General features: G+C 34.7%; 4 protein-coding genes and 1 long non-coding RNA gene across 6 annotated transcripts; 3 read left to right on the top strand and 2 right to left on the bottom strand.

Annotated features, from left to right (window-relative positions):
- Nucleotides 1–8,738: 8,738 nt before the first annotated feature.
- Nucleotides 8,739–10,960, top strand: LOC108465654 (uncharacterized). Its single transcript, XM_017766026.2, has 5 exons — nucleotides 8,739–9,270; nucleotides 9,359–9,462; nucleotides 9,549–9,720; nucleotides 9,806–9,928; nucleotides 9,998–10,960. Exons 1-5 carry the CDS (start codon nucleotides 9,085–9,087, stop codon nucleotides 10,805–10,807), a joined length of 1,395 nt encoding a protein of 464 aa, XP_017621515.1. The 5' UTR covers nucleotides 8,739–9,084; the 3' UTR covers nucleotides 10,808–10,960.
- A 529-nt stretch (nucleotides 10,961–11,489) lies between these two features.
- LOC108465656 (30S ribosomal protein 3-1, chloroplastic-like) lies at nucleotides 11,490–12,253 on the bottom strand. Its single transcript, XM_017766028.2, has one exon. The coding sequence runs from the start codon at nucleotides 12,238–12,240 to the stop codon at nucleotides 11,650–11,652; it is 591 nt and encodes a 196-aa protein (XP_017621517.1). The 5' UTR covers nucleotides 12,241–12,253; the 3' UTR covers nucleotides 11,490–11,649.
- Nucleotides 12,254–15,151: 2,898 nt separating this feature from the next.
- Nucleotides 15,152–15,807, top strand: LOC108465660 (uncharacterized). The gene is made up of 2 exons (XR_001868517.2): nucleotides 15,152–15,280; nucleotides 15,567–15,807. It is a non-coding gene; the product is annotated as an uncharacterized LOC108465660 (long non-coding RNA).
- Nucleotides 15,808–18,399: 2,592 nt separating this feature from the next.
- LOC108465663 (mediator of RNA polymerase II transcription subunit 25) lies at nucleotides 18,400–30,425 on the bottom strand. Of its 2 annotated transcripts, none has more exons than XM_017766036.2 (15): nucleotides 30,134–30,425; nucleotides 25,090–25,120; nucleotides 24,674–24,737; nucleotides 24,446–24,576; nucleotides 23,950–24,159; nucleotides 23,798–23,863; nucleotides 23,207–23,417; nucleotides 22,497–22,564; nucleotides 21,573–22,418; nucleotides 20,666–20,719; nucleotides 20,435–20,463; nucleotides 20,150–20,218; nucleotides 19,995–20,079; nucleotides 19,630–19,716; nucleotides 18,400–19,059 (listed from the first exon to the last, which is right to left on the bottom strand). In XM_017766036.2, exons 1-15 carry the CDS (start codon nucleotides 30,229–30,231, stop codon nucleotides 18,622–18,624), a joined length of 2,487 nt encoding a protein of 828 aa, XP_017621525.1. In that variant the 5' UTR covers nucleotides 30,232–30,425; the 3' UTR covers nucleotides 18,400–18,621. The 2 variants fall into 2 exon arrangements, with proteins under 2 accessions (XP_017621525.1, XP_017621524.1); XM_017766035.2 differs by having other exon boundaries at nucleotides 23,950–24,177.
- Nucleotides 30,426–39,125: 8,700 nt separating this feature from the next.
- On the top strand, nucleotides 39,126–39,919 carry LOC108465657 (uncharacterized). The gene is made up of 2 exons (XM_017766029.1): nucleotides 39,126–39,155; nucleotides 39,452–39,919. The coding sequence occupies exons 1-2, from the start codon at nucleotides 39,126–39,128 to the stop codon at nucleotides 39,917–39,919; spliced, it is 498 nt and encodes a 165-aa protein (XP_017621518.1).
- The last annotated feature ends 32,170 nt before the right edge of the window (nucleotides 39,920–72,089 follow it).

Consider the following 72,089-nt stretch of genomic DNA (forward strand, 5'->3'; position numbering starts at 1 on the left):
CATGACTCCTAATTATCTCTGGTTAATTTACAATGAATTTCCAAAGTCGGAACAGGGGATCCAGAAACCCTTCTGGTCCTGTTTCACGAGAACTTTAATATCTCTTAACATGTAACTCCTATGACCGTTTCGTTTCTTCCATATGAAAGTAGACTCATCAAGGTTCATTTACATAATTTATTCACTATTTAATACCATTCCTACTATTTTTAGTGATTTTTCACATCCACATCACTGCTGCAGTCAGCATCTGTCTTTAAGGAAGGCTTTACCTATTTCATGATTTCCATGATTCAATTGCCCCTTTTTGCATACATAGCACAAAGTGTGATCATGATTAACCATTCCAATGGCTAATCGTTTCAAAACAATTCCATACCTCATAATGATCGACATACAAACAATTATAGTACTATACAAAAAAAACGTATATAAGCCATTTTCGCATGGCTATCCAAGTTTACACAAAACCGAAAGGTACATGACCTTCAACAAAAGGGTAGTCCTATACATGCCATTTCAAAGTTCAACCAAAATTATACCAAAATGGAGGCTTTGATAGTGTGGATGACTTCGACTTCAATGATCCTGAATCCGATAGCTAACGAGCAAAATCTATAAAAGAGAAACAGAGAAAAGCGGAGTAAGCAATTTATGCTTAGTAAGTTTGAGCAAGAAATTCCAGCACAACAAAAGCATAGCATTCATAAAGCTAACGGATAGTTTCATATGCACAAATTCTCAATATCATACTCATTTCACATTCCAACCCCTATGTTCATACATAAGGGATCACCTTAGTCAAATACGAAAACTCATTACTCGATTGGCGAATATTATTCAAGGAATCAACTAATTCAAGCTCATATGAACATACCTCATTGCTGGAATTTTTCAAGCGTATTAACTGAAATTTTACAGCAAGATCGCTTATTCTCGAATCACGTACCTTCGGAATTTAACCGGATATAATGACTCGCTCAAATGCCTTCGGGACGAAGCCCGGTTATAGTGACTCGCACAATTGCCTTCGGGTCTTAACCCGGATTTAACAACTTGCACAAATGCCTTCGGGTCTTAGCCCGGATATAATTACTAGCACAATTGCCTTCGGGACTTAGCCCGGATATCATTCCAATGTTCATTTACACATATATCAATATTCACGACACATCCATAATTCATTTTCGTTACTAAGGCTCAAACACAAAAATATTTATCAAACCTTTACAATTTCGGCTCAATAGCCACACACACAAGGAGCATGATTTCAATATAATTCAAGTAGGGTCATTACTCGAAGACTTACCTAGGATGTCGTCGAACGATTTCAATGGCTATTCGACCACTTTTTCCTTCCCTTTGTCGGATCTAGTTCCCCTTTGCTCTTGAGCTTAATTTAACAAATAAATCGATTTAATCATTTGAGCATCGAAAGAGGAATTCAAGGTACTTAGTCAATATATATACTAATTAGGCATTAAAGTCGCATATGTACGAAATCATGAATCGAACTCAACACATTAGTTAATATTCCTTTTAGCCTAATTTTCTAAGCCAAGAATAGGCATCAATATGCTTGCCTCTAACCGAATGCATGCACACCAATTTCCCTTCATGTGGCCGAATATGCATGTCCATGTTGAGGCCAATTATACACTTAATACCACACAAAAACAGCATACATTTTACTAACTAACGCATTACATATCGTAGCTCAATACACATCTCTCATTTACTTCATAACCGAAACATCATCACAAGCAAATATACACTTGAAATAGTATATATGTCATACCAATACATCATGTGCAAACATATATTCATGTAGGTGCAAGGGCCGATTCTCAAGTGGCTTATATCCAAATATATACACATATCCAAAGCTTAAATCTTACTTACCATGCAACATGCATGAATCATACTTATGGATATACCATGGCCGTATACACCACAACACATACCGTTTCAATTTGGTCATGGTTAAACAAAGAACTTAGTATCTCATTCAAAGGTGCTAAAAGAAAATCTAAGAGTCCTCAACCCCCCCATCACATGTATCATTATCAAGCTTGATATTTAGCATGCAATGGCATTAACACCACATCCACCTTGGCCGAATGTCATTCCCATGACATAGCAAGGATTTGAACCATGGGCTAACAAGAACATCAAGCTAGCAACTAAAAACATGCATGAATCTCATGGCACAACCTCAAACATACCTTAATCTTGATGCAAGTATAGCCAAACCTCTTCCTAATCCTCTTCCAAACCAAACATGAAGCAAAATTCCTTCCTTCCTCTAGTATTTTCGGTCAAGAGAGAAAAATGGATGAGCAAAATTTTTTCTTTTCTTTTCTTCCATGCACGGCAATGGGGGTTCACTCACACACATTTTTTTTTCTTTCTTTATTACCCATACTTATTTGTTTATTGTTTCTCCCTAATGCACCAACAAAACATGTTTCATGACATGTTTAGCCCATACTCCTTGTCATGGCCGGCCATCACTTGTAAAAGAGGGGTATTTGACATGCAAGGCCATTGTTTTGCATGCATGCTTTAATTAGTCATCACACATTCCCCATCATACTTTCAAAGTTTTCTACTAGGTCCTTTCTAGTGAAATTCACATTTATAACTCTAAATTAAAGCATCAAAAATGTCACACATGAGTTAACACATATTATAGGCAATAAAATAAATATTAAATTATTTTTATGCCTCGGTTTTGTGGTCCCGAAACCACATTCCGACTAGGGTCGTTTTAAGGCTGTCACATCATATCAGTCACTCAACTTTTGCAAAGTGACAAAATAGTCACTAACGTTATAGAAAAGTCACAAAATAGTCATTGATTAACAGTTTTCGTTAGTGTGTTAATGAAACTGCTGATGTGGCAAGTTAACTTGCCACGTTGGTGAAGCAGTTGATGGGTCTTGGTTTGGGGCAGGTTTAGGGAAAAAAATTGAAGGATTATGTTGGTTTAGGATAAAAAATTAGAAACAAATTTTGATTAAGGGGATTTGGTGGAAAAAAAAAAAGAAAATCAATTTGGGAAAAAATTGATTGTGATTCGGGTTGGTTTGGGTTTGAAACTGATTCGGGAATCGATTAAGAAGGTTGGTTTAGGGTTCGAAATCAATTTAATAATTGATTAACAAGGTATAGGGTTAGAAAGCGATTGGTATTTTTCACTTGAGGAGAAAAGAAAACGAAAGCAGAAACCATTCAGTGTTTTTTATTCTCAGCAACAATGGTCAATAGAAGATAAGCTGCCAATGTTGTTACATCCACTTTAACGGGTGAGTTTCTGCGTTTAGTTTTTTATTTTTAGGTTTAGGGTTATTTCGATTTAGGGTTATTTTGGGTTATTTCAATTTCAATTTTCATTTTGATTCTAATTTTGATTTTGATTTCAATTTCAATTTTGATTTTGATTTTGATTTTGGTTTTATTTGTTATTAATGTGCATGACAGATTAGGGTTTGGTTATTAAAGTGAATGACATGTGTATGGTATGCCATGTACATGATGTTTATTGTTTGTATCTGCCATTGTATGAATGACATTATCAAACTGTTGTTTATTGTTTGTATCCTAGCTGCTATATTGTATGTGGCAATATCAAATTTGTTATTTACCTTCTATATTGTACTGGTTATTGTCTGTCATTGTCTAGGTGTAGGGTTAAAGTGTTTGGTTATTGTCTACCATGTGCATGACAGAAATGGTTGTGTTTGTATTAAATTATTTTTGTATTGGTTACCGTCTACCATGTGCATGACAGAAATGGTTATGTTTGTATTAAATTATTTTGTATTGGTTATTGTTTGACAAAAATGGTTAAAGTGTTTGCCTATGTTGTCTGCCTTTATTGATGAGTAATTTGTTTAGCAGGTTTAATTAATGACAATTTTAATGAGAATGAAGAAGAAATGTCTGGTAGTGATGAAGAAGAAATGTTTGATAGTGATGTGTCTGGTAGTGGTGCATCTAAAAATGTTGTGTTTAATAGGATAAGAGTTTATTTAGATGGTTTAAACATGGATAGTATAGAAGTAGGTGAACTGTGTGATAGTGATGATTATGAAAGGTTAGATAGTGCACATGAATCTGACATAGATGGCCAAGTTGACTTGAGTTCAACCTAGAGAATGACATGAGTAATCCTAGATTTAAAGTTAGAATGTTATTTAAGTCTAAAGATAGTCTAAAAGAAGCTACCAAGCAGTATGGTAAGTTGAATAGTTATTTTATTAAGTTTCGCAAAAATAATTTAAAAAGGTTAAAGGCAGTCTACAGTGAAAAATGTTCTTGGTTCATATGGGCCACTAGACTACCCTAATGACCCTACTGACCAGACTTGGCAAATTAGGAGTTCAAACCCTAACCATACTTATTCTAAAGTCTATAAAAATAAGAATGTAATCTGCTTATATAGGTGAACATTATAAATAAAAATTCATTGTTGATCCTGATTATTCTCTGAAATCATTATAACAAGATGTCAAAAGAGATTTATGTTGCATAGTCTCACTAATCAAATGTAGGAGGGCTAAACTTAGGGTATTGGAATTAATTGAAGCAGCTCATAAGGCTCAATATGAGAAGATTTATGAGTATTTGTTAGAGGTTAGGACCTAAAATAAGGGAACAACAACAATCTGTTATGTGGATAACAAGTTGTTTCAAAAGATGTATGTCTGTCTGCAGGAATGCAAAGATGGCTATAAGGCTGGTTGTAGGAGAATAGTAGCTTTAGATGGATGTTTCTTGACGGGCTACTATGGTGGCTACTTGCTTGCAACTGTTAGGATAGATGCAAATAATGGCATCTATCCTCTTGCATATGCTGCTGTCCAAAGTGAAAACTAAGCATCATGGCTTTGTTTCTTGGAGTTGCTCACAATAGACTTGGAAATTGTGAGCTCATACCAGTTATCTTTCATGTCTGACAAATAAAAGGGAAAACTCCATTTATTTATTTTTTTATGTTGTTTCTATTTAGGGTTTGAGGTTTGTCAATGAATTAAATTGTATTTGTTCCACTGCAGGGACTTTTAGAAGTAATATGTATGTTGTTTCCTAATGCAAAAACAAGACACTGTGTTACACGCCTACATGCCAATTTCAAGAAAGCTGGTTTTTGAACAAAGAAATTGAAAGATTTGCTTCGGAAAGCTGCCAGAGCAAGTACTACAAGGGATTTTGAGGATGCCATGGGTGAATTAAAGAAAACCAATCAGCATACTTGTGATTGGTTGAAGGAAAAGAACCCTACTCACTGGTCAGGGTCTCACTTCTCAATTAGGAGTCATTTTGACATGTTGGTGAATAATCTTTTTGAATCAAGGTAAACCCCAATGTTTTATGTTTCTTACTAATCATTAGCAATTCACTAATCATTTATGTTGTTTACTGGTAGATGATACTAGAAGCAAGAGGGAAACCTATTTTGACCATGATGGAAACAGTAAGGACCAAGATTATGTTGCTTATTGTTAAGAAAAAAGAATAAGCTAACAAATGGAAATGAATGTTGTGTCCAAAGATCAAGAAAAAGCTGGATGTAAATATCAAATATTCATTGAGGTAAAGTTACTCTTTTTAATCTTTCTAATGCCTTTATTCTGACTTTATGTTGCTGGTCACATGTTTTAGTGAGTGTTTTTTAATATGCATGCGTGACTTTTTTAGGTGTGTGTGTGTATGACTATTTTTTTAATATGCATGCAGTGATTGTTGGTGTGTATGACTATTTTTTTAACATACATGTTGTTGACTATTTCTTAATATGCATGCAGTGAGTATTTTTTAATAATATGCATACAGTGATTGTTGATTTATATGACTGTTTTTTTAATATACATGTTGTTGACTATCTTTTAATATGCATGTAATGAGTATTTTTTTAATAATATGCATGTAGTGTCTTTTTTTGGAGGGGTGTGTGTATGTGTATGATTGTTGGTGGGGCTGCTCACAATGTTGTTTTAGTGATTGTTTTTTAACCAAGCATGGTGACTGTTTTTTAGTTGTGTTCCATCACATGCTAGTGGGACAGGTATCTAGTTGAATGTGGTCTAGGCAACCAGCATGTGGTAGACCTAGTTGAGAATTCCTGCTCCTGTAGGAATTGAGATCTTACTAGCATCCCTTGCATGCATGCACTGGTTGTCATTCATCTAAAAGATGAGTTCACAAAGACCTATGTACAAACTTGGTACACCAAGCAAACCCAACTTCAAATTTACTCCAACTTTATAAGGCTGGTGAGGGGTCCTAAACAATAGGTCTTTTTGTCAAACATGCTGCCAATACTGCCTCCTATACTAAGAAGGCTACCTGGCAGACCTACTAAGGTGAGAAGAAAAGAACCTGATGAACCACAAACAACAGAAAGGTTAAGCAAGAGAAAGGTGGACATGAGGTGTAGTAAATGCAAAAAGAATAGGCCATAATAAAAGGAGATGCAAAGTGGAAGTTGGCCAAAACATTCTAGTAAGTCATTTGCCTTAAGTTAAATTATATTACTTCTGTTTATAAATTTTTTTGACAGATTTCACTTGTTCTTGTAGGTCAAAAGACTTAAAGTTTGTGTTCACAACCAAGTGGTTGCCCCAACTCAGCAACAGGCTACCCAAAATTAGCAAGAGAGTACCCCAACTCAATAGTCTACCCCAACTCAGTTACAAACTGCCCCAACTCATCAACAAGCTGCCCCAACTCACCAAAAAGCTGCTGCCCCAAGAGAAAAGCTCTCATTCAAGAGGAAACCAGCCATTGTTAGATGGATGCGTCCTACTCAAGAGTCATCTATGACAGACCAATGATGACTTTGTGAACAAACCTTATTTTATTAACTTTTTGAAATTGTATAAATTTACCTGCTACTGATGTATTAACTTAGGTAGATTAATTTTTGTAAATTTGCTTATGATTACTACTGTCGATAAACTTATGCATATAGCCACTGAATTTTTTTGTAAATTTGCCTACAATTCACATTTGTTCAATTGTGTTGAATTGTAGGAAAATTTGGCAATAATTTGCCCATCCTTCTTTTTGTAAACAGTTTGATGTTTTGGCCTTAACATATGAGCATTGATCTATGCAGTTTGTGTTATCTGTTCCAACATATAAGTATTGAGAAAACAAATGTGTGAGAATTGAGAAATACAAATGTTTTATTTTTCATATGTGTTATCTTTTTTGACATATGAGTATTGAGAAATACAAATGAAATGAAGATTAAACATTCTTTCAAGTCTGTAAACTTTGAAATGAAATCAAATATTACAAAATAACTTTCTAACTGCTGTAAGCAACAATAATATTACAAAACAATTTGTAAGCAACAACCACATATTATATTCCATTTCAAGTCTTTCAAGTTTGTAAGCAACAATATAAGCTGGTTAGCCATATATACCAACAGCCATGTATAACAATATAAACAACAATATACCAACAGCCATGTATAACAACGTAAACAACAATATACTAGCAACAATATTACATAAAATAAGCTAGTTTTCAGTGCTAACAATAACAACATAAGTTGATTTAGGGTTTAAAAAACAACAACACCGTTACAAATATAAGCACCAAAAACCATGTTTTTCTCTCCCTCCTCCTTACATCCTCCAATGTCCTCACTTTTTTCAAAAGACCCAACAACATTATTTGTGAATGGGACGTCAATGGAGGATCAAACCAAGTGAAAAACCAACATGGTTTTTGAAATCCACTGCCAAATTTCTTACACCCAAAAAACCTCCTACCTGGGTTGTCATTGGACCAAGATGTGTTTATTTTGGCTGGGTTTCCACAACAGCACACCGGAATCACTTTAGGCATCTCCATTTTTCCTCTTCTCATTTTTCTTCTTCTTCTTATCTAACCTTAAATTGGTGCTAGTAGTGTTGTTAAATTGAGAGTAACTAGCCAGCTGAAGGGTTTTTTGACACCAAGGATGTCGTCATCTGCCATGTCACTAGGCTATGATGTTTGTGATGGAAAACAGTAAAAATGTTTGTTTTGTCACTTTTCGAAAGTTGAGTGACTGAAATGAAACCTATGTGACTGTTTTGTCAACTACGCCAAAGTTGAGTGACTATTGGTGTAATTTACCATTTTTATAATTTTTATAAGCGAAAATATTTGGTACACTACCAATGAAGTTTTTAAAGTCCATAAGTAGGGTCAGGGGGTTGACAAATGTCCTACAAAGGTATTATAAAATATTACAAAGTAAATATTTTTTTAAAAAAAAGGACACCTGGCAATATTTTAAGATTGGTTATGAAATAAAAAAATACTGCTAATGTATTAAATACTAACTCCTTTTTTATATAATATTTTATAATTCTAGAACAAATAGATACCTAGATTCAAATAGAATTAAACAATCTTTTGTCCAAATTCATTACATACTTATTTTTAAAATATTTTTAAATTTTTTTTTTTTTTTTGATATAGCATTGCCAAATCACCCACTTATATGTCGAACCCCATCATCATTACCATTAAATACTAATGGTTAAAATCAGTAAAAATACATATTTAACCGGGGCATAGTTGAAATAGGTGAGTTATTTTAATTTATTGTTTATGAAGAGAAATTCATAACCACCAAACTCTACTTGAAAGAGCTGTATTAAAAAACTTTATATTACACTTCCACTTATCTTAATATAAAGCAATAAATTTTGCTCTTTGGCGATTATTTTTGAGGTGCATGAAAACGCGTCAGTTCTCTTATAACAAAATGTGGCTTTGCGTTCAGTCCTCTTCCTGGAAATTGTAGGCTGAAGTAACCGCGTTTAAAGTCTTCGCTTTTCTTGATTTGGTTTCCCTATTATTGATTATTAATAATTAGGAAATAAAATACAAAAGACTTAGGTATTAAGAAAGGAAATGGCAGGCCCAGCAAAGATGTAATCAATCATTCCCCACGCTGTACATCCCTCGTCACCACAGCACATAAAAGGCACAATCAAGCCAAGCCAAGCCTTGCCCTTTCCTCTTTTGTTTGTTATTGTTCATCTAAGTCCAAGGAGCGGTAGCTGCAAGGTTATGGGGAAGAAGCTAGACGCGTTGCTTGGAAGAGGGTTCAAGCCCTACAAGTTGAAATCACTTATTAGTGTTGCCCTTTCTCGTCTTTCCGTTTTCAAGAATCGGCGTCAGATTCGCAGCAACCAAGCTCGCTCTGATGTTGTGGAGCTCCTTCAGCTCGGCCACCATGATCGTGCTCTTCTAAGAGTAACTATGCTTTATTTATTTACTGTATCCTATATATTGTGTGAATATTTATTTATTTGGAGCTAAACTTTTGGTTTTGTTTGGATAGGCGGAGCAGGTGGTGAAGGAGCAAAACATGTTGGACGTGTTTGTTATCCTGGAAGGGTATTGTAATCTCCTCATTGAAAGACTCCATCTCATTGAGGAAGACAGGTTTGTAATTTCTTCCATCATTTCTTTTTCTTTTTCTTTTTCTTTTTCAGTTTTATTGATAACCCTGAGTTATATTTGATCTGCAGAGAATGCCCTGATGAGCTGAAGGAGGCAATATGTGGCTTGCTCTTTGCATCTTCAAGGTGTGGAGATTTTCCCGAGCTTCAAGAGATTCGTGCAATCTTCACGTCTCGCTATGGCAAAGAATTCGTTGCTCGTGCCATTGAGTTGCGCAACAATTGTGGAGTCAACACTAAGGTAATCTTGATTTCAAACTTGTCTACGTTAAATACATATAGGAATAGTAATGAATTTGCTATAAGGTTAATCTTCGGCTCCACAGATTATACAGAAACTCTCAACCAAACAACCAGACTTGCAGAGCAGATGGAATGTGCTCAATGAGATTGCTGCTGAGCATAGCATTGCCCTACAACTCCGTGAAACCTCTGTTTCCGCTACCCAGGTACGCAATTTATGACAGAAACATACAGAGAGATTAACTCATAAATTGCTAGTAATGTTATCAATGCAGGAAAATTTGGACGGAAGCAAGAATCATAGCCAGCCCAAGTTAGGCACAATAGGTAAGGCAAGTAACCATGCAGTCCTAGGAGATGACAACGAGTTCTCTGATTCAACAAAAGCAAGGAAAAAATATAATGATGTAGCTGATGCCGCTCAAGCAGCCTTTGAGTCTGCTGCAAATGCGGCCACAGCAGCAAGAGCAGCCGTGGAACTCTCTCGTTCTGATTTCCATGATCCTGATGATGATGATCATGATGATGATCAAAACAGTCCCAATAGTCAAAGAAAAAGAGTGCTTGAGAGAGAGGAACCAAATTCTGAAGATAAAGAAACTCAACAAGGCAATCAAGCAGAGGACTTGAAACAGACACCAGAAATCAAGATTTCGAGCCCTTCTTCAAGTAAAGATTCATCACAAGGAAACCTGGACATTAGGACAATGTCGTTGGATGAAGTGGACCCTATCAAGCTATTGGAAAAGGAAGTAGCCATTCATGAGAGCGACGATGAGAATTACGATTCCCATGATTCCAGTTTTCATATGAACACAAGCATGTTTAAAGTCAAGGTCCAAGATGAAGATGAGAATTACGAGTACACAGAGAAAACTGCACTGATGTTTCAGAACTCATCTGATAAGCAAATCCCCTCAAGCCTTCGTGCTGGCTTGAAGGTGGAGGCTGTACCCGAAAACCCCACAGAACATGTGGCTCAAAGTTCTGGGACGAAAGGTAAACGACCCTTTACCATGAATAAGGCGCCGTTTTCTGTAAGGACTAGACAAGTTCGTGGCTGCTGCGGAGCCTCAGTATACTGATTTCATTTTGACGTTTGGCGAGTTGCATTATGGTATCAGTCGGGTCTATAAGTTTGTTTGTTTGTTTCCCCTTGTTTGTTTATTTTCTTGAGACGTAAACTCGATGTTAACATTTTTGGAATTATTTTCGAAGAAAAATATGTTGGAAAACAAGTCGAAGTTCCCAAACATAATTATACTACCTTGCCTTAGCATGCAAGTACGTATCATCCTGCAAGGAAAAAACCAGAATGCAACACAACTTGCATAGGCTTAATGACTACACACAAGAGAAATCGTGGAACCAAAATAAGGGACTCATGGTTATGTGAGTGCATTAAATATAAATCCCCAAAAGGGGAAGAAGATGAAATTAAGTTGCAATATTGAACAAGAAGATGAAATATTGTCCTTTTAGCAGAAACATTATTTCATTTATCTTCAATCAGTACAAGTTAAAGACACCTAGGCAAATGCATGTTTGCATCTACCTCCACAGGCTACCCAAATTAAATAGATTTTCCTCGACAATGCTTTGGCTGGTAAAATTATACAAAGCTAAGGTAATTCTATAAAAACTAGCATCAAATTCGTATACCATCTACATCAATGACATGTAATGATCATGAAAAAAAACTAACTTGGTAAAGATTCATATCTAACAAGGATGAAAAATCTACAAATATGTGGATCACTAGGGAAATACCAACAATTCAGCAGTGTTTGTTATCGTATTAAAACCAACAATTCATATCTTAGTTCAGAGCTAAGAGGTTTCAAACCAAACATTCTCAAATTCAGTTGATTAACCGAGGCCATTTTGCATAGCTAAGACAAAAAAAATTATATAAAGAAATGCACATCTAGCTCTGGGAAAGGTTGCCACCACTTTGCTGCCATAGATTGATGATATCAGTGGCCTGATTGAGAAGGATAATCATCTTCTTCTGAGAAATCCAAGGCTTACTTTCTAGAGTGGCCTTGAGCTCTTCCCAGGCATCTTTCCTTGGCCAGAAGAAATATGGACTTAGAGGAACAGTGCCGTGGCCCGGTATGACTTGATCAAGGGCAAGCCCGATGTTCTTTTCCATCCATATGAATTTCAAAACCAGTCTTGGCTTTCCAACTTGCTTGACCACCACCTCAGGTTTCTGAGGAATGATGAAGTCGGATGGTGTTTCAGTCTCAGTGACAGCTTCCGTGGCAGCCGAAGCAGTTAGTGTTGGAGTTTTGATTGTTTTCTTCAAAATGGGATTTTTGTTAAGGCAAAAGGGGGTGTTAAAGGATTTCTGATAACGAAAGGAATGACAAGTGAAAGTAGTATGGAGTGTAGATGAAGTAGCCATGGATAACATTTTGTATTGCAGAATGAGAGAGAGAGATGTGACGATGCGAGTCTTAAAAGCTGCTTTGTGGATAAGGGATATGGGGCAATGGTAGGAATAGGAGGACATGGGCTTGGATTGGATCCTATGTTTTAATTATACTCGGTTTGCTCCTTTAACCTCTTAGCTCTATACTTTGATATAATTTCTTCTTCAAATTTCTTTTTAATTTGTTATTAACATATATGTATGTCTTAACCAAATGAGCGCTCTATATTATGTTAAAATACGATACATCTGTTCATGGGTCGATTATTCATCTAAGCCCACAGTTATGTTTAAAATTTAGGAGGATTTAGACAAAAATAATAGGTCTAAAAAATGAGCTTAAATAAAAAAATTAAGTCCGTTTAAAATATGGGTCAGACTTAGGCTTAAACATTCAAAAGCCTAACCTGACTCGGCTCGATCCGTTTTAATTTTATAATATTTATATTATGTTATTTTTATATATTATGAAATTTAGAACTCAATAAAAAAAATAAACCTATACTCTAATGTAAATATTAAAATAATGTTAAGGTGACTATATAAAAATTCAATAAATAAAAAATGTATAAAATTATTAAATATTAAAATAATATAATATAAGTTTTTTAAATTAAAAAATAATATGGACGAGTCTAAAATAAGTTTGGGTTAGTCTTTTACAAATATAGACGGGTTTGAACAAAATTTTAAATTTAAATTTTTGGTCAAACTGAACTTAAACAAATATAAAATATATTAATATTACGCTTAAACTGGAGATAACCTACCAATAAACTCCTCTAAATACAAGTTATGGTGCTCATAAATTTACATTACTTATTATCTTAAATTAACGCCATTTATTTTAATAAAGAAACATATCGGTATGCTTGTTTATGTTTAAACTTTAATTTCAATATAGTGGAACCCAATTTTGATATATGCAGGTGAATTTTATATTATTTAAACTTATACTTATATTTAAATATTTTATTGAGTTAGTGTTATTTTTAATCGTTCACCAATTTAATTATTAAATTATAAAAATATTTTTAAAAAAAGGATATAATTAATATTGTCGAAACTATTTTTTTGGAAAACGGGGTCGACTTTGATTTTGAAAATGAAAACAAACAATGGGAGTCGCCACCAATCCTTTTTTATGAGGTGTGATCGGGTCACCTTAAATTAATCATTTTAATAAAAGTTAAGATTTACTAAAACGATAATTTTTGGTCTACGAGAATCAGAAAATGAGTTCGGGAGTTGGTTACGTACGAGGAAGGATTAGCACCCTCGTGACGCCCAAAAATTGGTACCTAGTTGATTAATTAGTGTCTTAGTGTCGAAACTTTGAAAACTTGAAAGACTTTAAAATACGATCCCTCTTTTTGTAGAAACACTTGAATGTTAAAGATCTTCTCGTCTCGAAATAATAAAATGTCACATCCAGTAAGTTGGGACACAACATCTTGAATTTTCGAGAACGAGCTTGCCTTTTATTTAAAATTTGTGTATTTTAACCTATTAAAAGGGTATCCGATTATTTAGAGTAAACGAGAAAAATCGAAACCCAGTAAGTTAGAGAACGATATCTTGAATTTCTAAATATCGAATATTACCTTTGTTTGCAAAAATCTTATCTCGGGGTATCAAGATATCATATCCAATAAGTTAGGACACAACACATCGTATCTCCGAGAATAAGCATTTTATTCAAAACTCGTGTTGCGATTTTAAAAGAATATTTCATTATTTTAGATTAAATGAGAAAAATCTAAATCTAGTAAGTTAGGGCACGATTTTCTGGAATTTCTAAATATGGAATATTGCTTTTATGAAAAATTATTTTAATGTATCGAGAAAAATATGACGTGATTTATAGTGAAATATAAAAGCAAATTATGGTACTAATACGTATAATAGCATGATAATAGGTGCGACAATATCAATAACAATAATATGAGCAATTATAAAAGATGAAATAAAAGCAAGGCTAGTAATAAAAATAAAATAAAACAAATGCATAAAGAAAATGAAATAAGCAAATATATAAGTACATAAATATATATATATATATATATATATATATATATATATATATATAAAACATGACAAAATAAAATGACAATGATAACAAAACGATAGTAATAATAATAATATTGATAATAATACTAATGATAATAATAAGAGTAATAATAAGAATATTAATATTAGTATTAATAATAATGATAATAATAATAGAAAATAAAAATAAAATAATATAGTAATAGTAATAAAAAAATATAATAATAATAATAGTAATTTAATACAATAGTAATAATAATAAAAGGGTGATAATAATATATTAAATAGTAAAATAAATAATAGTAACAGCAATTTAAAAAGATAATAGTAATAATAAAATAAAGAATAACAATAATACATTATTAATAATAAAATCAGGAATAATAATAACAACAATAGTATAAAAAATAATAATTAGTAATAACGATCATAGTGATAATAATACAAAGTTACTAACATAATAATAGCAAATAAGTGAGCATGAAAACATAAATATAATTATAGTAACAATAATATTAAACTAGTTAATGAAATAGCAAAAACAATAAAAAGGGACCAAAATAAAAGAAATGAACTTTAAGGGATAAATTAAGAAAGAAAAGCTGGATTTTGGACTAAAACGAGACACGTGTAAGGGAGGAGGGACTCATCAGGGAAATATCCCTTGTCCCAAAACGCACAGTCCCTTGGGGGACTAAATCGAAACAAAGTCGAAATTAAAGGAAAAAAATTAAAAGTAAAAAAGATTAGATTAAGACATGACAAAAATGTGGAAGGCCTTAAAGGGTAAATAACCCTTTTTTAAAAAAAAGAGTGGATCCTTCAGGCGAGTCGAGTTGCGCATGCGGGTGAAGATGAAACGGCGTCGTTTTGCATCTGGGGCATAAAGCCCAAAACGGTACCGTTTTAGTACCAGTATTTAAACCAAAATTTACTCTTTTTATTTTTTATTTTTCAACACTTCTCAAAAAAGAAAAAAAAACAAAGGGAAAACCTCTCAAACTCTCTCCCCCTTTCAGCATCCGGCCAAGGTCCGATCATCGGCCTGACGTCGTTCGCCGAAAATGAAAAGGTAAAATTTTTATTTTATTTTTATTTTAAATATATATGTATCCCTATATATATATCATTTTTTTAAAGAGAAAAAAAATATGTACGTATGAATAGATTCGAAAAAGAAAAAAAGAAAAAAAACACCTTGGTAGATCGCTTGATTCCGTTTTTGCTTTTGTTTGTAAGTTTCTTTTGTATTCCAAAAAGTTCCCCTTTACAATCTGATTTCTAGGCTTTTATATAGCCATTTTACAAGAGATTTTTTTTTTATATTATTGCTGTCACTTCTATATTTATTTTTGCAGGTGCAAGTGGATGGTGGCCACAGTGGCGGTGGCAGAAGGTGGTTGAAGGTAGAAGGCCCTTGGTGCGGCGCACCTAGGGTTTGAAATTTCTGATTTTTTTCTTTTCTTTCTTTTTTTGTGTTGTTTTTAGGTGTTGTTGGGTTTGGTTGATTGGGCTTTTAGTTTGGGATGGGTTTGTTTTACGAGCCCAAACAAAATGGGCTAGTACAAATATTATAATGATAATACTTTTGTTTATCTATATTTTATATTATCTTTAAATAAAACAATTAAAAAATACAAATCTAAGGATCAAACATGTGTTTAATAGTATTAAAATAAATGTTTATTTTATATATAAAAAAATACAAGTTTAGTACGATCATTATTAAATAAAATTTAAAAGAATATTTTTAACATACGATATGATGCATAATAATACAATTCTTATCATATAATAATTTTTTCACCTATATTGTGAGTATCACACAATTTAATTTAATTTATATTAGTAATAATGCAATTTCTATCATACGATGTGATGCATGCTTAGAATATACTCATGAAGTGTTCTTAACTGCATAAGACAACATCTAGATTTAATATAGGTCGTGAAATTTTCATAGTGTTGGGTGAGATTTAATCCACCTTTATTAAAAATAGAATGCACTTTGTAAATAAATTTTCTTCATATTTCTAATAAAATTCGATGCTTTTGCATTAATCAAAAAGTATTCAAAGATATTGTTATTTTTAAATAAAATATGATTTACTCTAATATATGTACATAAATTATCATTTCATTAGATCACATTTAAATACTAAATTAAACTTAATATCTTTTAAAATTAATGCAACACACATTTGATGAGATACCAATTCTAAATATTACTCTTGCTTAACTTAGTTCTGAACTTAATTTTTTTCTATATCTCAACATAAATCCAAAATTACATTTTAGTTGATCTCGACGGCAAAAAATAATAGTAATAAGATTTCGTTTTTAAATAAGAGTTTATATTTTTAAAATAAAAATAATTTGTATATTTTCAAAAGTCACCAAAATTATTTTTAATTTGTAATTGAAAATAGGTTGAGAGTGGTGGGACTCCGACTTTCAATTTTGAAATTAATTAAATTAGTTCTTCTCAAAAAAATTAAAAGAATTTAAATTTTATTAATTTTGATACTGAGTAATTAAGGATAATTATAATCACAATGTTAATATTTTTATTAATTGTACATCATTTTATTAGTATAAAATAACTTCAGCTTTCAATGTTTACATATTTTGTTAATTTGATAGAATGTATAAATTATGATAACTAGATTTTTATTATACCAATCAAATTTATGTAAAATTGACAAAATATATTAATATTGTGATTTGTTATTGTGAGTTACCTCGCTTTCAAAATTCACAGAGATATTGCTCTAAATTTGTTGAAAGAGAAAATTTTCTCAATATTAAAATTAAAAATGAAAATGGCTGAAGAGATTTTTTTACCATAGACTTAAAAGAGCAAAATCTTTCTTCCCTACTTAATTTGGGATTCTCTTAATACAAATACTAACGCAGAGATGCGAGCAAATTCAACGGCTTTACGGAAATCATCCTCAAAAGTTTGGCAGGACCTTTGTGATAATGTTCGGAGATGAAAATAGAAGGTGATTTTGGAGAGAAGGCTAGATACAAGAGGTGGGGCCTTCGGAAAATATCTACTTGGATCCTTGTCAATCAATGAGGGCCTTTGGCAAATCTCGTTAGAGGGATGGCCGACGACCAGGGCAATTGGAGATGTTACGGTATTTTCTTTTATTGTGATGGTGCAGGTCCAGACCTTCATATATCCGATGAACAGCTAACCCATTATAGTTGGAGTCCTGGAGATGATCGATTGTTAGTTCCTTGGGCGGTTTAAGGGCCCTCAACGAGTGAGGCAGTTTTTATGGCTTTTATTACGTAATGAAGAGAGGTGAAAAAGGGGCTTTACAAAGATTGTATGCGGTAGAAGCCAAGAAACTACATTACGTGTCCTCAAGAGACCAAGTTAGTTTTGGGAAGATTGATTCCAAGCCATTCCATAATCAACTTCTTTTCATTTTCCTTAAAACGTGTAGATTATAAAGAATGTTCACAACTATGATAATCTAAGTTTTGATGAAGTGTATTTGGGGGCTTATTTTCGGTATTGTTTAAAGGAATCTTTGGCGACAGCGTAATCTGGTCATCTCTAGTAATGATATTTTAGTTCAACTGAGGTTGTCATGAGTAGCCTCTCTTTGGTTACGACTGTTATTGCTAGTTCAAGTAGGGGTACTAGGCTGAACCATGTTACAAGAAGTGTGAGTTAAGTGTAAACCTCCTGTGGGTTGGGTTAAACAATGTAGATGGTGCAGTTTAAGGGCATCAGCTAAGGGAGTGTTGAAAGACGAGGATGGTACTTGGTTAATGGGTTTTAGCCGTAGCTTTGGTGCGTGCTTAGTGGTTCAAGCGGAGCTCTAAGAAATGCTCGATGGACTGCAATTGGTGCGGGAGCACAGATAGTGAATGGTGGCTGTTGAGAGTGATAACCTTCCAATCCTTCACATGTTCAATGAAGAGCTGGAAGATGTTCGGAGTTTTACAATGGCTAGAAGGATCAATGTGCTACTATGCAGACAATGGGAAGTTCATCTGGAATACACTTTTAGAAAAGCTAACCCTGCAGCCGGATTTCACAGCAAGATTGGGTATGAATGATGCTCCAGGCTTTCATATGTACGAGCAACCACCAGCAGGTATCTCATCTATACTGTTAGGAGACTCCTTAGGAGTGAATTATGTGAAATGTTCTTCACTGTTATAAGCTGGTTCTGTTTTAATAAGACCTTTATTTTACCCAATGAGAAAAAAATAGAACATGAGATATCATGGTACATGTAATATACCAGTACATAATGATTCCTCCTAGATGTTACTAGATAACTTCTGCTCACGTTTGGCCACTAAAGGAGACCTGTGGACTGGTATCCTACACAAGCCCTACACAACTATGAAGTTCTAACCAAGCCAGCAAATTCTGAGTGTCACTGATCAACTCATAAAGCCTCCTCCAGGCATGTTAGATGGGGCCTGCGATGAAACTTGCCCTTGAGAAACTAATTGTGATCGGCCTGGACCTTGGACATAAGCTGAATTTATTCCTGATCCGATCATTTGTTGTTGCTGTTGAGGCATCTGAGCAAGCTGTGGCTGCTGCTGCAACTGGGGCATCTGCTGTTGTTGCATCTGGGAGAGTTGCTGCTGCTGCTGCTGCTGCTGTTGTTGCAGCTGAGGGAGTTGTTGCTGTTGCAAATGTGGGAGCGGCTGTTGCTGCTGAGGCTGTTGCTGCTGCTGTTGTTGCAGCTGTGGGAGCTGCTGCTGCTGCTGCTGCTGCTGCTGTGGCATCTGTTGCTGTTGTAGCAGTGGCTGCATCTGTTGCTGCTGCTGTTGATGCTGGCTTGATATTTGTGGTTTAAAGACAACCATATCCTGAATTCCACAAAGTGCTTAGTTTAAATAAAATGAAAAGCTAAATTGAAGCTGTATATTTCATTTGATGCCTGCTTTTCTTATTTGCCTGTGATTTTTGGAGAAAAAAGCAAGTATTATTTTAGGAAAAGTAAAAAGTAAAACTGAAACCTCTTTTTGGGGAAAACTGATGATGACGCTAGTATTGGTAATTTGGTATTACATTTGTTTACTCTTATATGATCAAATTTCATTTTAGCATTTTAGCGACTTTCCTAGACGCTAAGGTAAAATGCTAATAGCAAAAACAATAAGCAACAGGAGACGAAAGCTACATGTTACTCATCTACTTATAGCTTTTCCTTAAAAGAAAAAATCAAATTAATCATCTTTTTCGGTTTTTCTAGATGGGTGGTGGCCTGGTAGAGTGTTGCAACAGTGCAGGTTGTATTCATGGCAGGTTTTTATCAACTCCAAAATTTTCTGGTTGGTGGAACTTTGGAAGCTTAGAACTTGCGCCCGGATATGACTACACTAATAACACACACACAACCAACCAAAATTTGGACTCAAAAGTCAGAAAATTCTCACCCCAGGGAAAAGCATCCCTATCAAGCGGTAAGCTTTATCAGAAACTGAAAGCATCAACGTCTGCGAAGGCAATTGGATTACAGCACACTGGGGGAATTAAAAGCAAGAAATTATGTCAGAATAATCCAGCAGTAACAATTTCATAATTCCACAATTGCAAAGGTTGATAGGATAAAATTTTGAGAAATTTAAAACTCAACATGGATCCTAGAAAAACTCAAAAGGGATGCATTTACAATTTAATAAGTCTAAAGAAGAATCTGAGCAGTAATTTTACTTATCGAAGGGTCTATAAGAGTCCTGGAAGACATTCAAATTTAAATTCTTCATTGCTTAAAAGAAAGAATTATCCCAAAACCACTTACAAGCTTCTTCTCTTGTAGCTGTCCAAGAAATCCATGTTGATTCATTGCCCTGAAAACTAAAAAATCTGCCTTCCCAACATATTGCCTGAAGTTAAATAAAACAAAATAAATGAGAAAAACGGTGGTGGAAAATGTTTTTACCAGCTAGAACTTACTTGTTATTCATGTGATCCTGGGATATAAGACGAACAATTTGCATGGTTTGCGGCCAGTCTGATGCAAGTCTGATAAAACAAAACAAAAGCCCTCAGGTTCTATAGCAAGATTGGCATTAAATGTATACATAAAAATACAAGTATGGTCGCATAAGGACAAAGACCATGCAGCAAAAAGTAAGGCCACCACTAAAAAAAACAGAATGAAAACATTTCTACCAATTATTATTTCCTTGGAGAACAGAAAAAACGTTCACAAGCTAAACAAATTAACCAGAGACTTACGTCTCAGAAGCAGAGGCACTCCGATAACCCTGAAACAAAATTTTAAAACAAAAGCATCGCGCATCAAATTAGAGATTGCGAATGAAATAGCTCCATGTCAGATGTGTGTTTGAAGCAGAGCATGCAAGCCATTCATAAAAAATTACAAAAAAAAAAAAAAAATTAAGGTGAAGAAAAAGGAAAATGCGATGTATTTGAGGCAAAATTATCATCAGATGTCCGAGAACATACTTCCAATCTGGTGATGAATACCGGCTGCCCTTGCCTCTGACCAGATAAATTTCCCTGTATGCATTGACCGTTCAAGAGACATGAACAATCCCATGAGAAAACATACAACAATGAAAAGGCAAAACAGTCGAAGAGATCTAATATTAAACAAAAAACCATCAATGTCACTTAAAGGTATTTACAAGGAACAATGGAGAGAAGAATAAAATACAACATAGACAAGGGAGAAAATCAAAGTCAAAACCATTCCATTTTTTTTTTTTTTTATTTCTTGGCCACCCCCTCAAATGCTTCTTTGGTGGAACTAACAAACCCACTAATGGTTAAATATTACAAGTAATTTAGGTCAAGGTATTGTCTTAGCCAAGGAGACAACAAAGTTTATGGAACCTCTCAAGCAAATGGGAAAGCATTGAATGTATTCGCAGAAGCATCTCAACAACATTTCAGCTTGTTATTAATTAGGAATATGGATGTTTCAACTTTTAGACATCCAAAATTCATCACATGCCTTACAAGAAAAATAGAGACAGAGGATGATGCTTGTTATTAATGATAAAGTCCACTTGATTTCAGGAGGGATGAAGACCATTATAGAAAATAATAATAATAAAATAAAGCAAATCACCAAGACCATTCTAAGAAATTGTACACTCCTTAATAGCTCTGATTAAATATATGGTTTATTGGAAGATCGAAAATCACACAAGAAAGTAAGAACCAAAATACCAAGTACTTCTAGCAGAATATGTGTAAAAATAAATAAATAAATAAACTACAAGTAGAGTATAGAAGGAATTCACATGGAAGGTTTCAACATCTACTCATTGCAAGAAGATTTTCCACCAAAACAGCATATCTAATTATATATCATCCTTTAAAAATATATATTTATCACGCAGATTACCTCCCAGACTTTAACATATTTGGATTGGGCTGATTGCAAAGCACTTGATGTCTGTTGTGATAGAGGCATACTAGCAGCTGAATTGTTGTTCACTCCAATTGTCTGCATTCCAGATTGTACCTGTTGAGACAGTCCTGGAGTAGGAATCAATGTACCAGTTCCAGAAGAAACAGTTGATGGACCAAGACCACTCATGCTCTGGCTCATGGCAACTCCAGTTTGCACCAATTGTGCACCTGAATGATTTCCGTGGCTCATGCTGCCAGGAACTGATTGGCCCATACTCACCGCTCCTTGAACATTACACATTGGTTGTGAAATTCCAATGTTTGAATTTCCAGCCACATTAGAAGTTGCAGAAGCAAATGAATTAAGATTTGAGTTTGGTGGGACCTGTGTAGTCCCTGTAACAGCTCCTGAACCAGGTAATGAAGTCATAGCCGATTGCCCAGATGAAAATACAGTTTGAGCCAGAGGCACAGAAGATGTCATTCCGCTAGATATCATATTGGACATATGCATGGCCACTGGAGTTTGACCCATTGATTGAAGTCCTATAGAAGTTCCTCCACTGAGAGCAGCAGAGTTCATCACCCTTGCTTGTGAAAGATTGTTCAGTATGTTGACATTTGCAGCCGCTGGAGGCACAGGTCGTAAAGGCTGTGTCATACCACCTACAGAAGGTTTTATTTCTTGCACATTGTCACTACTTCTCATCACCTCTTCAGTAGTTGTCAATGGTGAAGAAGTTTGCAACGTTGGGACTGCTTGAAATGGGGCACGTGGAACAGATGGAATATGAGGAAAAGCAGGTCCATTTGCCATAGATGTTATCGTTGCGGGCTCCTGAAGAATACGATATGCTTATGCATCCAAGTAACAACAGAAGAAACCTTTGATTGACTAAAAGTACATGAGCCTTACAACTTTTACAGTGGCAGTGGGAACATTTCCAACAGAAACAGGTTGCCGGCTCATAATAGATCCATTCACTAGAAACCAACACAAAGACAAATCTTAAGCAAGAATCTATCACAGCAACAAATAACAAACCTAACTTTTCACAGCTGTAAATTCTCTATTCCTAATTTGCATACATCTATATCTGCTGCACTGTCTATGACTTAGCATTATTAAAAGAACTGAGGAACACAACAAGGTTATAGATACTGTACAGGTTTTATATTTTCGTTATTAAGTTCTGCAAGAAAGGGAATATGTTTAGGCTTTTTGGGTTTTTTTTCCTTTTCCTTTTTTTTTTTTTTTTTTTGTTACTTCTTGGATGCTGAAGAGGAAACATGCCAATCAATAAGAGGCCATGAGCTTCTATTACTTGGTAATCCTAAAAGAATCCTCCTTTAATGGTGCAAACTGAAAAGACAATCTTGAGGATCTAGCTGAATGAAATCAGACCGGACAGAAATAGGATTATAAAACTCAAGGCTACAAAAGGAGAGGCTCTGCATCCAGCATAATATATGTTAGTTCCCAGCGTTCCTATTCGCTAACGTGCTTAAGAGAGCTGAGCTATGAATATGACCAAGCACACAAATTAATCAGCCACATGTAATGGTCAGATACCAGTTAAAAACAGCATTCAATCAGAAGTTATCAAATGATTCTACATAAACCACCTGATGGAACAGAAGTCGGAGATGTCCCTGCAACCGAAGTGACAGAAGCCATGTCCATTTTCACAGGACTCTGATTGGGTGCTAAACTTGGAACTCCAGAGCGACTTAAAGCAGCACAGCCCTCCATAAAATTTTCTGAAATCAGAACAAGAAACTGAGGGTTTCTAACATTGTCAACAGGTGGATCTGATGCTCGGGGGTTTCTCTTTCCCTGTATTTGAGAAATGCAGTTAGGGTACCTAGCTCCAGTTAGCAGAGAATGTTAGTGATTAAGTAAAGAAAACAATCTAGGATGAAGTCTAGCAAAAATCCAGCAGAAAATAGTTTATCCAGATGCATATTTATATGAATATGAAAGCCCATCCCTATCTAACAGAGTGCTTCATAAGTAAATGGAAAATTCCAAAAAGTTCAATGGAACTATCATCATAGTCCACCAGCAAGTTACAGAGCATACATCCTTTAAAATATTTTCTTAAAAGTTCAAGAAGAGACTAGTAGATTTTGGAAGACATGGCCAACATATCTATGTTAGAGAGAAAGTCCCCAAGCTTAACAACGAAACAGACTAAGAAATGTTATCATCCTTACAGCACTGTAGATTGCTTTTAGCTTTGAAAGCTGCTTCGGACATATCACAGATAAAGAAACAGAACACTGCAGTAAAAACTAAGGGTCAGTTAACCTCCTAAAAACGAAGGCCATAAGTAGGAGACAAGAGAAGCAAAGTACTGTTGAACTACCTGAGGAAATGATTTAGCTACTGTCTCAGCATCAGACAAACGACTCTCTGTCTGTGATTCCATATTTTCACTTTGCTCCAAGTTTTGAGTCTGTGGCCGATAGACTGGTGTAGGCAAGGGATAAGGATTACTGGCAGCAACAAGAATGCAATGTCTTTGCCCATCAGCAATTTGATGGGTTTGATTTCCATTTGCAGCAATAGGAAACATCTGAGCTACATCAAATGACTAAATAGTAAAATGATAGGTGAAATGTACTAAAATATCAGATCAGGCCTACAGGTACAAGATCTGTCAAATTTAATTGACTAAATAGTAGGAAGGGGTGCATTGAGAGCATTTTAATAAAGTTGAGGATTCAATTGGAACAGTTAGATAATTATCAAACTTAAATAGGTCAATGCTATCTGGTGCAAATACCCAAAATAGGAATCAAATGAAACATAAACCAAAGCACAAAGTAACTTAAATCACATAAACGATTGACACGCCATACCATCAATGCTTCAGAAAGCCCTTCAGCAATTGCAGCATCATTGAAACCACCACCAGAAAAAGGTATGGCCGACAGCCATTGTAAGAAAATATCAACATCTTTTGTCCACCCACTACGTTGTACTAGGCAAGCTGCATAGAGAACCATATTTTCCACCCAAAAAAAATGTAGTTCCAATACTAGTAACCCACTTTAAGTTTCAAGGAAGAAATAGTGCAAACAACATACCACAGTACGATCCATGTGTGTTGAAAGCAACCAATGAAAGCTCAACATTTGATGTAGTATTCTTCTGTATTTAAACAAGATTCCTAAATTAATATAAACCAGAACATTGAGAAAACTGGATATCTTAAACTGACCAGACAGCAATTTCAAAATTTAAATGGTGATGCTAATTTCCTTGTGTAATTTTGGAAGTCTACACTAGATTGCCTATAAATATTGTCTTACAATCAGTCATTTGGTAATGCGATATTTAAAAAAAAAAAAAATTGATAGTCTTTTGCTAAATTATCTACAATAAATATTATTTATTATCCGATATCATGTGCCAAGTGCTAATATAAGCATAGTGGCAGCTGACGCTGCATAAAAAGTAGCTTATCAGAATGGGAAAAGAGGAAAGAGAAAATCCTTTTTACCTGCCCTGCGAATTCGTTACTACAGAAACACCTGAGGAGTTGGTAAAATATGTCAGAAAAAATATATATTTAACTATAAAACAATCAAATTATTAAGGTTATGCCGTAAATCCAAAGCAGGCAATGAGACACTGAGTAGGATGGCATGCAAGATGTAGCCTAGGACGAAGAAAAGCACTAGCAAAACACAATGATCAAATTTTATATTGTAAATTAATAAAATGAAGACATTCCAGTAAATTTGCAACCAAATAATGAACTCCACTTTAGACTCTCTCTTAAGTAAATTCTTAAGGTAAATGAGGATCACATATATCAAAGATTTGCCCCTAGCAGTTGCTTTGGCACTAAATTCCTGGCATAATTTGTGTTCTTATGTTAACAAATCAATGAAATGTTGCCATTAACACAAACAAATATTTAAAATGGGACGGATACAGGTCCAGGCCCAATTGTTAGCCCAAGTCAGGAGTTGTTTAATATTTTCTGTTATTTGTTGTTTTGTTTATTTCCTACTTTTTAGATTAGTGTCATGATTGTTTATAAATACCAAATTGTACTGAGGAATTGCCAGAAAATATACATGACACGTACTCTCTATTCGGAGGAGATGGTTTCTCTTTCTTTTCTCTCCTAACAGTCCCGTTCATCATTCTTCTATTTCACACTTATTATATATTCCAGAATCATCCTCGTCAATTCAGGTGATATCACTGTGATATCAAAGCGACATTCTGGAAAATGGGGGATGGGATTCTACACAGCTATGAAAGGGCATTGGGCATCTTCAAAAAGAGTTTGAACATTTGGAGGCTTTGACAAACGACTCCATAGCTCAGTTCAAAGATGAGATACAAATGGAGCTTAAAAAGGGTATGGAAAATCTGAGGGTTGGACTGGGAAGGATGATTTCCCAGATGTTTCGTCACTCACTAGAAGATTTACACAGGCCTACAACTCATCAAGGTCCAGTAGAATCGAGTGATACTGCTGATAAAGGAAAAACTCCCATGCGTGCTACAGAAGTATCTCTTCTTCTCTCACTCATGCTCAGGTCATTCATGAACTACAAGGTTCAGATACTCTATCAAAGGAAATGAAGAATAATGTAAGGAAAAAGTAAGCTAGAGTGCCCATGCTTTGATGGAACAGATTTTTTGGGATGGCACCTCAAGGTTGAACAGTTTTTTGAAGCACTAGAAGCTTTGGAAAAGGACAAGACCCCCAAACCATTATGATTCATCTTGACAAGAAAGCACTGTAATGGCACTAACAGTCATTAGGTCTAAGGGTAGCTTGAAGGATGTTAACTAGAAACAATACGTGCTGGAGATGCGATCACATTTCAATGACAATGAGTTTATCGACCCCATGGCAGAGTTGGTAAGTCTAAAACAAACTGCTTTAGTGAGATATCTAAATCAGTGAGACATTTTTCCCAAAAATATTGATCCGTGCATTAATCTTGCAAGGCAAATGGAGGCCCTGCTTTATAATCTACCCCATAAGCCTTTTATTCCTTATGAAAATCCCTTAACTACATCTCCTATGCATTAATACCCACACAATGAACCTAAACCAAATATATCATTATCAGCCTTATTACCTGCATCAAAAACCTCATTCCTACCTTATCCTACACAAACTAAACCTCAATCAACAAGATCTCGAAAGTTCACTTATCCAAAAAATGAACCCACCTCTAAGACATCTAGACTGATCAGGGAAGAAAGGGAAGAACGAAGAAAAAGAGGTCTTTGTACATGGTGTGGTAGTAAATACAATTTTGGCCATAAATGTGTTAGGTCACAGCTGTATCAGATACTGGTAGAAGATTTGGATGAACCAAAGAATGAATTGGAGGAATTTTCTGACTGTTTAGAATCAACAGAGGAAACTGGAATTAAGGTGAAAGGACAAACAACCATGATAAACCCATTATTTCTTTCATGCACTATTCGATAATAAAGACTATTAATCAATGAAGTTGATTGGAGGACTAAGAATCAACCGTTGGTGGTTTTGTTTGATACAAGGAGCACGCATAATTTTGTTGACCAACCAACAGTGAGGAAACTTCACCATATATGCTTAAAGGTCTCGGTGTCTCTGCAGCTAATGGTGATGTTTTGATGGCTCTAGAGGGCTGAAAAGAATTAGAGTGGAATTGTCAAGGTTTATGTCAAAATACTGATTTCCTTGTGCTGCTGTTAAGAGGTTGTGAGTTGGTGTTAGGGATACAAAGGTTCCTTAGTTGGGATCTATATTATGAGACTTTCATGCCTTGACTATGGAGCCCACCATTGGTTCAAAGACATTTTTACTCAAGAGAATAGAAACTGGTGAAGTTCATATCACGTTTGAAAAAACATTGTACTTAGTTATCACAAACTTGTGATAAAGGCTCTTGCATATCATAGCTACTAGACTTACAGAAGCTATTATATGCCAGTATCCATTGGTGATAAACCATGTGACAAGCTGTTGCCCCATGACCCTGAAACTCTCTTACCAACTCTTTGCTGTGGTATTTGAGGTACCCAAGGGACTGCCTCAAAAGGAGGAGTTGTGATCATTAAATACCACTTTTTGAAGAATCTCAAGTGGTTAAGATTTAGACGTTATTGATACAACTATACAAAAGACTGAAATTGAAAAAATGGTCGAAATGAAAGATGTTGAGATTATACGAGACAACAACAATCCTTTCGCATGTCTAGAGTGTTGGTCAAGAAAAACGACAGGTCTTGGTCCCTTGGAGGCTATATATTGACTATCGGTAGCCAAACAAACTTACTGTTAAGTATCAATTTCCAATTCCATTGGTTGAGGAGCTTTCGGATGAATTAGTAGATGCTTGCTGGTTTTCAAAACTTGATTTGAGATCCGGCTATCACTAAATACGCATGAGAGAAGAAAATATTTATAAGACCGCTTTTCAAACTCACCAAGATCACTACAAGTTCTTAATGATGCCATTCGGTCTCACAAACATTCCATCCATTTCCCAATCCCTTGTGGACAACATTTTTCAACCATTATTAAGGAAACTTGTCTTAGTGTTCTTTGGCAATATATTAGTTTATTTAGTCTCTTGTAGTGTCATTCGATGCATCTCTATAAGGTTTTTGAAGTGTTGGCCCAACATCAACTTTATGTCAAACGTCAAAAATGTGAGTTTGGAGCTACCCAAGTAGAATAATCGGGGCATGTTATCAGCAAAAGTGTTGTTTCAATGGTTTGTAAGAAGGCTGCTTGTGTTTTAGAATGGCTTGCACTGCAAACCGTTAAAGGACTTTGTGGATTTATTGGATTAAAGGGTATTAAAGGCGATTATGAGGAGCTATGGAATAAAAGGAAAACCCCTTACAGAATTATTGAAGAAGGGTTGTTTTGATTGGAATGTAAAGGCACAAGCAGCTTTCGAAGAATTGAAATAGGCAATAACCATGGCACCACTCTTAACACTGCTTGATTTCAATGCCACCTTCACAGCTAAAGCTGATTCGTGTAACACAGGAATTGGAGCAGTGCTTAGCCAAGGAGGTAGATTTATTGCCTACTTCAATAAGGCTTTGGAACCAAAGCATCAAGCTCTTCCAAAATATGAGAAAGAAATGCTAGCGATACTGGCAACAGTGATAAAATGGAATTCATTAATGTTGGGAAGGCATTTTTTGATAAAACATAATCACCAAAGTTTATGATTCTTGCTAGATCAAAAACCCAATACTCCAGCTCAACAATTATGGGTGGTACACATGATAGGTTATGACTATGATTTGGTTCATAGAAAAGGCACTACAAATGCAACTGTCAATGCCTTGTCAAGATGCCCACATCATTTATGCCGGGGGAGAGACCAAAGGGACTGGGTGATGTGGTTACCCCAGGCCGAATGGTGGTTCAATACCACCTATCATATTGCTACTCATGTAACACCTTATGAGATTGTGTATGGGCAGCCTCTGCCAACTCACTTTCCTTACTTAGCAGGTGATTCTAACGTAGCTGCAGTAGATAAAAGTCTGAAGGCTGGAGAAGCTACTATTAAGATGTTCTAGTTCTATCTTGAATGAGCACAAAATAGAATGAAACAACAAGCAGATAAAAAAGGGAGTATAGGCAGTTTCAGATTGGAGACTGGGTATTGGTGAAGCTACAGCCATAGCTAACAGGGCATGTCTGAAGTTATCAGCTTGTTATTTTGGGCCTTATCAAAACATAGGGAAAGTGGGTCCAGTAGCATATAAACTGCAATCACCAGTAGGGGTGACAGTGCATCCTGTTTTCTATGTGTCTTAGCTCAAGCAATTTGTAGGAAAGGAACCAATTAGTATTATCAATAGACAAATGGTCAAGCGAGGCAACCAAGCTGTTACAGAACCGTAAGTTACTTGGAGGAACTCTTTCCCAGAAGATGCTACTTGGGAGACTCTATCAACATTGCAGACTCAAATTCCAGATTTCCTCCTTGAGGACAAGGATGCACTGAAGGAGAAGGCAGTTAATACTTGATACAGGTCCAATTGTTAGCCTAAGTTAGATGAGTGGTTTACTATTTTCTGTTTTTGTTATGCTTATTTCCTGCTTTTCAGATTAGTGTCATGGTTGTTTACAAATACCAAATTGTATTGAGGAATTACCAGACAATACACATGGCACGTACTCTCACTATTCAGAGAAGATTCTTACAACAATCTTTTCTCCCTAATGCCTCTTTATTTTCTCCTAACGGTCCCCTGTTCATCATTTTTCTATTTCACACTTATCATATATTCCAGAATCAATCGTCAAATTCAGGTAATATCAAGGACCATTCAGTGGGCATATAAAGCGAAATCCAGAGAGCATAATTCCGTAAGCAAAAAGTTATCTGAAATTTTGACTAGAAAATTTCACAGACATCTCAAGAATGGAAATCTTCGAAAATAATATTAATATCAACTTTAACAAAGACTGTAACTTTACTAACGAGTATTAAGGGAATTAAACAATAAAAGCAATTGGAGGAGAAGAAAGAGAAAGAAGGACCGAAGGAGACCTGATGATCTTTTCGAGGTAATCAGAAAGGATGATTTGCCAGTAGGGACCCATGGCGGCGGTGCCTTCAACGGCCACGATAAGCTGCTTCTCCGCCATCTGCTACTTCGCGCTTCAATTAATTAATAATACAAAGAGTATACGACTCAAAAGGCACTTTAATCTGTACCCCCAAAGAGAAATCAAATTTGTTCAAGAACCTTTCTCATGTCAGCCTCAAATTATTTCATTTGAGTCACTTCAGTAAAACCCGACCCGAAAGTCTCAAGCCAATCAATGGGTAAGCTGGACATCTAATATATATTAGTTCTAATTACAAAATTGCCTCCTAAATTATGTTGCATTTCACACTTAGATACCTAAATTTATTATTAAAAGTGGCCTTTAAACTACAAATTTTTCTATTTTATCCAAAAATAAAAATGTGTATGAATTCAAGGGTACTTAAACTATAAATTTTCTCATTTTATCCAAAAAGAAAAAAGTGTATGAATTCCAATAAAAATGTGTCACATTTCACACTTTTATTAGTTGGTATTGCGTATCGAGATAAGATTAAATTTAGTAGTACTTAAATTATAAATTTTATCCAGAAAAAGGTGTATGAATTCCAATAAGAATGTGTCGTCGCACTTTTATTAGTCAGTATTATGTAACAGGGTAAGATGAGACAAAATGAATAACTTAGGTATCACTTTTGATTTATTTCAAAAAAAAAGTGTAACACCCCGAACCTGTCTTAGTAATTGGACTAGGGTTACAAAGCATTACTAAACAAAACAGAACTTTAAACTTCAAAACAAAATAAGTATTTCAAATTAAGTAACATTTTAATACATTAATACAATCATAGAAAATATACACATTTGGGCCTTAAATTGGGCTTTTGGGACCCTAAAAATAGTTTGGCAACATTCAAGGATTATTTTGAAACAAAACAGAAAAATTTGAAATAAAATGCAAAATTTGGAAAATAGGGGTAACACGGTTGTGCGGCCAGGCCATATGACATAGTCCAAACCGTGTGAACATTCAAAGTAGGGCCATACAGTCGTGTCCCAACTCTTGTGTTCGCCAGTGTGAGTATTCGAAAAAGGGCCACACAGTCGTGTCATAGGCCATGTGCCCGACCGTGTGGGTATTCAATGTTGGGTCACACGGCCGTATCGCAGGCTATGTTCCAGACCATGCTCGAAAATGTTTTGGGAGACATGGCTGTGTCGCAAACCGTGTGAAACCTACACCTAAAATATAAAGGACACAACCGTGTGAGAAGACCGCTTGTGGCATACGGCCGTGTGACAGCCCGTGTCCCAAGCCGTGTGCACCAAAATTAACCCCTAAAACAAGTCATTTCCATGCCTAGTCTTGCCTAACAAGAAACAACATACACATACACATTCACATGGCCAAAACACTTACTAAACGTACTCTAAACATGCTAAATCAACCAACCTATGAATTCTAACCAATATGTCATTCAAAGGCACCTCAATTCAAGACAATTTAACATCATATTATAACCTAAATTCTCATTTCCACAACTACCAACCATTCAATATTTCATATACTTAAAGACATATCATAAGTTATGCATTTACATACCATCCAAAAGTGACTAAAGCACATTCTTAATAAGCATTACAAATTCATCATCTTAAACTCAAAAGACATAATCAAATCAAGTGAGCCATATAACATACTTACAACATCTATCACATATAATCCTATACATTAAGCCTTATACATGCCATTTATAACCAAAGCCAAAATATTCAAAAACTACAAAAGTGACTTCTGAATAGTGTGATAAGACTCCGACAAGGTTCCAGCAAGTCGAGCTTCCGATAGACTACAAAATAGAAGAAACACAACTACGTAAGCATTATTTGCTTAGAAAGCTCGCATAAGATTAACTTCAACTTACCGAACATCAATTGATAAACCATTCAACCAAGTTCATTTCAACATCAAAAACATTATACTTTCCTATCCATAATAATCCACATGGTTAATAACCAACATGTAAACATAATATCTATGTGACATAGCATATACTAATAAATGAATTTCCATAATTAATCTTTTCCATCACATGATAAATTCTTATAATTAATATTTCCAGAATGCGTTAAAGTTACCTGATTCACTACACCAACATGAAGCCTGCTAGGCTCAAGGCCTGATTACATACATCGACATGAAGCCTGTTAGGTCCAAAACTAGATACAATGTATCCAATACAACTCAATTTCCATCAATCAACAAAATGTAATCACAAACACCTTAACTAATAAGGTAGAACCAATAGTAAGGAATTTAATATAACAATATGTATAATACGAGCTTACATCGATAACTATGGTTGCAAAAACAGAGTCGAATGCTAGTCCAAAGCTTTAGTTTTTCCCCGATTTAAGTTTGATTGTTGTGTATCTTGATCTAAATAATATTTTCATTCAATTAAGTATTTCAAATAACTTCAAATATTCAAATCAAACCTATAATCCAAATTAATCAGAAATTACAAAATTACCCTTAATATTTTAACCTTTATACAATTTAGTCCATAAGATTATAACTTGCAATTTTACCATTTTAAAGAAACACCCTGTTAGCTGAATTTCCTAGTGTTTCTTAACAACCCATAATTTCCACCATTTCACATTAATACCAAAAGATTTTGCTCTTTTAGCACATTAATCCCTAAGCCTTAAAATCACTAAAATTCACTTAATAAATCATGTATATTTAACAATCAAACACAATAATCTATCAATTAAATTTAAAATACATTCAAACTCAATCATGGCAAGTCCCTAGACTTTTAATAACTTTAGAAATTGACCCCCGAGTTAGGTAAATTAAGCTAAAACGAGTTCAAAAAAATAAAAATCATCAAAAACAGGGCTAAAAAACATACCATGCATGGAAATATAGGTTGGTTTCCTCTTATTTTTCAATGATGTTTCGGTTTTGAAATGGAAAAATGAGGAAGATGATAAAATTTTTACCTTTTGTTTTGTTTAATATTTGATTTTATTATTAATTTACCAAATTAACCTTTAAAATCTATTGAAATTTCACTAAAACCTATCCATAAACATCCACTAACATGTAATATGGTATAATTACCACCTAAGTCCATTAGCTTTCCTTTTCATAGTCATCTAACCACTTTAACTAATAGAAATCAAGTTTTACATCTTTTACAATTTAGTCATTTTTACTTAATCAACTATTTAAACACTCAAATTTCTTATCGAAAATTTAATACGACCTTAAAATAACCCTATAAACATTAAAAATATTTACTACCTCTTCGAAATTGTGATCACGGGACCATTGTTTCATACACCACTAAAACGGGTTGTTACAAAAATTATCGCTTTTGATTAAAAAATTAATTTAATACTTAACTAAAGCTTTAATTTGATATTTTTATATAATTTAATTTTATTATGCACACTAGAGGTGAGCGATCAATTGAATTAAATCGAATCGAATTGAATTGAATCGAATGAAAAAAATTCGAGTTGACTAATCCTATTTTATTATCCTAACTCGATTTAAAATTTTCTTGAATGAGATGGAATTTGAATTGAATATATCTATTCGAGTTAAATTAAAAAAATGAATTTGGGTCCTTATAGCCATTGCCACCCACTGTAATCAAGTTTGTTATTAACTTTCATCTCCTTATAATTTATTTTTTAACCTTTAATATACGTGTTAGCTTTTTTACTTGCTTAGTTTCTTCAATTATCTTTTGATTCCTATCACCATGTATTTTGAAATTAAAAATATATTAAATGTAAAAGATGTGATTTTTAATAAAATTTATTTTAAAGATAAAATATGAAATTGATACCAATAAAAAATTTTAAGACGATTTTTTATGGTCTCATCAATTATTCAATTTGAATAGAAATTGATAAAGATTCAACATGATTAAACAATTTAATAATATAAATAGTACAAAATATGAAATTTAATTCAATAACATAAATGATCGACATAAATTTGAAAAAATGTTTTTAGGTTTGGAAGGAAGTAAAAGTTTTGGGGAAAAGCAAAAGGAAAAAAATTTAAAGGTTCTGGGGGAAGTAAAAATTTTGGGAGGAAAATAAAAAGAAAAACTTTTGGGGGTTTGGGAGAAGTAATTTTTTTAGGGGGAAAGGGTTTGGGGGGGTTGGGGGGAAAGGAAGTAAAAGGGTTTGGTATTTGGTTTATTCGAATTATTCGAATTCGAAAATTCACTATATTCGAACTTAAAATAAAAAAAATCAAGTTGATTCAGTTAACTCAATTAATTCAATTCGAACAATTTGAAATTCAAACTTTTTTTTCGAGTTTTCGAGTCGAACCAAAATTTTCTCACCCTTAATGCATACTTTGTTACGTACATCCGTTGTATATATTTATACTATCTATTAAGCCTTTTTAATTGAGTTTGTGTCACCCTTAATTAGGTCACTAACTTGGTCAGGAAATTACAGAATTGTTCTTTCATAATTAAAAAAGTTATATTAGTCAAGGGTATTTTAGTATTTGTTATTTTTGTTTATTTCTTACTTTTTAGATTAGTGTTATGATTGTTTTAAATATGCCGACGATTGAAAATCGACACCCCTTACCTCACATCAATGATTTATTTGACCAAGTGAAAGAAGATTCCATCTTTTCTAAGATTGATTTGAGATTGGGGTATTATCAATTGAAGGTAAAAGATAATGACGTACCAAAAACAACATTTTGTACACGATATGGTCACTACGAATTTCTGGTGATCCCCTTCAAACTAACAAATGCTCCTGCACATTCATGGATCTCATGAACCTCATATTTCAACTTTATTTGGATTAGTTCATAGTAGTATTCATCAATGATATCCTGATATATTTGAGATTGGGAGCTGAGCACGATAATCATCTCAAGATTATGTTGCAAGTTTTACGAGAGAAGCAATTATACGGGAAACTCAGTAAGTGTGAGTTATGGTTATCCAAGATGGTGGTTTTAGGACATGTTATTTCGATAGAAGGAAATCATGTGGACCTAAAAAAAATTGAAGTTATCCTTCAGTGGAAAGCACCAAAAAACGCGACAAAAATCCGAAGCTTCCTTGATTTAGTTGGTTACTATAGAGGATTCATGAATGAGTTTTCTAAGATAGCTACTCCAAGGATGAAGTTGCTTCAAAAGAACTCGTCATTTATTTAGAGTTATCAATGTCAGGAAAGTTTCGAAAAGTTGAAAGTGATGTTGAAGGAAGCACTAATCTTGACTTTGCCTGAATTGGGGAAAGACTTTGTTGTTTACAGTGACATTTAATTAAATGGTTTGGGATGTGTTTTTATTCAAGATGGAAAGGTACAGCTGAAAACACATGAATGCAACTATCTAACACACGATTTAGAGCTTGTTGATGTGGTTTTTGCTCTAAAGATCTAGAGGCACTATTTGTATGCTGAAAAGTGTCATATCTATACCAATCATAAGATTCTTAAATACCTCCTATCCTGAAAGGAGCTAAATTTGAGACAACGTTGTTGGATTGAGTTGTTGAAATACTACGACTGTGTCATTGATTATCATTCGAGAAAGGCTAATGTTGTACCTGATGCGTTGAGCAAGAAGGCAGTGGTTGAATTGTGAGAAATGTTTGCCCAAATTTGTATTAACAGTGATAGAGGTTTGTTGGCCGAATTAAAAAATCAAACAACTATTGATTGATCAAATTAGGGAGCCATTGCTTGTCGATACCAAGTTGTCGGAGAAAAAGAAAATGGTTGAGTAAGGCATTGTTGAGAATTTCTATATTGATGACAATGATTGCTTAAGATTTCGTAATTGAATCTGTGTTCCAAATGTAGGTGATTTGAAAGAGCTGATACTTCATGAAGCTTAAGATAGTATATTTGCTATGCATTTTAGTTGTAACAGCCCATTTTCAGTGAAATTCGAACAGTGGTTTCGAGACTACAAATTCGAGCCAAAAATAAAATTTATTTTAATATTATTGCATGGTCTGCATTATGATAGAAATGTCATATGAAAATTCTGATAAGAAAATTTTACCGATTATGTGTTTAATTAACGAAAGGACCAAATTGCATAGAATACAAAAGTTTCATTCTAGTAGCTAAAAGGATTAAATAGCTATAGAATTCAAAATTTGAGGTCCTTATATGGCAACTAGACCATTAAATGAAAATTAGTAGATATTTTTGGTGATTCATCAATGAAAAAATCAGAAAAGGTTAAGGACTAAATTGGAAATCAAAATAATTAAAGATGATAAATAATTAAATAGAAATATCATCTTATTTTATTATCATCTTCATCCCCAAATTTCATGGAATCCCTAGGAGAGAGAGAAGAAACTAATCAAGCTTAATTGGGTAAGTATTCTTGTCCCGTTTTTAGTAATTTTTATATTTTTGAGATCGGGATAGTTTAATTTATCTATTTAGGGGATTAATTTAAAAAGTTATCAAAGTAACAATTTTTTTCCATGGATGAATATGTTGAAAATTTGAAATATATGGTAGAAAATGAAAGATTGTTGATAGATAAACAACTTTTACAAAGAGAATTTTTATGAAATCATGATTTAGGGACTAAATTAAAAAATGGTAAAACCCATGGAAAAATTTTGAATTTTGTGAAATATAAGTGCTATAAATGTTATATGAAAATTCGGTTAGGCTTGGAATAAGGATTAAATTGCATGAATTTCATTTTCCGAATCTAGGGACGAAATTGGAATATATGGAAAGTTTGGGGGCAAAATGGTAATTTTTCCTAGGGTATAAATTGAATTCAATTGAATATGAAATGGATTAAATTGATGACTAAATTCAGTTATATAGATCCGGACAACTCAAATTCAAAGCTAGATCGAAGAAAAGAAAAAGTTTCAGATTAGTAGAATTTCTTGTACGGACGATTATTAAGGTAAGTTCGTGTAGCCGAATTGAGTATATTTATATGCTTGTATTGAATGTGTTATGTGATTGTATGAATTATAAATGTTTAAAGTATGAAATAAATTATTGCTAGAATAAATGTTAAGTTCCATTTGAATAATGAAATTCGATGAATATATGTAATTTCCCAATTTGAATGTGATCCTGTATATGTTGCAGACAGGATTTAGCTTGGACGAGTAATCTTGCTAAAGCCCTCTCGAGCATCTTGATAAATAGTTCTGGCGAGCATCTTGATCGGTAGTGATTTTACATGTGTTGCACACTATCGTAGCTATGTGTGAGCGTCCTGTTACATGACTTGATCGATTGTGATCGAGCATATAATGCGGACACAACATAGCTCTACATGAGAGTCCTGATATAAACTCTTATAGGTTTTCTGACATGGTTTGCTTGAACTCTCTGTTACCTTATCCGGTGCTTCCTGATATTAACTCTTTGGAGTTACCTGTAAAACTCTATAAGCTCTCTGATTAAAACTTTTATGAGTTTCCTGTTTAGCCCGGATAAGTGTCCTGTTACATGGCTTATTTGAGTATCCTGATATGTGGCTCGAGAGTGTGCTTCCTGATTATGTGCCCTAATGGGTACCTCTGAACATGAGTTGACGAATTATCAAATTGTACACCTTGTGTGTGCTACCTGAGTATTAATCAAAATTTCAATGATTCAACGAACAAATTCTCAAAATAAGAAATTATGAGATTAAACGAATTATATCTCGAATGCGCTTGAAATACTTGAAAGTTTGTAACATGATGAGCCCATCTATGCTTATTGGTGTATATGTGAATTGTGTGACTAACATACTTGTTTGAGTGCTTGTCAATTTCTTGGGAATCATGTTATTGTATGCTTATTATAATGAATATGAATGGTAAGTTTAATTCTTGTTATACGAACTTACTAAGCACTAAATGCTTATTAGGTTTTATTTTCTCTGTTTTATAGTGCTTGGAAGCTCATAAAGGTTGGAGATCGATCAGAGCAACATCGCATTATCTTCTAGCTTGCTTTGGTATAAATAGTAGACTCATTTTGGTATAATGGCATGTATAACCTAACTTGGCCATTGATGGCATGTAAATGGTTATATGTAATCTAGCCATTGGAATGGCTAGAGTGATATATTTTGGCATGTTTATGTAAAGGTTATAATATAATCAACATGTTTGGGAATGGTTAAATAGTAGATGGTATATATCTAATAAAGGTAAAAATTTTAAACATGAAAGCATGAAAAGATATATCATTTAGATGTTAGAATTGGCTTGATTATAATGCTTGTATTGGTTGCTATATGTTTGCAATTGTTGGTGTAGGTTCTTGGCAAATTTGGGTGAGAAATAAAGCTAGGAAATGACTTTATTTTGTCCACAAGGGTAGACACACGGGGGTGTGTCTTGACCATGTGTGACATATAGTTGGCACATGGGCATGTGGTTTGGCCATGTGTCCCCTGCATCTTAAATTTGAGAAATAGATTGCTTAGAATTGGGCATAGGGGCAAAGACAGGGGTGTGTGTCTCAGCCGTGTGTGTTATACGGCCCAGAACACGGGTGTATATCTTGGGTGTGTGAATCTTGCACCTAATTTTAGAAAATTAAATTGATCACATGGCCTAGCACACGGGCGTGTGGCTGGCCGTGTGGTACAAGTCAGAGAGTTACACGGGGTTAGACACGGCCTATAGCATGGGCGTGTCCTATGGTCACACGAGCGTGTCCATTGACCACACGGACGTGTGTGCCTTGCATCTAAATTTTTTTTGAAATTTTGCGAAAAATTCTCTGAGTTCCCGATTTATCCCCACTCAATTCCAATGTTTATATTGGGCCTTGAAGGTCCATTCAAGGGACAATATGACTAATTTCGAAAATGAATAGTAATTTACATGAAATATCTCTAATTTTCTGTAAATTTTAGTTATACTCTGTAACCCTATTTTGGTGACGGATATGGGTTATGGTGTTACATTGGTGGTGTGAAAATGTATTATGACTTATGAGAAACATATTGGTGGTCTGGTATGAAAAAAGATATTATTGAATATGTCGCCAAATACCTGACTTGTCAATGGGTAAAAGTAGAGCATCAGGTTCCCACTAAACTACTTTAGCATAGCCTTCCATCTTAAATTTGATTGTCAATCGAAATGAGTAATCTAGATATTAGAAGAAATGCTTCGAGCTTGTATAATAACAGTTTCCAGTAGAGTATTCAAATGGCTCCATATAATGCATTATATGGTCGACGGTGTAGAGTGCCCATTTGTTGGTCAGAATTAAGTAAAAGAAAGATTGTTTGATTGGAATTGATTCAGGAAACTGAAGATACAGTTAAACTGATAAAGGATAGACTGAAAACAACTTTCAATAGGCAAAAATCTTATGCTAATATGAAATTGAGAGATATCAAATATTCTGTGGGAGACAAGGTATTCCTGAAAGTTTCTCAGTTGAAGAAAGTTCTACGATTCTGTCGTAAAGGGAAGTTGAGCCTTAGATTCATCAGGACATATGAAATCATAGAAAGGATTGGACCTATGGCATATCAACTAGCACTACTGGCGGAATTACGAAAGATACATGACGTGTTTTATATGTTGATGCTAAGGAGATATCGTTTAGATCTGTCTCATATTATTATGGTGGAAGAAATCGAAATTCAACCTGATTTATCTTTTAAGGAGGAACCGCTTGAAATTTTGGCTCGGGAAGTTAAAAAGTTGAGGAATAAGCGTGTTCCACTTAGAAAGTTTTATGGCATAGTCACAGTGTGGAAGAGGTGAGCTGGGAACTGGAAGAGGCAATGAGATCCCAGTATTCCCACCTCTTTCCAGGTAAATTTTAGGAACAAAATTTCTTAAGAGAAGGAGAAATATAACGACCCAAAAGTTAGTGGTGTCAAAAAATGCGATTTTGGGACCCTGTTTTTAGAAACCGAGCTCGTAAATATTTAATAAAAATAATTGAGGAGTTATGTTATAGGTGAATTGTGTATTAGATAGGTAATTTTTGTCGAATTAGTAATCAATTAAGGTACAACGACTAAATTGTAAAAGTGGTAAAAATTCAATTAATATAGAATTTTAATTAGGAAATGGACTAGGGACTAAAGTGGTAATTATACCACTTAAGAATTGAAGTGGATGGTAGATGTAGAAGAAAATATGTTATAAAATTTATAATTAAACTTATAAAATAAAACATGTAATGAAAATAAATAAATATATGTTGTGAAAGGAAAGAGAAGGCAATTCTTTCTTCTTCCTTATACAACTGAAATAGGACAAAAGAAAAGAAGAAGTCTCGGCCAAAGGGGTTTAAACTTTAAAGCTTTAATTGGTTAGTGCAATTTAGTTTTTTTCTTATAATTTTTATGTTTTTGAGATCATGACAGCTTAATCTAACTAGCCCATTTATCAATTTGTAAAACTATTAAAATTTTAGAAAGTTACCATTGATGATTTCTTGAAGTTTTAGGTGTTACATTGATGGATCAAAGCTTGGAGGCGAAAAGGACTAAATTGTGAAGTTAATTGATAACTTCATACAATAGGGGCTAAACTAAATAATTTGTAAAATAGGCTATAGTAATAATAAATTGGAAGTCCCTGATGGATTAGAATGAAATCAGATTTCTAATTTAAACTCTAAATTGAAAATTATGTTAGTCTTGGTCTTAGGGGCTAAATTGAATAAGATGCAAAATTTATATAAATTGACAATTGACTGTGAATTTAGTTGATAGTTGATGATACTATATATTTATGTTAAACTGTAGTTAACATCGTCGAAAAATAACTCATACTCCTCGAGAAGGAAAGGAAAAGCTAAAGTCGTCGACAAATAACTCAAAGTTCTCGGTTTATATTTCTATAATTCGAACCACTTCAATTGTTGCATATATCTTCTATTTTTAACGGTAAGATTATAAGGTGAGTTGAAGTTGATAAATCGAGTTGAATTGATACGATTTGATTATTTATTTAAGATAGAGGACTAAATTGAATAGATTTGGAAATACCGTATCTTGATGCAAATGTAAAATTTACTTCAAATTGGGATGAAATATGTTTTATATGATTGGTTGATGAAATGAAAATGTTAAATTGTGAAATTGAGTTAAATTCAGAATTGATGAATTGTTACCCTATTAACTATTTTGGTAGAATTGGATATAGTTGGCATGCTATAGTATAGATCAAGTATAGGTTAATTTGACTATGAGTTAGTGCTAGGAACATTTTTACTTTAGTTATATCGAGGAGTGCAAGGCAGAAATTATTTACTTTGGATTTGTCCGACTAGGCATTGGTTGAAAAATTGGTGTGATTGGTTGGATCTGTGTATCGGTTCGAGTCTGAGTCAAATTAATAGGGAATTAACATGTGAAATGGATAATGATATACGAAATGATCATTGTTGTGATAAATTACGTACACCAGATTTATAAATCTGAAAGATTTGGATAAAAATGAAATAAAATGACTAAATTGATTCGGGATATGTGGTATTAATGTGTTTTACTTAGACACTAGTTATATGAACATGTATGAAACAATTATAAATGGTATATTGATATGTTTTGACATGAGGATTTAATACTTGTATTGAATGATTTGAAATTTGAACGAATCTTTCCATTCAATTCGGAATGTGGCATGTCAATATAATGTTTCTTAAGTTAGTTACTAGAACGTATTAAGATTGTATTATATGGTATAAATGATGAATTTATCATGATATTTGGCATTGATATAAATGACATATATTAATTTATGCTACATTATGATATTTGAATTATAAAAATACCATAGAGTTAATTACTTAGCATACGGTTTTATTTTCCATGCGTAGGTCAGGTTAAATACGAGTTCGAAAGCATAGGCTCGAGCATCTAAATAGAAACCTAGACTCAACTAAGTTGGTGAAATCATTTCTTTAACTAAATGGCATGTACCTAGTGAAGTCCTTTGTATTAGCTATGTTTGGAAGTTGATTAATGTTTATACTTAAGTGTTTGCAAGATTAGTATTGAAATATGATATAATATGTGATGCATAGTTAAAGATGGCATGTTTGATTTTGATTAGAATGCATATGAGGCACATGAATTGTTACAGAACTATCTATAGTTGAATAAGGTTTAATATGCATTTTGATAAAGAATGACTTAGTTAAATGAATGATTGAATGCTGAAGTTGGTGTTATGGATGAATGTGGTTATTTGTTTATGTTTTAGTATGTTTAATGTAGGTAAAGAAAGACTATTTAGGTACAAATGATAGAAGGATGTGAGTGGGTTAGCAAAAAGTACCAATTGGTACATTTTGGTTAAAACGTCGCGATGTCGTTGATGAATGACCTATAGAGTCATGGTATAACGAGAGATCTGTCATCTCGACGAGGTCATTATAGGAAGTGATGTTGCAATGTTGAGTGGCTTCACGTCGTGACATGACAAACTATTTGTCGTCTTTACAACGTGGAAAGGAAGACATCACTACGTCGATCCTACATTTTGAATTCTTTACAATTAGGTCCTATTTCTATCTCAGGTTAGCTTTAGAGCTTATGTACGCTTGTGTAAGACCCGAAATTGACCTTATTTGTAACACTCCATACCCATCCTGGACGCCAAGCCAAATATCGAGATGCCACACCACTGTCTCACTGCTTGTTCATCTAGAACAAAATGTTATTTCTCATGCTTCTTTTTTTTATTATTAATAATAACAGAGCATTATCATGAATTATAAACCATACATTCATTTTTTGTTGATAAACTATGCCAAGAACTCATAAATTAGCATAAAATAGGTATTAATCATGCATTAGGACCACTTATCAAATTTTCCCAAAAATGTTACATAAGTATCAAAATCGCCTCTATGGTATCTATATTTCCTTTAAGTGGTATCAGTACCACTTGGAAAATCGATACCAAACTAGCATTCTAGTTATCGCCAAATTTCAAAACATTAGAAAATATCAGTACCTTTCACAAGGTATCAATAATTAGACCCCGAGTATTGATACTCGGGCAAGGTATCGATACCAAATTGGTATTTTGACTCCCTGCACTATCAAAAATACAGAGGTATCGTTTTAAGAGCCCTAATATCGATACCTCTACTTCAGGTTACAAAAATTCATCATATAAAAGCATTAAATCATTCAAACTTAATCCCTAAACATCACGCTTCATTCCTCTAGTCATATAAGCATCAAAATGTCTAAAACAATAGTCCAAATACCATATCCAAGTCCATATGCTTCCAAACATACATAATATGCAAATAATCCCAAATACATCTTAACAATATGATACAAAAGTCTACCATATTGCCTTTTTATTCCCTAGAACTAGAATAAGCAAAACACCTACTATAATGAAAAAATAATAACTTGGATCAATCCCTCGACGACCACACCGCTCACACTGGGAACACAACTACTCTACAAAGGATAAAATGGAGTGGATGAGCTTAACAAGCTAAGTGAGTGCCTAGAACAACCGCTATGAAAACAAGTCATCATGCATCAACCAAAAAACATACAGTGTATTTCCAAAACGCCATTACCTAAGTGCCATAATTCACATATTTAGTCATATTCTATGCATTCTTTTACATATTATTCATATGAATCTTTAGACATATATATAGTCTGACACATATCAATCACATATAAGCACATATAATTACATACAATCACATTTAGTCATAGTTTATGATAATATGACACTTGAGAATATGACATGTAAAGTGGACTCTATCACCACTCATTGGATACACGGATCTCCAACACACTACACATAGACTCGTAAAATCAACATATCCCATAAGCGAAGCATATAGCTGACACTCTCCAACACACCACACATACATATCCTAGTGAATGGAGCTTGACTCACATTCCCTTATCTCTCCAAAACTATCCCTGGGCCTCAGCGCCACATATACCACAACACATATAAGTGAGCTCACAATCTTATGGCATGCCAACTATATCCAACGGTCTCATTAAGTCACAAGGCCAAAATATCCATAATGTCATCAAATGTTGCTTACCGATTATCCGCACATTTTCACCGCATAATCATATCATTGGCACATTATACATATTGTCACATGGCATGAATAACATACCCTCATATTTATCTTCACAACAATCATTACAGCATGTTCATATTTCATCACATCATAATTCTCTTTATCACAATTTACAAATATATTACCACATATTTGCATAGGTAAAAGAACATTTACACTTAGAATTTAGAGTAGGGGTTTAGGCTACCTCTAAATTCCCAAACACAACTAATAATCTACAAGCATTGATTCTAAAATACTCACCGAAATATTCGCTTTCGTTGAAAAACCAAAAGCTTAGACAAGCTTCTCTTTGCCTTCATCTTTACTCGTTGAAGGTCCTATCGACTCTGACACTTCAACAAGACAAGCCACGCATATATTCAGTCAACAATCAGTCAATAACTCACCTCAAACAACCATTAACACAAGCCTAAGTTACGTTCTTTTCTAACCAAAACATTTATCATGAAAAACTTAAAATTTGAATAACTCAGTCTATGCTTAATCTTTTCACATGAAACGAATTCTATTCATCTACATATTTATCAATGAATAATTCCCAACGTTTAAACTACACAAAACTACAGGTTTTAAGGTATCAAATTTTTTTTGACAAGTTTTGGCCATTATAATGAAACTTAATTAAAACATGAGAAATCCTTGACGAAACTTTAAAGTTACTTTAGAAAGATTCTAATTAGGTTAAAAATAATTGAAAAACATTTTAAAACCAAGTTTTTATCCACAAAATTGAAATTCACCATTAAAAACCCGTTTTTCGGCTTTTATTTAAAACATGCATTTTAATGGCTAAAAATTTAGTTTAAAGAACTAAATAACATTTAAAACTAATAGGAAGACGATTGATTACCTTTTTACGGAAGAAAAACAGAGTTTTTGATACAAATCTGAGAAACCTACACTTAAGGAAGATGATGAAATTGGTGAGATTTTTGGGTGTTTTCTTGGAATATTTTAAAGATAAATGGCTTTAGAATTGAAAGAGATTGAAAAAGAGAAGATTTAGCAACCAAAATCAATGAAGAGGACTTGAGAGAGCAAAAATGGCACAAGCAAAAAGAGAGCAAGGCTTTTTCGTGAAACAAGCTGGGAAGGGGTTTTAGGTTGGTTTTAAAATTCTGAGCAATTTGCTTCATAAAAACTCTTAGTTTTAACCTTGTTAAAATTCAGTCCTTTTTCCAAAATTAAAGATATCAAACTCATTTTCAGAAATTGACTTAACTTTATGAAAACCATTGTTGAAAACATTACCGAGTACCAGCCTTATGAAATTCTGAGTTCATATAGGTTAAAATTCCTAAAATACCCTCAAAACTCCTAGGTCCTATTTTGGGGTGTGACAACTCTTTTCGACTAAAAATAATTTCGTCCTTAAAATTTACCTGAGCTAAAAAAATAGGGATACTGACGTCTTATCGCTTTCTCGGTTTCCCAAGCAGCCTCTTCCAATTTGTGGTTGCGCCATAAAATCTTAACCAATGGAACTCTCTTGTTTGACAACACTTTCACTTCATGGTCTAAAATCTCTATTGGTTCCTCCTCATAAGTAAGCTCAGGTTGAACCTTGATCTCTTCAACTGACATAACATGCAATGGATCTGAATGATATTTCTGAAGCATAGACATATGGAAAACATCATGAATTTGATGAGGTTCTCATGGCTACTTGAGTCGATAAGCTACCGGTCCAATACTCTCAACAACTTCATAAGGTCCAACATACCTTGGACTTAATTTACTCTTTCTTCAAAATGTTAATACAATTTTTCATGGGGAAACCAACAAGAACACCTTATCGCCAACTTGAAACTTGAGATCTTGACGCTTTAAATCTGCATAAGATTTCTACCTATTTGTTGCTACTTTCAACCTTTCACATATCATTTTTTTCTTTCTCTTCGGTCTCACAAACTAATTCTGGTCCAACAACATGCTTTTTATCCAACTCCGTCCAACACAAAGGAGTTCTACGCCTCCTGCCATATAATGCTTCAAACAGTGCCATACGAATACTTGCTTGAAAACTGTTATTGTAAGCAAACTCTGTTAAGGGCAGATATCACTCCCAACTACCACTGAACTCAATTACATAGCTTCGTAACATTTCCTCTAACTCTTGAATTACCCTCTCCAATTGACCATCAGTTTGGGGATGATAAGGCGTACTGAAAGTAAGCTTTGATCCCAAAGCCTCTTGCAAACTCTTCCAAAACCTTGAAGTAAACCTCGGGTTCCTATCAGAAATAATCGAAAACAGAACCCCATGACGACGAACAATCTAAGTAATATACAACTCTGCCAACTTCTGCAACAAATAATTGGTACGTACTACTTAGAAATACGCACTCTTCAAAAATCAATCTACTATAACCCAAACCGAATCCTTCTTTGATGGCGTCTACGGAAAATTGGAAACAAAATCCATAGTAATCCTTTCCCAGTTCCATTCAAGAATCACAATTGGTTGTATCAAATCTGAAGGAAACTGATGTTTAGCTTTCACCTTTTGATAAAATAAGCATCAAACCACAAAATCTGTAATTTCATGCTTCAACCGAGGCCACCAATAAATTACACGAAGATCATGATACATCTTCCACCTACTGGGATGCATAAACAAAGGCTACTATGTGACAACCCGAATTAGGGCCTAATCGGAATAGTGGTTTCGTGACCACAAATCCGAGATAGAAATAATTGTTTTATAATTATTTTGGGGTTTATGATATGATTGCATGATTGTGTGAAAATTTCGTGATGAAATTCTATGCCTAAAGTGCTTAAATTGAAAGTAGGGACTAAATCGAATAAGTTGCAAAATTTGCATCCCGAAGTTTTAGTATGAAATTGTTTTGGAATATTAATTAGGAGGTCTTAAATAGCAATTTGACCAATTTTAAGTTCATGGACAAAATTAGGACATGGAAGGAATTTTGAAAGTTTAGTAAGGAGGGCATTTTGGTCATTTGGATATTAAATGAAATAAAATGGGAAAAATAACACAAAATTGATCATCATCCTCCTTAGTTGCTGCCGAATTCTCCTCTCTCCATAGCTAGGGTTTCTTCAATTTTCAAGCTCCATAATCAAGAAAGACGCGAATTGATCTCGAGCAGGGGAAGGAAAAAGTTTTGGACTAAATTGCAAAATTTCCACATTTTGCACCAAGGTAAGTTTGTATGTAAATATTACAATAATTTCATGTACATTCTTATATTTCAGCCTATTATATAAATATACTAGCTGATGTTAAAATATAAATTGACTATTAGAAGAATGGAAATAAATATAGAGAGAGATCCGGTTGAACATTAGGGAGATCGAATGAAATAGAGGGCGTAGCTAGGTCACATGTATGATGCTGAGTGCACATCATGTGTACAAGAAAGCTACGAGACACCCTGTAGTAGCTAGGTCACATGTGTGATACGAGATGTATCCCATGTAGACAAGAGAGCTACGTGAAAGATAAATGTAGCTAGGTCGCATGCGTGATTCCAAGTGAAGGACACCATGTAGACAAGAGAGCTACGTGAAAGATAAATGTAGCTAGGTCGCATGCGTGATTCCAAGTGAAGGACACCATGTAGACAAGAGAGCTACGAGACAAATCGGCTAGGTCGCATGAGTGGTACTAAGTGTTCACCATGTGTACAAGAGAGCCGAACTAAATGAAGTATGATGGTGGGGATGTGTGCTGAAACCATTAAATATCGAGGATTGATCCGAATTGTTCAACGGGATGGTTTTGTGGTGATATTGTGGTTTGGACCTACACTTATGGTGAATGAAATGTGGTGAAAATGATTTGTGGTATATACATATATAAGATAAAATGAGGTTAGCATAAAGAATGTGTGAAAGAGTGAAATTAGCATTAAAACTGTTTTTAGATGGTAGCAGTGACGTGATTTTGAAAAATCACCAAAAATAGGAGGAATATAATTAGAGGTTGAATGAGATGTGAAATTAAAGTTTAATGAGTCTACTTTCATATAAAAGAAACAGAGCAAGCAAAGGAATTCTATATTTTGAGATATTTACAATTGTATGTGACTTGCTCAGGATGAATACGTGATCCCTGTTCCAACTTTGAAAAATCATTAAAAATTGTACAAAGCAAATTAAGAAATATAGTTTACATGCCTAAATTCCTTATTGAGACTAGTTTTAAATGAAATAGACTTCAGGGTTGTTTGAATTGTGTACTGAGAGAAATTCAATTTGTAGTGAACAGAGGTCAGATCAGTCTAGCTGTGTAACAGGGGAAACTTTAACTAATAAACTGTACTAATCGACTGAACCAAAAATTATAGAAAACAATTAGCAAAAAGCTTTATGAGTCTAGATTCAGGGAAATTTTACGGATTTGAATTTCGAGTTTTGTAACTCGAGTTATGATTTATTTAGTGAATATGACGCAGCAGAGACAGCTTAATCAAGGTGGAATGAATAGTGAAGTTAAAGTAGATATACTTGAATTGTTGTGTAAACATGTTAGATTTTTTTTTAATTAGTATTTACATACTTACTTACTAAGCTATAAGCTTGCTTTGTTTCTCTCTTTTGTCTTATAGTGTTCTTGGCTTGCTCGGGAGTTAAGGATCGTGAAGATCTATCCGCACTATCATACTTTAGGGTATTTGAACTAAACGTTTTGAATTATGGCATGTATAGTAGGCTTAATTATTTTGTTACGTGTCATATTTGTCTAGGTTTAAAATATTAGTTACAGATTGCTCGACCAGCTAATTTGTTCAAGCCATTAAAGTTGGCTAATATTGTTCAAGACATATATTATACGATGCACTATCAAATTGGATGACATATTTATATTTGGTTACGTTTAATGGTATGTATTATGTTCGGTAATACCTTGTATCTGTTCCTGACGTAGCGGGTAAGGGTGTTACATTTAGTGGTATCGAGCTATGGTTTAGTCGGTTCTCGGACTAATAAAGTGTGTGTAAAAGTCTAGCTATACATGCCATAAAAATATTGTGATAGTGTGGTGACTCTGATTATTCTAAAGCGTGTTTTGTTTTAATATAGTAATGGATCCTGAAGGAACTGCGGTGATGATCTTTGCTAGTAATGCGCCGGCTCCGCACAAGGGACCGCGCTTGTGGAAAATAGACTGAGACATTGAGACAAGGAGATGAGGCTCGGGATGCCTTTCTCCAAATGATGAACAATTGGTATCTTGAATTTATTCGAGCAAATCCAAATGCTCAACCTCCTCCACCCCTCCTATACCTCGGACGATTCTGTGAGCGCTCAAGGTATAGATTTGGTAAGAATGAACAAGCCTCCGGTTGATAAGATTCGAAAACAAGGGTAGAAGAGTTTAGAGCAAAGGTCGATGATGATCCCGAGAAAGCGGAATTCGGCTTGAAAATTCTACCCGTGTATTTGATGAGCTCTCATGTACACCGAGGAATGCTTAAAGTGTCTTGTATCACTTTTGAGAGATTCACTTACTACTGGTGGAAGACTTTGGTTGCATGGTGCCAAAAGAAAAAGTTACTTGGGATTTCTTCCGGAAGAATTTAGAAAGAAATACATAAGTCAGCGATTTATTGATCAAAACGGAAGGAGTTCCTTGAATTGAAGCAGGGAAAATGTCAGTAGCAGTATGAGCGAATTTGTAAGACTCAGCAAGTATGCCCGAGGAATGTGTGTCCACCGAGGCCATTATGTGTAGAAGATTTGAAGATGGGCTGAATGAGGACATTAAAGTGCTTGTAGGAATTTTGGAGTTGAAAGAATTTGTAGTATTGGTTGATCGAGCTCTTAAAGCCGAAGAATTGAACAAAGAAAGAAGAAAAGCTGCTATTGAGGCCCGAGATGTCAGAAAAAGACAGATAAGCAAGCCATTTCAATCTCAACCAAAGAGGTCCAAAGAGACAAACCCTCGAATGACAGTTTCAATTGGGGATTCACACAGAGATCGTGGTAGAACATATTCGGGGTCTAAAGCTCAAGCTACTTCGGTGGCAAGTGTGGGTAATGTGCGACCTAGAAAGCCCGAGTGTCGACAATGTGGCGAGCAACATTATGGTGAGTGTTGGGGGACCGAAAGCGAGCTTGTTTCAGTCTTGTTCTCATGAGCATTTTATTAGAGATTGTCCGGAGAAAGTTAAAGAAGAAAGATTTGAGTGCTAGATGAATACCACCGCTAGTAGAGGTAGACCACCGAGAAATCTGGAGGTGGGACTAGTAGTAAAACGGTGATGAAAGATTTAACGGCAAGATCGAAGCTAGAGCACTGCTAGAGCTTATGCTATACGTGCGAGAAGATGCATCATCTCCGATGTTATTCTTGGTACATTTCTCTCTATGATACTATTGTTATTGCATTGATTGATCCGGGTCCACTCATTCCTATATTTGCATGAATTTAGTATCCAATAAAAAGTTGCTGTTGAATTTCTTGAGTTTACGATTAAAGTGTCGAACCCTTAGGCCAATATGTGCTAGTTGACAAGGTTTGCAAGAATTGCCCATTAATGATTCAAGGTCACTGTTTTCCGGCCAACTTGATGCTGTTACCATTTGGTGAGTTTGACGTTATCTTGGGAATGGACTGGTTAACATTGTATGATGCTAAGGTAGATTGCAAACAAAAGACACTAGAGTTGAAATGTGAAAATGGAGAAATTCTGTGGGTTGAAACAGATGAATCAAATAAATTGCCTATGGTGATTTCGCACATGTCGCATAGAAATACATGAGAAAAGGGTGTGAAGCTTATCCGCTTATGTAATGAATATCGAGTTGCCTCAATGAAATTTGAATCGATCGATAGTCTGTGAGTTTCGGATGTATTTCCGAGGAATTGCACAGGTTGCCTCCGAACCGAGAGATAGATTTTGCCATTGATTTGTTGCCGCATCTTGCACCGATCTCGATTGCTCCATATAGAATGGCTCCGAATGAATTAAAAGAATTGAAGGCTCAGTTGTAGGAGTTAACAGACAAGGGATTTGTGAGACCGAGTTTCTCTCCCTGGGGTGCTCCTGTATTATTCGTAAAGAAGAAGGATGGTTCAATGAGACTTTGCATTGATTACCGTCAGCTTAATAAGGTGACTATAAAGAACAAGTACCGTTGTTCGAGGATTGATGATTTATTCGATCGGTTAAAGGGGCCACAGTGTTTTCAAAGATTGATTTGAGGTCCGTTACTACCGGTGAGAGTTAAGGAGTCGAGATGTCGAAAACCGCCTTTAGGACAAGGTATGGACATTATGAGTTTCTTGTGATGCCTTTCGGCTTAACAAATGCTCCAGCTATATTTATGGACTTAATGAATCGGATCTTCCGACCATATTTGGATAAGTTTGTAGTAGTGTTTATAGATGACATTTTAATTTATTCTCGAGATGAGTCTGAACATGCCGAACACTTGAGAACTATATTGCAGATCTTGAGAGAAAAGAAACTGCTTGCCAAGTTTAGTAAAAGTGAGTTACGGCTTCGTGAAGTCGGATTTTGGGGCATATAGTCTCGGGTGATGGTATTCGGTGGATCCAAGCAAGATTTCTGCGATCGTTGATTGGAAACCGCCAAGAATGTATCCGAGGTTAGAAGCTTTTAGGCTTAGCCGGGTATTATAGACGTTTTGTTGAAGGATTTTCGATGATTGCCTCTCCTATGACTAAGTTGTTGCAAAAGAATGTTAAGTTTGAATGGATGATAAATGTCAACAAAGTTTTGAAAAATTGAAAGCACGATTGGTGAAGCACCAATTTTAGTACAACCGAGTCGGAAAGGAGTTCAGTAATTTATAGTGATGCATCATTGATGGCCTTGGATGTGTGTTGATGCAAGAGGGTAAAGTGGTAGCTTATGCTTGAGGCAGTTAAAACCGCATGAGAAGAACTATCCTACACATGATTTGGGCTGGCATTGTTGTTTTTGCCTTGAAGATTTGGCGACATTATTTGTACGGTGAAAAATGCGAATTTTACTTGATCACAAAAGTTTGAAGTACTTGATGAATCAAAAGGATCCGAATCTGACAATGAAGATGGCTTGAATTATTAAAGGATTATGATTTAGTGATTGATTATCATCCGGGAAAAGCAAATGTAATTCTTGGCGCCTTGAGCGAAAATTTCTTTTTACTTTGAGAGCCATGAACACGGGGTTAGCATTGTCGATGATGGGTCAATCTTAGCAGAGATGAGAGCTAAACCGTTATTTCTCCGATTGATTTGTGATGCTCAAAAGAATGATAGTGAGTTGCGGATCATGAGAACTCAATGCGAATCGAGTTCGACTTCAGATTTTCGAGTTGGACCGGATGACTGTTTGATGTTTCGAGACAGGATATGTGTCTTGAAAAGCGATAAATTGATTCGAAAATATTACATGAGGCGCACAATGGTCATTTATCAGTTCATCTGGTAGCACAAAATGTATAATGATTTAAAGAAGCAGTATTGGTGGCGGTATGAAAAGGACATTTCGAATTTGTAACCAAGTGTTTGATCATCAACAAGTAAAAGTGAACATCAAGTGCCTTGAGATTACTTCAACCGTAATGGTGCACGAGTGGAAATGGGACAAGATTACCATGGATTTTGTAACCGGTTTGCCTTTAACTCCTAAAAAGAAGGATCTTTGTTTGGGTAGTGGTTGATAGATTAACAAAGTCAGCCCACTTTATACCAAGACGCACTGATTACTCACTTGATAAATTAGCGAATTATATATTCTTTGAAATTGTGAAGTTGCACGAGTGCCTATGTCTATAATATCGATAGAGATCCAAGATTTACCTTGAGATTTTGGAAAAAGTTACAAGAAGCTTTGGGTACAAAATTGAACTTTAGTACCGCATTTCATCCACAAACAGATGGTCAAGCGGAAAGAGTAATCCGGTACTCGAAGATATGCTTAGATCTTGTGTTTTAGAATTTGGAGGTAGTTGGGAGAAATATCTATCTTTGATTGAGTTTGCCTACAATAACAGTTATCAATCAAGTATACAAATGGCACCGTCTGAAGCCTTGTATGGTCGTAAGTGTCGAACTCCTTTATATTGGACCGAGCTTAGTGAGAAGCAGATTCATGGAGTTGATCTAGTTAAAGAAACCAAGAGAAAATAAAAGTAATTCGGGATTGCTTGAAAGTCGCTTCAGATCGACAAAAGTCATATCTGATTTAAAAGAAAAGAGATTGAATTTCGGTGGGTGATAAAGTGTTCTTGAAGGTGTCACCATGGAAAAAGATTCGAGATTTAGTCGAAAAGGCAAGTTGAGTCCGCGTTTTATTGGGCGTCTGAGATTCTTGAGAGAATTGGACCGATGGCATATCGGTTGGCCTTACCGGCAGAGTTAGAAAGAATTCATAACGTGTTTCATGTATCAATGTTGCGACGTTATCGTTCGATCCTTCACATGTGATTTCCCAATGAAATTGAGATTCGATCGGATATGACCTATGAGGAGAAACCAATAAAGATTTTGGCTCGAGAGGTTAAGCAGTTAAGAAATAAAAGTATAGCTTTAGTGAAAGTATTGTGGCACAGACATGGGATAGAAGAGGCTACGTGGGAACCGAGGAAGCTATGAGGAAACAGTACCCAAACCTCTTTCGGTAAGATTTTGGGGACGAAAATCTCAAAAGGGGGAGAATTGTGACAACCCGAATTAGGGCCTAATCGGAATAGTGGTTTCGTGACCACAAATCCGAGATAGAAATAATTGTTTTATAATTATTTTGGGGTTTATGATATGATTGCATGATTGTGTGAAAATTTCGTGATGAAATTCTATGCCTAAAGTGCTTAAATTGAAAGTAGGGACTAAATCGAATAAGTTGCAAAATTTGCATCCCGAAGTTTTAGTATGAAATTGTTTTGGAATATTAATTAGGAGGTCTTAAATAGCAATTTGACCAATTTTAAGTTCATGGACAAAATTAGGACATGGAAGGAATTTTGAAAGTTTAGTAAGGAGGGCATTTTGGTCATTTGGATATTAAATGAAATAAAATGGGAAAAATAACACAAAATTGATCATCATCCTCCTTAGTTGCTGCCGAATTCTCCCTCTCTCCATAGCTAGGGTTTCTTCAATTTTCAAGCTCCATAATCAAGAAAGGCGGAATTGATCTCGAGCAGGGGAAGGAAAAGTTTTGGACTAAATTGCAAAATTTCCACATTTTGCACCAAGGTAAGTTTGTATGTAAATATTACAATAATTTCATGTACATTCTTATATTTCAGCCTATTATATAAATATACTAGCTGATGTTAAAATATAAATTGACTATTGGAAGAATGGAAATAAATATAGAGAGAGATCCGGTTGAACATTCGGGAGATCGAATGAAATAGAGGGCGTAGCTAGGTCACATGTATGATGCTGAGTGCACATCATGTGTACAAGAAAGCTACGAGACACCTCAGTAGTAGCTAGGTCACATGTGTGATACGAGATGTATCCCATGTAGACAAGAGAGCTACGTGAAAGATAAATGTAGCTAGGTCGCATGCGTGATTCCAAGTGAAGGACACCATGTAGACAAGAGAGCTACGTGAAAGATAAATGTAGCTAGGTCGCATGCGTGATTCCAAGTGAAGGACACCATGTAGACAAGAGAGCTACGAGATGAGTGGTACTAAGTGTTCACCATGTGTACAAGAGAGCCGAACTAAATGAAGTATGATGGTGGGGATGTGTGCTGAAACCATTAAATATCGAGGATTGATCCGAATTGTTCAACGGGATGGTTTTGTGGTGATATTGTGGTTTGGACCTACACTTATGGTGAATGAAATGTGGTGAAAATGATTTGTGGTATATACATATATAAGATAAAATGAGGTTAGCATAAAGAATGTGTGAAAGAGTGAAATTAGCATTAAAACTGTTTTTAGATGGTAGCAGTGACGTGATTTTGAAAAATCACCAAAAATAGGAGGAATATAATTAGAGGTTGAATGAGATGTGAAATTAAAGTTTAATGAGTCTACTTTCATATAAAAGAAACAGAGCAAGCAAAGGAATTCTATATTTTGAGATATTTACAATTGTATGTGACTTGCTCAGGATGAATACGTGATCCCCTGTTCCAACTTTGAAAAATCATTAAAAATTGTACAAAGCAAATTAAGAAATATAGTTTACATGCCTAAATTCCTTATTGAGACTAGTTTTAAATGAAACAGACTTCAGGGTTGTTTGAATTGTGTACTGAGAGAAATTCAATTTGTAGTGAACAGAGGTCAGATCAGTCTAGCTGTGTAACAGGGAAACTTTAACTAATAAACTGTACTAATCGACTGAACCAAAATTATAGAAAAAAATTAGCAAAAAGCTTTATGAGTCTAGATTCAGGAAATTTTACGGATTTGAATTTCGAGTTTTGTAACTCGAGTTATGATTTATTTAGTGAATATGACGCAGCAGAGACAGCTTAATCAAGGTGGAATGAATAGTGAAGTTAAAGTAGATATACTTGAATTGTTGTGTAAACATGTTAGATTTTTTTAATTAGTATTTACATACTTACTTACTAAGCTATAAGCTTACTTTGTTTCTCTCTTTTGTCTTATAGTGTTCTTGACTTGCTCGGGAGTTAAGGATCGTGAAGATCTATCCGCACTATCATACTTTAGGGTATTTGAACTAAACGTTTTGAATTATGGCATGTATAGTAGGCTTAATTATTTTGTTACGTGTCATATTTGTCTAGGTTTAAAATATTAGTTACAGTACTTGACCAGCTAATTTGTTCAAGCCATTAAAGTTGGCTAATATTGTTCAAGACATATATTATACGATGCACTATCAAATTGGATGACATATTTATATTTCGGTTACGTTTAATGGTATGTATTATGTTCTGGTAATACCTTGTATCCTGTTCCGGCGACGGTAACGGGTAAGGGGTGTTACATACTATGTGCCCTAGTAAGGATCGCTTGCCTGAAATCCACATCGTGTGGCACACACAATCTACCTCGGAAATTCAAGATGCCATCATCATCTACATAGAAATCCCCCTTAATTCCTTGCTTAACTTGTCGAATCCTCTTTAGCAAATCCCCATCTAACGGTTGTTTTTCCTTAATCAATTGTGAAAAAGTCGGCCTCACTTGAAGTTCAGCACACATACCACTATTATTAGCTAAACTCGAGGGCATAAACATAGCTCTCAACTTTGTCATTGATTTCCTACTCAAAAAATTAGCAATAACATTTGCCTTGCCAGGTTGATACTTAATCATAGAATCATAGTCCTTTAAAAGCTCAATCTAATTCCTTTGCCTCAAATTCAACTCCTTTTGGGAGAGGAGGTACTTAAGGCTCTTATGATCAATGTAAATCACACAGTTCTCTCCATAAAGATAATGATGCCTAATCTTAAGCGCAAACACTACACCAGCTAACTCCAAATCATGAGTAGGATAGATCTGTTCATGTGTCTTTAACTGCTTTGAAGAATAAGCTACAACTTTAACCTATTGCATCAACATACAATCGAGCCCTGTATACGAAGCATCAGTATAAACCACAAAATCTCTTCCAGGTTCTGGTTGAATCAACACAGGTTCCTTCATCAACACTGCTTTAAGTTGATCAAAACTCTTCTGCCTTTCATCCATCCATTCAATACCACACTCTTTTGAAGTAGTTTTGTTAAGGGTGCAACAATTAGAGAAAACCCTTCAACGAATCTATGATAGTAACCAACTGAACCTAAGAAACTCCAAACTTTAGTAACACTCCTAGGCGACTTCCATTCTAAAATCGCCTCAATCTTCTTTGGATCCATACGGATCCCTTTCAATGAAGCCATAGAACCTAAGAATGCCACTTCCTTAAGCCAAAATTCACATTTACTCAACTTCACAGAGAACTGCTTATCCCGAAGAATTTGCAGAACAACCCTTAAGTGCTCGTCGTGATCCTCCTCAAAACGAGAATGCACCAAGATTTCATCTATGAAGAGAACCACAAACTGATCCAAGTATGAGTGGAATACTCGGTTCATAAAATCCATGAATGCAGCAAGGGCATTAGTTAATCCAAACGGCATCACCAAAAACTCATAATGCCCATACCAAGTCCTAAAATTAGTTTTTAACACATCCGACTCATCACCTTGAGTTGGAAATACCCAAATCTTAAATCAATTTTCAAGAACACTGTTACACCTCGAAATTGATCAAACAAGTCATCAATCTGAGGCAAAGGATACTTATTCTTAATAGTCAACTTGTTCAACTGCCTATAATCAATACACATCCTTCTTCTTCAAAAATAAAATCGGTGCACCCAACAGAGATACACTTAGTCGAATAAACCCTCTATCCAATAACTCTTGCAACTGAATCTTTAACTCCTTGAGCTCTTTTGGTGCCATGTGATAGGGTGCAATGGACACTGGTGTAGTACCAGGATAAAACTTAATACCAAACTCAACTTCATGATTCGATGGCAAACCAGGCAACTATTCAGAAAATTCATCAGGAAAATCCCTAACAGTACGACTATCCTAAACTCTTAACTCCTTACTAATTGAATTCATCATGTAGGCTAAGTAAACCTTACAACCTTTTCCCATCATCTTTTTAGCCTTTATTATCGAAACCATATTGGACATAAAACCCAATCTTTCACCCACAACAACTATTTCCAAACCATCACTATTCTTTAAAGTAACCTGTTTTGTCTCAAATTCTACCTTAACCTTATGCTCAATCAACTAATCCATTCCCAAAATAACATTAAACCCATAAAACGGCAATTCCATAAGAGCAACAGGGAAAACATGCCCTTGTATCACAAGGAGACATCTACAGTAAAATCTATTCACGACGACACTATCTCCAAATGAACTAATTACAGTCATGCCTAAATCAATTATCTTTACAGGAATCCCTTGCTGACTAGCTAATTCACTCAAAATGCATGAATGTGTAGAACCAGAATCAACTAAAGAAAACAATGGGATAGATTGAAAAGTGAAAGTACTTGTAATAACATCGGTTGGATCTTAATCCTCAGGTTCCCCAACAGCATAAACTCAGGTTGGACCTCTAGACTCAACTTGTAAAGCTACTGTATGAGCAATAATCGGCTTCCCAACCGGTCTCCTATTACCTTTCCCATGACCATGACCCCTAGCAGGTGCAGTAGCAGGTGTCGAACTCTGAGTCTGTGATACCTCTATTCTATTCAGACAATCCCTAAGAAAATGTTCTTTTGAACCATGCTTATAACATCCACTTGTTAACTTACGACACTCTCTAGGATTCCTACCATCACAATGAGCACAAAATAGCCATTCAAAACCACCAGTGCTAGTTACAACATTACTCTATTGTTTAGACTGACTTGGTTGGGACCCATGTCTCGCACCCCTACCAGAGTTGTAATTATCACGCCCCCTATTTGGCAGATATTCAGAAGCACCATAATAAGCCCTCTTACCAGTCTCAGCCACTACAAAATGACCTAGCTCAGCCAAAGTCTCCTCCACTACCTTGGCTTTTTCCACGAGCTCATCAAACAACTTTGTACTCTGGGCCACTAGATAAACCTGAATCTCAGATTGAGCCCAAAATAGAACCTCTTACAATGATCATTCTCAGTCAAAACGATCTTAAGAGTGTACTGACTAAGGCGCACAAACTTTACCTCATAGTCAGCACAGAAAAGCTACCTTCCACAAGATCCAAAAATTCTCGCTTACGAGCTTCCATATACTGCTCGCCCATAAAATTCCTCCTAAACACATCTAAGAAATAATCCCAAGTTAAACGATTAGTAGTTGTACCTCTCTTAACAGTATTCCACAAAAGATGCATCTCCCCATCAAGTAGGGACATAGTACAACCTAACTTCTCCTCGTGAAAATAAGACATCCTATTCGAGGATCCTTTCCACTAATTCCAACTAGTACTCAGCTATGGTTGGATCAGTCCCTTTAACTCTGAAAAACTCTTTACCACCCAAAGTCCGAAGATGTTCAAGTGGCAAGCCCCGACTCACATGTACAAGTTTGACAGGTGTAGGAGCAGAGTTAGCACCAACAATTCGCTGAAACGCTCCAATTATCGCTTCCATCAAAAGTCCTACGTTCTCATCAGGTATGTTCACTATACGTAGAGGCCTAAGAGGTGCGAAGGATGTACCATTCTTTGAGCACTAGCTCTCACATTGACACATCTAGGAGCCCTATCTAGTAATTTACCATACATAATACATAAAACAAACGGTGTGAGTGGCAGGGAAATGATCCAAGTCTTGTTCCTACAAGCAAACAACAGAATTAAAGGTAACATGTTCCCTTTCCTACCCTGCCATACATTACAATCGAGAGATATCACATCCATTTCAAGTAGCTAAAATAATTTAATCTTTTGGGTCTCACAACCTCATTACACACAACATTTTCATAGGTCTAAGTGTTATTGAACTTAAGCTCTAATACCACAAAATGTAACACCTCATACCCAGCCTAGATGCCAAGTCGAATATCGAGATGCCACACCATCGTCTCACTACTTGTTCATCTAGAATGACATGTTATTTCTTATGCATTTTTTTTATTAATAGTAACAGAGCATTATAATGAATTATAAACCATACATTTTATTAATAGTAACAGAGCATTATAATGAATTATAAACCATACATTCACTTTGTGTGGATAAACCATGTGAAGAATTCATAAAACAGCATAACATAAGTATTAATCATGCATTAGGACCACTTATCAAATTTTCCCAAAAATGTTACATAGGTATCAATACCGCCTCTATGGTATCGATATTTCCTTTAAGTGGTATTGATACCATCTGGAAAATCGATATTAAACTAGCATTCTGTTTCTTTCCAAATTTTAAAACATCAGAAAATATCAGTATCTTTCGCAAGGTATCGATAATTAGACCCCGAGTATCGATACTCGAGCCAAGGTATCGATACCAAATTGGTATTCTGACTCCTTGCACTTTCAAAAAGATAGAGGTATCATTTAAAAAGCCCTAATATCAATACCTCTACTTTAGGTTGAACTAAGTCATCATATAAGAGCATTAAATCATTCAAACTTAATCCCTAAACATCACGCTTCATTCACCTAGTCATGTAAGCATCAAAATGTCTAAAACAATAGTCCAAATACCATATCCAAGTCTATATGCTTCCAAGCATACATAATATGCAAATAATCCTAAATACGTCTTAACAATCTGATATAAATGTCTACCACATTGCTTTTTTATTCCCTAGAACAAGAATAAGCAAAACACCTACTATAATGAATAAAGAATGGCTTGGATCAATCCTTCGATGGCCACACCACTCATATCGGGAATGTTGTAACACCCCTTACCTGTATTCAACACTGAAACAAGGTACGAGGCATTGCCGGACTTAAACTCAAACAAACATTCAAAATCGGGACATGAATTTCCACCCAAATTTAAAACTTTTTGAAAATATTCATATCGTCCCTTAAACGAGCCTACGAGTCCCAAAACAAGTATTAGGAGTGGTTCAAGACTAAACCGAGAACTTTAAAAAACTTCCCAACACTTAGAAAATATTTCATCAAAACAAGGGTCACACGCCCGTGTGGGTAGGCCGTCTGGTCACACACGCCCGTGTCTTTAACCCGTGTAACTCTCTGTTTATGATGTTATCAACAAATTGAAGTCACACAGCCAAGTCACACGCCCATGTGCTTAGGCCATGTGGGCAATTTAATTTTCATTGTTTTTCATAAAATAGGTGCAGACTTCACACGCCCTGGACACACGCCCATGTCCCTGGGTCGTGTCCTAACACGGCTAAGACACAAGGCCGTGTCTCTACCTATGTGGCCAATTCGAAGCTAAAATTCAAAATACAAAAGACACAAGGCCAGATTACACACCCGTGGGACAAGCCGTGTTTCACACAAGGCCTAGACACACGCCCGTGTGTCTATCCGTACAGACAAAAATAAGGCTATTTACCAAGCCATTTTGCCACACTTACTTGCACCAACCTACACAACAACAAGCATCACCAATCCAAGTATATTCATACAACCAATTCAGCCACAAACAGGATACCAGTGTATCATTTACATGCAACCATCTATCACATACAAACATCACCTACTTATCAACTCAATCCATGAAAATTCTCATATCCATGAAAACATCATCATATGCATATATATACTTAAGCCAATATTAGCTAATTTCAATGGCCATTTTCAAAATGAATTATCAAATAACATAAGCCAACACTTTTGGCCAAATCAACTATGACACATAACAAAAAGATCAAGTCCCTATACATGCCATAACTCAAAATAATGTAATCATAAGTACCCAAAATAATAATTTGATAGTGTGGATGGAACTCCGACCATCTTCGATCCCCGAGCTGGCTTGGTGACACTATAAGACAAGGGAAAAAGAAAGGGGGTAAGCTTTAAAGCTTAATAAGTTCCTATGCAAATAATAGGCATCATAACATACTTTAACATATAAGTGCATGAAGTAAATTAACATAAATATAATTGAAAACTTTTATAATCAAACGTAGCATAGATGTTATTAAAACCTTAACATCATAACTTAATCAATCATACCACACCGAGGGTTCATCACATATCGAGCTCATTAAGCACGAGTTCTGTGTACATACCTATATCAACTTGTAACGTACCATTGTCTTCCACAACATATCATAATCTTTCATAACTTTAACATGGCCGTTAAGTTACCTGTTGAACCACTTAGAATACTAAATGATACTTGGGAAATCTCACACACATAGTACCATACCAATGCCATATCCTAGATATGGTTTTACATGGGATTTCAATTTGATGCCAATAGCCCAGCTATGGTCTTACACAAAATCTCATATCGATGCCATATTCCAGATATGGTCTTACACGTAGACTCAAATAACCCTAATGTCATGACATTCATATCCTATCTATTCCTAAGGTTCAACTGGGATATTCTCACTTGTCGAAACTTTGTCAAATTTATTCAAAGAGCAATTCAAAGTTCATACAATAATAACACAATTTAAGCTTAAATAATAATGCATTATTTACATATGAACTTACCTCGGTACAAAAAAAGTAGAAAATGATCTAATCGTCAAACACCTTATTCTTTCTTCGATCAAGGTCTGAACTTCGTTTTCCTTGATCTATAATAACAAATTTAACTTATTTAGTATTCACATTACTCAAATCAATCCAAGAATCACATTATGGAAAAATTACCTTTTTGCCCCTAAAGTTTCATATTTTTACAAATTAGTCCTTAGGCTCGTAAAATGAAATGCACTCAATTTCTTTGTTACCCAAGCTTAGCCGAACCATATACATGCTCATATCAGGCCACATTTTTCATCAAATCAGATTTTTACTACCCATTTTCATCTTTTTACAAATAGGTCCTTTTTAAGTATTTTCATGAAAAATCACTTAGTAAAAGTTATTTATTACACATCAAACTTCCATTTTCTACCATTAAACATCAAAACACATGCATATCACACATAGGCAAATTTTTAAATATGAACCCTAATTCAAAATAATGGTAGAAATAGGTAAATCGGGTTACTAGGACTTTAAAAATGTAAAGAACATTAAAAACGGGGCTAGAATGCACTTACTATCAAGCTTGAAAGTTGACAAAACCCTAGATATGGTGAGCTTGAGATTTTAGGCCAAGGTAGGAATTTTGACTTGATTTTCCCTTTTTATTCTTTTATTTACCAAATGACCAAAATGCCTTTTTTTCCAAACTTCAAAATTTTATCTCACCATGTCTATTTTTGTCCACTAACTTAACCAATGGACTAATTACCAACTAAGGACCTCTAATGTAAAATCTCATAGTAATTGGACACCTTTAACATGTAGAACTCAACTTTTGCACTTTTTACGATTTAATCCTTTTGATTAAATTGAGTGCTCAAATGTCAAAATTTTCAAACGAAATTTTCATAGAATGGTTCCATAAAATTGTAGACCATCAAAATATAATAAAAATAGATTTTTCTACATCGGATTCGTGGTCTTAAAATCACTGTTCCGACTAGCCCTAAAATCGGGTTGTTACAAACGCAACTACTCTACAAAGGATAAAATGGAGTGGGTGAGCTTAACAAGCTCAGTGAGTTCCTAGAACAACTGCTACACAAACAAGTCATCATGCATCAACCAAACAACATACAGCGTATTCCCAAAACGTCATTAACTAAGTGCCATAATTCACATATTTAGTCACATTTTGTGCATTCTTTTATACATTATTTATACGAATGTTTAGGCATATATATATATTCCGACACATATCAATCACATATAAAGCACATATAATTACATACAATCACATTTAGTCACAGTGTATGAAAATTTGGCTCTTGAGATTATGAAATGTAAAGTGGACTCTATCACCACTCATCGGATACACAGATCTCCAATACACCACACATAGACTTGTAGAGTCAACATATCCCATAAGCGAAGCATATAGCTAACACTTTCCAACACATCACACATACATATCCTAGTGAATAGAGCTTGGCTCACATTCTCTTATCTCTCCAAAATTGTCCCTTAGCCTCAGGCCCCATATACCACTACACGTATAAGTGAGTACTCACAATCCTATGGCATGCCAACCATATCCAACAGTCTCATTAAAGTTACAAGGCCAAAATATCCATAATGTCATCAAATGTTACTTATCGATTATCCACACATTTTCACTGGATAATCATATCATTAGCATATTATAAATACTGTAACATGGCATGAATAACATACCCTTATATTTACCGTCATAGCAATCATCACAACATGTTCATATTTCATCATATCATAATTCTCATTATCACAATTCACAAACATATTACCACATATTTAACATAGGTAAAATAACACTTACACTTATAATTTAGAATAGTGGTTTAGGCTACCTTTAAATTCCCAAATACACAATGAATCATCTATGAGCAGTGGTTCTAAATCACTCACCGAAATATTCGTTTTTATTGAAAAATCGAAAGCTTAGAAAAGCTTCCCTTTGCCTTTATCTCTACTCGTTAAAGGTTTGATCGACTCTGAAACTTTAACAAGACAAACCATACATATATTTAGTCAACAATCAATCAATAACTCAACTCAAGCACAAACACAAGTCTAAGCTACGTTCTTTCTAACCAAAACCTTTAGCACGAAAAATTTAAAGCTCGAATAACTCAGTCTACGCTTAATCTTTTCGTATGAAATGAATTCCATTCATTTACATGTTTATCTACAACTAATTCCCAACCTTTAAACTACATAAAACTACATGTTTTAAGGTATCAAAATTTTTTGATAAGTTTTGGCCATTACAATAAAAATTCATTAAAACTCGAGGAATCCTTAACAAAATTTCAAAGTTACTTTAGAAAGTTTCTAATTAGGTTAAAACTAATTGAATAACATTTTAAAACTAAGTTTTTATCCACAAACTCAAAATTCACCATTAAAGTCCCATTTGTTGGCTTTTTATTTAAATCAGGTGTTTTAGTGGCTAAAACTTTGATTTAAAGAACTAAATAACATTTAAAACTAATAAGAAGATGATTGATTATCTGTAATGGAAGAAAAATAGAGTTTTCAACACAAATCTAAGAAATCAACACTCAAGGAAGATGATGAAATTGGTGAGATTTTTGGGTTTTTTCTTGGAATATTTTGAGGATAATTGGCTTAAGAATTGACAGAGATCAAAAGGGAGAAGATTTAGCAACCAAAATCGATGAAAAGGACTTGAGAGAGCAAAAACGACACAAGCAAGAAGAGAGCAAAGCTTTTTAATGAAACAAGCTAAAAAAGGGGTTTTTAGGTTGATTTTAAAATTTTGAGTAATTTGCTTCATAAAAATTCTCAATTTTAACCCTGTTACAATTCAATCCTTTTTCCAAAATTAAAGATATTTAATACTCTTTGTTAGAAATTGACTTAACTTTATGAAAACCATTGTTGAAAACATTATTTAATACCAACCTTATGAAATTTCGAGTTCATATAGGCTAAAATTCCTAAAATAGCCTTGAAACTCCTAGGCCCTTTTTTGTTCTGTTACATTATTTCATGTCTAATGTATGTTTAGCTGAATTTTAATTATTGACTACTATTAATTGTTTGTGCTTTAATCGTAGTTGCTCTAACAACAATGTGACATATTGTAACAGCACATTGATATAAAGTATCATAAGGGAGATGGTAGTGTTTGATAGAATAATAGATGTTATCAAAGATCACATGTGAGCACAAACCTTGGGAATTTATTTTTACTAAGACTTTACTAGCTAGAGAAATCCTTGGGAAACATATAAAGAGCATAGAAATTTAAAATATGACTTAACTACTTCATTAAGGCAAGTGAGAGACTATTAGATCTAGTGTCCTAAGTGTAGTCTTTTCGTCAATGTACACTTGTAACTTTTTTCTAGTATATTGGTAAATAAAATAATTCATGAATTACATTAATATACTTTGTATAATTATCCTCATATGATTGTCTCATTGGTTGTCTAATGTTTAAACTAATACGAAGAAGTATTACGTGCTCAGATTGTAATACAAAAACACAACTATATTTGTAGATGAACCTAAACATGTCATTAGTCTAATCAGAAATGAGCAAAATGATTGAAAGTGTAACAACTCATTTTTAGTCAAAACGGAATAGTGGTTTCGGGACCATAAATCTAAGGTCAAAATATTTATTTTATTATTTTATTAAAGTTTACATCATGATAGAATTATTGTGTGAAAGTTTCGTAAATAAATTTTTCTGTTTGAATACTTAATTCGTTAAAAAGGACTAAATCATGTAAAGCGTAAAACTTGTGTTCTATTAGCTAAAAGTGTTAAATAGTTATAGAACTATAGCATCCCGAATTAGGGTCTAGTCAAAATAGTGGTTTTGAGACCACAAATTTGAAATAAAAATAATTATTTTATGATTATTTGATGATCCATGATATGATTGCATGTTTGTGTGAAATTTTCATGAAAAAATTCTATGCCTAAAGTGTCCAATTTGACTTTAGGGACTAAATTGAATAAGTTGTAAAACTTGTGTTCTAGAAGCTTCAAGCATGAAATTTCATTAGATTATTAATGAGAGGTACTTAAATAGCAATTTTACCAAGTTCTAAAATTTTGGACAAAAATGTGCTTGAATAGGAAAAATTTGAAAGAAAGGCCTTAAGGGCATTTTGGTCATTTGGTAAATAAAAGAATAAAAAGGGAAAAATGAAGCAAAATTTTCTCATCTTCTCCATGTGTGTGCCGAAATTCCAAGAGACACCATAGCTAGGGTTTCTTCACTTTTTAAGCTCAAAAGTAAGTGTATCCTAGTCTTGTTTTTAATGTTCTTTGCAATTTTGAAGTTGTCATCAACCGATCTAGCTATTTCTACCATTATTTTTAGCTAGGATTCATGTATGAAATTTTACCCATGTGTGACATGTTTGTATGTTAATGATTAATAGATGAATATGAATGTTTGGTGTGTGATAAACATCTTTTACTAAGTGTCTTTAGTGAAAACACCTGAAAAGGACTTATTTGTAAAAGATGAAGAAATGGGTAGTAGAAATGTGGTTTAATAAAAAATATGGTCTGATATGGGTTAGAATATGAATCGCCTAGGCTTGGGTAACAAAGAAAATGCATGCATTTCATTTTACGAGCCTAGGGACTAAATTGTAAATAAATGAAAAGTTAGAGGTAAAAAGGTAATTTTACCAAAGTATGTGTTATGGGTCGATATGAACAATGTGTGTATTAAACAAGTTAAATTTGGCATTATAGATAAAGAAAAACGTGATTTGGGTCTTGATTGGGGGAAAAACAAGGTTTACAAGGATTATGCTCGTTTCTATCATTTTGTACCAAGGTAAGTTCATTTGCAAATAATGCAACATGTACCATACTTTAAATGCTTTAATATTGCATGTATGGTAAGTACATACATATTTAATGTGTTGTTGTATCATGTGTTTATTGCCTAAATTTTATCATGAATTATACTTTGATTATTCCATGAATATGTGATTGGTGCTACGAGTATTGAAATCAAAGTTACGAGTAATTTCGACAGAAATGTGGTATCTAGGAATAGTTTAGGATACAACTAACATGTCACTAGGAACTATGTGATCTGAACTCATTGAGTTATGGTCTGAGTTCATGATATAGGTTAGATCTGAACTAATTGAGTTGTGGTCTAAGTTCATGATGTATGTGACACATGTTTTGGCATCTAGGTACTGGTCTCGTATATTCTATCGGTGGCTGGGTAGCCTGGCATGTGTTGCGGATACCCGACAACCTATGTGAGCAGACCCGTTAGTAGCTCGAAAGTGAGTAACATGTGATATGTGATATGAGGTAGCATTGGCTACATTGAGGCACTTAGGTGCAAGATTCCATTATATACGATAGTATTTTGAGTGTTCAACAGGTAGTTCTAAGAGAAGTTAATGGGTAATCTTGATGAATACATCAAAGACGAGAAAGTAAATTATTATGCGCAAGTGGCACAAGTATGTACATCGAACTCATAAGAATGACATGAGACATGATGAACTTGTGGTAAGAATATGTATATATATATAAAGAATAAGTTTAAGAGATTTGATAAAATGCAAGATTATGCTCATTATGTTAAATTTATGATTAATACTTGTTTAAGTTGCATTTTATTTGCATGTGAACTTACTAAGCTTTAAAGCTTACCCCCTTTCCTTTCCATCTCTATAGTGTCGCTAAGCTAGCTCAGGGATCGGAGGACATCGGAGTTTTTGATCACACTATCAATTGAATATTCGGTATAGCTAGTCTCATCTTTTGAGTATGGCATGTATAGGGACTTGGTCTTTTTGTTACGTGTCATATTGATTAGCCAAATGTGTTGGCTCATGAAAGTATTATGATCATTTTGTATATGGCCATGAGAAGTGGCTCATATTAAGTATTTGGGTTGTAACCCTAATTATTGGTGCATGCATACAAATATGCTTATGCTTTAATGTGGTTATGGTTGCTTATGGTTAATAAGTGTGATGGATGGCATATATGTTTGGTGTGTGAAATATTATTAATGTGTATGTCAATAAAGATGATGCAAGTGGGTAACTTGAAAGTAGATTAGTAAAAATGATAGACAAATATGAAATTGGTGTGAAATGCCATATGAAAGTATGATAGTTTGAATAAGTGATATGCTGGTATTACTAAATCATAATTTTAACCATGAATGTGAATGTTTGAGTATCCAAATGTGCCACGTTGCATGCCCTGAAGTGAGTATAAGTATGTAAGTGTTTAAGGATGGCAATTGGCTTGGAAAATAGCCTAGAAATTGTCCACACGGTTAGACACACCGGCATCTATCTTGGCCATTTGTGACACACGGTCTGCCTCATGGGCGTGAGATTCGGCCGTGTGTCCCCTGCACCCTATTAATGCAAAACAGATTGCCCAGTAGTAAACACACTGGCAAAGACACGGCTGTGTGTCTCAGTAGTGTGAAGGACACGAGCTTAGGACATGGGCATGTGCCCAGGCCGTGTAAAGTTTGCACTTGATTTTGGGAATTTAATTTGTCATACGGCCCAAGCACACGGGCATGTGACTTGGTCGTGTGACCTTATTTAGTTGATGACGTCATAGTCAAAGAGTTACACGGGCTGCGGACAAGAGCGTGTCCCAAGCTACACGGGCGGGTGTGACCACACGGCCTACCCACACGGGCGTGTGACTCTCCAAAGTATGAAAATTTTTTAAGTCTTCCTATTATTTTCAAAGTTCTCGATTTAGTCCCGAACCATCCCCGATGTATGTGTTGGGCCTCGTAGGCCCATATAAGGGACAGTTTGCACATGTATCAATAAATTTTTTTGAACGAAAATTTTATGGCTCAGTTTTGTACGATTGGTTACATTTAAGTCTGGTAACGCCTCGAACCTGTCCCGACTTTGGATACGGGTAAGGGCTGTTACAAGAACATTAAAGTAAAGGTCCTTAAGTGGTAAATAGGCCATTTATAGGTTAGTGATGATGATAGCATGGCAGTTGGTGTAATTTATAATATTTTTAAAGGTTAATTTAGTAATTTGGTTAATATAGGTTAATTAATAAAACAAAATCAATTCAAAACTTCTTTATCATCTTTTTGGCTGAATATTGAAGAAGAAGAAAGCATTTAGTTGTGTTTTAGGGTTCGACACTTGTAAGCTTAAATTGGTAAGTCATTTTGACTTAGTTTTTAATGGTTTCTATGTTTTTCAGATCATTGCTTCGTATTCTAGCTAGCTCGTACCTTAGATTTCGAAATTGTTAAAGATTTATCATATTGCCACTGTTGAATGCTTGAGTAATTTGATGAATTATGATAGATTTGGAAGGTTTAATGTTAGATTAATAGTTTTTCTAAAGTGATTTTTGACAAAAATGTAAAAAAGGGATTAAATTGTGAAAATGTAAAATTATATGGGTAAAAGTGTGAATAAATTAAAAATATGGGCTGCTAGTAACATGTATGAAATTCGGCTAAGCATGGGTTTGTACTAAATTGCATGAATTTGCAATTTTATGTGATAATGACTAAATTGTGAAAAATGTGAAAGTTTAAGGGCAAAAGTATAAATATGTCTTAAAGAGTGATTTGGACTAAATTGAATGAATAGATGATTAAATAATTTAATTTTGAATATATTTAGATCCAGAACAGCGAAATACAGACTTGGATCGGGGAAAAGATAAAGTTATTTACTAATCGACTCGATTCGCTGTTTTCACATTTGAGGTAAGTTCGTATGTGATAAGCTTTTTTACAATTATGCTTTAAATGATTTGATATTGCATAAATTGTGTTTATGAACTTATAGTCATGTTTGACGACAATTCGAATATATATGGCACTTAGTGTGAAAGTCAAGAAAACTTCAGCTATATTTGGCACTTAGTGTGCGATTCGAAATGACTTCGGCTGTATATGGCACTTAGTGTGTGAGACTGAGATAGCTTCGGCTATGTAAGGCACTTAGTGTGCAAGATTATAATAGCTTCGGCTATTTATGGGCACTTAGTGTGCGAGATATCGAGTATTCAACAGTATTCTGAAAAGGTATGAGTTCATTACAAAATTGTACATATATGTACATGTAAAGTAAGAAATTCAAATAGAAGAAGTTATGAATTTGCATATAAGCATATGATTGAGTATATGGAAGGTTTGTTGTTATCATGAATTATATGTTATATAGTTCAAATTGATGATTTGTGTAGTATGATTTGTTGAGTATATTTCTTACGAGCTTACTAAGCTTTATAGCTTACTTTGTTTATTTTTCTATGTTTTACAGTCTTTCGAAGCTAGCTCAGATTCAGGGATCGTCAGAGACTTCATCGCACTATCGAACATCTATTTTTGTACTTTTGAAGTTATGTATATATGGAATATGGCATGTATAGGCTTGAGTCATTTTGAGTATGTTTGATGAACATGTGTTTATAGGCCATTTGAGTTGGCTTGTGATAATGAATTTGTTAATGTATTAAGTAGTGTAAATGGCTTTGTTTTGAGTTAGGTAATTGACCTATATTGAGTGAATGAAGTTGAATTGATAATGCATGTTGGAATGGCTTAACCATATGAATTATATATGTGAATTATGTCTAGTAAAACAAGTTGAGTTGATAGGTACTTGAATAGGTAAATGACATTGAATTGAGTATTGAAATGGTTGAAATGGATATAGCATGATTATGTATTGGTTGATGACTTTTGGCTGCATATTTGTGTCTTGAAATGGTACCAATTGAGCTTGTATAAGTATATGCAAAATGGTTGGAAAAATGGCCTATATTTGTCCACACGGGCGTGTGTCTCAGGCGTGTGCGACACACGGTCATGTTGCACGGTCGTGTGTCCCTCGATGTTGAAATTAAAATGAAGTCAGTATGCTCCACACGGTCTCACACACGGGCGTGTGGTAAAAGTCAATATACCCCTAATTTTCACATGTCCTAGCACACGGGCGTGTGACTTGGCCGTGTTGCATAAGTCAGTATATCCTACAGGTTTGGCAAGGCCTAGTACACCGTCTGGCACACGGGAGTGTGTGGCCACTTCGAAGGGCACATGGGCGTGTGGTTGGCTGTGTGACCCAAGTCAGTATGTACCCCCTGTTTTCACATGGCTTGTGACATGGGTGTGTCTGGTGGTCGTGTGAGAACACACAGTTTGCCCACAAGGGTGTCTGTCCTCTATTTTGAGAAAAATTTCAAAGTTTTGTTAAAGTTTTATAAGTTATCGGTTTAGTCCTGAACCACTCTTAAAGCATGTTTAAGGCCTCGTAGGCTATTATAAGGGACCAATTGATTGAAATGAATGATGATTGTATGAATTGATTAAATGTATGAGAAAAGTACAGTTATATGTGTTATAAGTTCAGTAATGCTCCGTAAACCTATTTCGGCATTGAATACGGGTGAGGGGTTTTACAGAAAGATTAATGTCATCTATTAAGTCCAATTAGGGAGGTTTTTTTCATCTTTGGCATCGGAGCGGATTACTTCTAGAAAGTAGGGACATAAATGTGACTGATTAGACTGACAATACATCAGACTGGAGCCAAGAAGAATAGAACCTGAATCCGTTTATGGATTTATTCACTTGTGACGTACATAATGTGGCATACCCAAATCTTGTGTGTATAATGGACTATGTATGCGTGACTCATATACTTTGATGTAAGTAAAAGCTTGTGTGCAAATA

This window comes from Gossypium arboreum, chromosome 3 (genome assembly GCF_025698485.1).
Source record: "Gossypium arboreum isolate Shixiya-1 chromosome 3, ASM2569848v2, whole genome shotgun sequence".
Classification (NCBI taxonomy): Eukaryota; Viridiplantae; Streptophyta; class Magnoliopsida; order Malvales; family Malvaceae; genus Gossypium; species Gossypium arboreum.

Coding starts and splice junctions, on each gene's coding strand:
- LOC108465654 (XM_017766026.2), top strand. CDS start 9,085: ATGGGGAAGAAGCTAGACGCGTTGCTTGGAAGAGGGTTCAAGCCCTAC. Junction 9,271..9,358: donor ATGATCGTGCTCTTCTAAGA/GTAACTATGCTT, acceptor TTGTTTGGATAG/GCGGAGCAGGTGGTGAAGGA. Junction 9,463..9,548: donor CATCTCATTGAGGAAGACAG/GTTTGTAATTTC, acceptor TTTGATCTGCAG/AGAATGCCCTGATGAGCTGA.
- LOC108465656 (XM_017766028.2), bottom strand. CDS start 12,240: ATGTCCTCCTATTCCTACCATTGCCCCATATCCCTTATCCACAAAGCA.
- LOC108465663 (XM_017766035.2), bottom strand. CDS start 30,231: ATGGCGGAGAAGCAGCTTATCGTGGCCGTTGAAGGCACCGCCGCCATG. Junction 24,577..24,673: donor CACACATGGATCGTACTGTG/GTATGTTGTTTG, acceptor TTCTCTATGCAG/CTTGCCTAGTACAACGTAGT. Junction 20,219..20,434: donor AGTGCCTCTGCTTCTGAGAC/GTAAGTCTCTGG, acceptor TTGTTTTATCAG/ACTTGCATCAGACTGGCCGC.
- LOC108465657 (XM_017766029.1), top strand. CDS start 39,126: ATGACTTATGAGAAACATATTGGTGGTCTG. Junction 39,156..39,451: donor AGAAACATATTGGTGGTCTG/GTATGAAAAAAG, acceptor GAATTGATTCAG/GAAACTGAAGATACAGTTAA.